This window comes from Coffea eugenioides, chromosome 2, assembly GCF_003713205.1.
Source record: "Coffea eugenioides isolate CCC68of chromosome 2, Ceug_1.0, whole genome shotgun sequence".
Classification (NCBI taxonomy): Eukaryota; Viridiplantae; Streptophyta; class Magnoliopsida; order Gentianales; family Rubiaceae; genus Coffea; species Coffea eugenioides.
Window position 1 is genome coordinate 31,180,345 of NC_040036.1, and position 55,351 is coordinate 31,235,695.

The 55,351-nt window shown below is 36.1% G+C and overlaps 6 protein-coding genes across 9 annotated transcripts; 4 read left to right on the forward strand and 2 right to left on the reverse strand.

The window, feature by feature from the left end:
- Positions 1 to 4,663: 4,663 nt before the first annotated feature.
- On the reverse strand, positions 4,664 to 11,210 carry LOC113761411 (SURP and G-patch domain-containing protein 1-like protein). Of its 2 annotated transcripts, none has more exons than XM_027304387.1 (9): positions 11,143 to 11,210; positions 9,535 to 9,987; positions 8,482 to 8,608; positions 7,507 to 7,613; positions 6,849 to 7,007; positions 6,017 to 6,151; positions 5,668 to 5,847; positions 4,961 to 5,139; positions 4,664 to 4,857 (listed from the first exon to the last, which is right to left on the reverse strand). In XM_027304387.1, the coding sequence occupies exons 2-9, from the start codon at positions 9,947 to 9,949 to the stop codon at positions 4,831 to 4,833; spliced, it is 1,329 nt and encodes a 442-aa protein (XP_027160188.1). In that variant the 5' UTR covers positions 9,950 to 9,987; positions 11,143 to 11,210; the 3' UTR covers positions 4,664 to 4,830. The 2 variants fall into 2 exon arrangements, with proteins under 2 accessions (XP_027160188.1, XP_027160186.1); XM_027304385.1 differs by having other exon boundaries at positions 6,849 to 7,010.
- Positions 11,211 to 12,210: 1,000 nt separating this feature from the next.
- Positions 12,211 to 19,654, forward strand: LOC113761250 (putative tRNA (cytidine(34)-2'-O)-methyltransferase). Of its 3 annotated transcripts, none has more exons than XM_027304145.1 (8): positions 12,211 to 12,423; positions 12,545 to 12,645; positions 16,682 to 16,750; positions 16,879 to 16,937; positions 17,267 to 17,327; positions 17,397 to 17,450; positions 18,741 to 19,023; positions 19,111 to 19,654. In XM_027304145.1, exons 1-7 carry the CDS (start codon positions 12,264 to 12,266, stop codon positions 19,017 to 19,019), a joined length of 783 nt encoding a protein of 260 aa, XP_027159946.1. In that variant the 5' UTR covers positions 12,211 to 12,263; the 3' UTR covers positions 19,020 to 19,023; positions 19,111 to 19,654. The 3 variants fall into 3 exon arrangements, with proteins under 3 accessions (XP_027159946.1, XP_027159947.1, XP_027159948.1); XM_027304146.1 differs by having other exon boundaries at positions 19,117 to 19,654; XM_027304147.1 differs by lacking the exon at positions 17,397 to 17,450.
- Positions 19,655 to 30,462: 10,808 nt separating this feature from the next.
- LOC113759471 lies at positions 30,463 to 31,008 on the forward strand. The gene has a single exon (XM_027302049.1). The coding sequence runs from the start codon at positions 30,463 to 30,465 to the stop codon at positions 31,006 to 31,008; it is 546 nt and encodes a 181-aa protein (XP_027157850.1).
- A 1,270-nt stretch (positions 31,009 to 32,278) lies between these two features.
- On the forward strand, positions 32,279 to 38,896 carry LOC113761251 (putative tRNA (cytidine(34)-2'-O)-methyltransferase). Its single transcript, XM_027304149.1, has 8 exons — positions 32,279 to 32,455; positions 32,575 to 32,661; positions 36,052 to 36,120; positions 36,248 to 36,306; positions 36,638 to 36,698; positions 36,771 to 36,824; positions 38,134 to 38,416; positions 38,504 to 38,896. Exons 1-7 carry the CDS (start codon positions 32,360 to 32,362, stop codon positions 38,410 to 38,412), a joined length of 705 nt encoding a protein of 234 aa, XP_027159950.1. The 5' UTR covers positions 32,279 to 32,359; the 3' UTR covers positions 38,413 to 38,416; positions 38,504 to 38,896.
- Positions 38,897 to 45,776: 6,880 nt separating this feature from the next.
- LOC113761038 (DNA damage-repair/toleration protein DRT100-like) lies at positions 45,777 to 47,369 on the forward strand. The gene has a single exon (XM_027303843.1). The coding sequence runs from the start codon at positions 46,006 to 46,008 to the stop codon at positions 47,104 to 47,106; it is 1,101 nt and encodes a 366-aa protein (XP_027159644.1). The 5' UTR covers positions 45,777 to 46,005; the 3' UTR covers positions 47,107 to 47,369.
- Positions 47,370 to 49,257: 1,888 nt separating this feature from the next.
- LOC113763426 (protein gamma response 1-like) lies at positions 49,258 to 52,452 on the reverse strand. Its single transcript, XM_027307239.1, has 3 exons — positions 52,371 to 52,452; positions 50,334 to 51,753; positions 49,258 to 50,111 (listed from the first exon to the last, which is right to left on the reverse strand). Exons 2-3 carry the CDS (start codon positions 51,742 to 51,744, stop codon positions 49,420 to 49,422), a joined length of 2,103 nt encoding a protein of 700 aa, XP_027163040.1. The 5' UTR covers positions 51,745 to 51,753; positions 52,371 to 52,452; the 3' UTR covers positions 49,258 to 49,419.
- Positions 52,453 to 55,351: the final 2,899 nt, after the last annotated feature.

Genomic DNA, 55,351 nt, shown 5'->3' on the forward strand with positions numbered 1-55,351 from the left:
AAGCACTTTCCAGAGGAATAGTAGATAAGCACATTATGGGGTGTGCTTCCCAAGAAAAAGCTCTCAAAATGGGACCTTTTTGTTTTTGTTTTTTTTTATATGTCTATAATCATGTAATAAATCTGTGTTCTATTCATGAGGTGTAACTTTTTTAAAAAGACAGACTCAATAAGCAGAATTTCCATTAGACTCACTTTGACTGAGGAGCTTAATTATAGGTCATAATAAACTCAATATTAGAATTTGAAAAGTAAGATTAATGTTGCTCTTATCAATGCAGACCTGGTGATTTTTTTTTGATTAATTTTCACAAAACCCCTCTAGATTTGAAATATGTAACTGATCAGCCACTAAAGTTTGACAAGCCGTGCATTCACTTGTAGTATTTGAAGCTTGATCTGTTTTTAGTCAGTTGTTCTTTTATTGAACAGCCAATTAAAGTCACGATTAAAATTAGAGTAAATCTTATATATACTGATAGTGCATACAATATCACCATTGGATCCATGACACGTGTGCAAAAATTGAATTTCAATTTCAAATTTTGCATAGTTGTCATTCATTCAATGCTGACCATGTATATCAATGTAGGAAATATTAACCCTAAAATTAAAAGTCCAAAATCCTCGTCCTTTTATAGCTAAAATACTACGCTTGACTTAGAAGTAAGAAAGGATAAAAAGGGTCTAAATGCCACTTTTTCAAACTTGTAGTGGTTAACCTACATCTTTTTAAACTTTGAAGCATTTTAATGAAACTTGCTCTCTCTTTCTATTATATTCCTTTTTCTTCTCTTGTCTTTTTGGCTACTTTAGGGTTGACCAATGTTTTTTTTTTTTTTCATCAATATTCCTTTTTGTGTGATGTAGAAGATAGCTAGAGCCTAGAGTGAGTTCTTTCTTGCAGCTAGTTATCTTCATGTAATTTGAGCAAAACCAAGTAAAATTTGACCCAACCAACTACTCCAAGTAGTTGACTACCAAAAGAGATTTAAAATTCTACTTGGATATAAGGGATCGAATTTCTTTACTTACATTTTAAAAATCTAGAACTCCCCTCCCCCCTCGGATTTCTCCATTGGTCCCGTTGGATTACCCCCTCCCTATAGTGTAGAGTAGGAGTAGGTCTATCATATATTTAAAAAAAAAAAAGATAAAATTTGACCCACCCTTGGTTGATTTTCTTTCATGCTGAAGAATTGTAGTTAACTCTAGCCAAATCTCATATCGACCTATCTAATCAACTTCACTTTTAATTTTGACAACATTGCCTCCAACTAAAGCATAAGAAATGTATCAAATACCAAAAAAAAAGGAACATAATGAGCAAAAAAAACCAAATTAAAAAAAATAAAATACATTATCATATATTATATATATCATACACCATATATATGTTTTAACTTTTCCTTCTCTAATTACATAGTTAAGTACTTAATTCCAATGAATATAGGTGGATGAAAAATTGAAAATGAGAGGAACTTAGGTACCCTTTAATTGCGACCTCATTAAATTATGATGCAGCTAACTTCAAATCTGTTGACCCAAGAAACAAGGTGCCCTCGTGAGCTGTGACCCTTTCTTCTTGGAGTGGTCCAAAAACACCTTAAAGTATTCTTTCGAGAGAAAAGACTATTATAAGTATATTTTTATATCTGTCAGCAGTAAAGAAAATGAAATGGTTGCTTCGTTTCTACTTCCTTGGATGCTTGATGGCCTTGGTCGGGTGGATTGCCATCCCCATCTTGTCATCTTCCAACTCCAACTCAGCCAAAAAAAACAAAAACTAAAGAAATATGGCTTTCTTGAGTCATAAAAAAAGGAAAAAAAAAAGTGTAGTTTCATGTGAACAAGATTGCCAGTCTGTCTTCCATTGACCCACAAAAAAGGGCAACAGATACAGAGGAAGAATAACGTAAAAGAGAATTATTTAGTCTATCCTACTTCAAATCTTATTTATTTAAAGGGCAATCATTCTTCTATTTTTTTTTCCGCTCTCGTTTACCCTTTTTTTTTTTGGTGGTCAAACATGTGAATTGAGATTTCGGGAGGTCAAACAAAGTTGTCTAAGTACATAATTGAACTCTAATTTTGGGATAATAACCCGTTATTTAAATATGATAAAGTCGTTGTTCACAAAATCAAATTAAAATCAAGATTTTCCTTTCTAACTTGTACATGTCTAAGTTAAGTTTGATTCTTGGGATAATTTCACAAATCTCCTTTTAGGTTTCTGATAATTTTATTTAACATCCCTGAATTTTGAAAAATATCACTTGTCTTTCGTACTTTTGATTTTTTTATAACATTATTATAAACTCATTTCAAAATATATTATTAAAAAACTCATTTTTGGATAGAGAAGATATCTTCGTTCCAAAGCGATATATTTCTCAATGTTTAAAGGTGGTATTAAGTGAATCTCATGAGAGTTTTTTGAAATTATCCCTTGATTCTTTGTCTCCATCCATTTTATTGGGCTATGGGATTGCAGAAAAAGCCACAGGAACTTTGGCGTGCGCGGCTAATGAAAATATTAGCTACCTTTTAATAAACATAATAACTAGCATTATTTATGGCAATACTTTAATGAGCCTGTACTGAATCAAATCAAAAGTCACTAAAAATGTCTGTTAAACTTGAGATAAACAAAAGGGCTAAAACTTGCAAATCCAGGAACGCACGAGAGGTCTTGAGATTTTCCTATTGCCTCGAGGAGACAAGAATGAGATTCAAAGTTAACTTTAACTTTAACCTTAGACTTCAAAAAATATATATATTCAACAACAAGAATTGGTGTTCGTGTGGTGGGTCGCAAGGACACGTGAAGGCAACTTTTTTATCCACTGAATTGCATCCAAAACTCCAAAACCTGGCTGACAGTGTATATACTGTCAGTGTCAGTGGCAAAATTGGGATAATCTTCATGTACTTTGCGTTTTTTTTTTTTTTTTCAAACGAGCATCTAATGGACATTCATTAATATATTTAAATTCTATTCAGCCTACAATACATACACACAGTAATAATTATTATCTTTCCTTATAATTTATACACTTTTTCTAATTAATCTTGCCTTTTTAAAAATCTAATCCCTAATGTGAATAATCTTAACGAGTGTTCAATAGGCACCTCAGACAGTTTCATTTATTTTTATCAATAGACTAAGCAGTCTAATTATTTTCCAAATTAAGGGAAAGATGGAAATAGAACGAGATCTTACCATACTGGGCAAGGGCTTTTTTTTTTTTTCCCCTCTTTTCTCTTTTCACAATTAGGAGCTATAGCTTAAATACTTTAAATGAAATCTTGAAAACCCATATAGCTTAGTGGTAACTCATATCTTGAAAGAACTTGTGTAGTGACTGATTTTCCGGGCAACCCATAAGTAAACATTTTGGTAGCAAGCTGCTTGTCTTGTTCATGTTCATGGAACAGCTCTGGCAAGTCGGATTCGATTGAGGCGTATCTTCCCAGAAGCCAACCGTTGTGCTATTGAAATGATGATGATTGCAACGAGCTAATTCTACTTTATTTATATTTTAATAATTACATGCATCATTCGCACCCAAAAAAATGAAGAAGGAAGTATTCGCACCAAAATTCAATTTTATTTTTTTTTTTTGGTCGGCACAGGGTGTCCGGATCAATCCTTACGGGGCCCGACTAATCCCTTGCGGCCCGGGCCCGGCGCTCCAACCCGACCCGAACACGGCCAAAATTCAATTGATTCAGAGGAAAAAAAAAAAGCAAAGTTGCAATCATGGCATCTACTAGTAGTAGGGATGACTGATTAACGAATTCCACTTTTTCGGAGTCTAAAGCAAAGTTGATTTCATGGCTTCGGTCAATGTGTAATTTTGCTACTGCACTTGGAAATGAAAAGGGGTACCAACAAAAATGCACAAACAGGAATGAGAGTGGGGTGCAGTGAACTTATTTCTATGCCAAAATTAGAAAATCGCGCATGTATCGTGTTGAAGCTAGAATATGCGCACGTTGAGGAGAATAATTTGTGGAAAGGCCGTGTTTCTGAATTCTGATGATATCTCTTGACCCCTCAATGCATTTAATTTTGGCATGATAAGGTTTGGGTTTTGGGGGCCCCACTTAATTCCAATTATTGGTTAGTGCCCTGCTACATCAGCCAACTAATAAACTCATTTCCCATCTTCTTTCACCGGGGAGGAGGGGTTGCAGGGGATAGGCGGCAGAGGAGGGCGGCGGGTGAGAGCTGAGGGACAGGTGGTGGGTTGTCTTTAAGAAAACACCGAATAACTCTAAAAACACCACCCTATCTCAAAACAAATAAAAAATATTTTTTTTTTAAAATTCGTTTGAATTAACTGTTTTTGAGAATGTTTTTGAAAAACTTTACTATAACATTGTATATGAAAAATTTTACTATAAAATTTTTTTAAAATATTTGATATACTGTATAGATGAAATATTTTTTGAATTATTGTTTATTATTACAATATTATATTTAAAAAACAGCATATTTTTGAAAAAATAACCAATCCAAATAGAGCCATAATGGTAAAGTTTTGCACAAAAACACCCAAATAACGCTCAATCCAAACATACATCAACCCTCAGACGTAACTGCCCAAAGGCAAATTTTACCAAAAAAAGCATGGAGTGCTACTAGAAAAGGCAATATATAGGATGTAAAACTATTCAAAACTAATTGGCTTTATAAATCCAAAAAAAACATGCAAGTACAGTGTTTGAACCTAAACTCGCGCAAATTTCCACAAATGACAATACATTTGAGTCAAGTTATTTCAGCAGAGTCTTACAAGTAGATTTGCACTTGGAAAAGAGTTCTTCAGTAATATGCTTTCCGAGGATTGTTCTGCAAGAAGCAAAGCAGCAAAGTCACAAAGTAAAGTTTAACCCACAAAACAAGTTAAATTGTAGCAGCAAAGCAACATAACCGAAGAAATGTTGAGTCATACCAAAGGGTTTGGCCGGTAACGATAGCCGAGCATCATCCGCTTCTTGTACTGTTCGTAAATGTCATCCTCAGCTGTCACTTCTCCCGGATTCTGAGCACCAACGCCCAGGTTGTCCTTTTTCACACCACCTGCCATAATTGGATCAGCAATACCACTTCTGGAGCTCCCAAGGCCTTCGCCTGCAATTTCCAAAAGTGTCGACAATATCATGAATAGTACGTACGTACTTCTCTCAAGCACAATATTACATCAATCTCTAAAATCAGAATGGATTGCGCTCTGCAGCACCAAACGCACACTTGACAGGTACATCTACCAAAATAGGCCCATGTACAGAGGTCAAACCTCATTTAGAGGATTGACACGGGTATTCAAGATCCATAGTACTTGATCGCGGTTATACAATTTATCACCAAATATAAAAAGACATAATCTCACTAAAATAGATGAAGAAACCATAGATTGCTTTTCCAGAATTAATAAGTCCCGAAGGAAGATATCCATATGCATCCCGATCCAGGGAAAGAGAGAAATTGCGAAAGAGTGCAAGAACCCAGTGATTTTTTATCCATTTTAAAGTGCAAGACAAGGGAAGCTTAAATTAGAGAAGAAATGTAACTAAGCCTGATAGAAGAATTAGGGGGGAAGCAAAAACCAGACATAAGACTATGGCAGATAGGCTTGAAAAGGGTAAGCAAAGGCGGTACCTTCTTTCCAACCCATTTTTGACAGAAGTTTGTGGCCAATGTTATCTGCCTGAATTTTTGCCTTCTCTGCAGCCTCCTTTGCAGCTTTGCGCGCAGCAACATCATTACAACTGGTTAAGAACTTCTCAAGTTCCTCAGGAGGAATATAGTCACCCATGTGATGTCCTTTTTTACCAGAAGCTGAAAAAAAACCGCGTTCATGCAATATTTGCCATTCACATTTTATGCAGTTAATTGATATTAGCAATTAATAGGCATAGATGCGTACAAAGAATATAACTAAAAGGGAAGATCTAGTCCCAGATAAGAAGGTTGAGACTTATATTTTATTAGCATAAATTGTACATACCTTGGAGTGAAGCAGGGGGAGGCATCTCGTCCTTTGATGCTTTTGGTGGCCTAAATTTTTCTTCATGAGCTGCCTTCTTCATGTAATACTCCATCATGGCAATAGGGTCAGCAGCTGTTAGCGCGCTAGATTCCCCTACACGTCAAAACTTGAATTAACAATATAGACCAAGCTGCTGATAACTGGACATGAACACTACATACCACATGAGGTAATAGTAAAGTAGTATTTTACAGAATATCTAATCAAAAAATGAGAGTTGTCCAAGAACTCAAAAGCTCTCAAAAGATGTAAACCCAAAAAAATAGGTCAAATTCCAGCTATCTTTCACTCCAGATCCTACTATTTTTCTAAGAAGCAATGCCAGCAAGCTGCATCCTACTTATGAGGACATTTCATGGTTATATTAACTGTTCCCAAGTCATCAATTGATGCTACATCAGTTGTAAATTAAGTACAAATGCTCTTTCAATGTTGAACAGTCAATGATGCACAATAACAGCAGTAAACGCATGTTCATAAAATCATTCTCTAACCAACACAACTGCAAACCCAGTTTCTGGCAAAAAGATCCACAAAAGGATACTACTGCAGGAAAAATGAAATTCTCTATACTTTGGCTTTTATACGACAGCAAACAAGAACATCAACTTATAAAACTACATGCACTCAAAACCAGAATTCTAAGAGCTAGTTTCACATTATCATCTACAGCAATGCAATCAAATTTAGTTTCTCTCTGTTCCCTATCTTTGTCAGAATTTAACAATGCACCTAGAAAAAGCAACAGTAAGCAGGAAGAAACTGAGAAAAAGAAAACTCTGGTATATACCTGATCTTCCAGTTGATGATTCTGGTACTGATGCACTAGAAGCTGTCATATTCTCTGCTGTTTCATATAAAGCTGAGGCAGGAATTTGGTAATTTGACTGTTGTTGATATGACCTTTGAGAACCACTTGTTGCAGTACTATTGGCACTAGCCATATTACCTGCTGAGTAAATGTTCAAATTCAATTCAATAACCAGTTATTTACCCTTCCCTTTTTGGTAATTAAACAATTCACCATTAACTAAAGAAATGCTAAACTTTTCATACACCAAAATCTCCATTTTCAAAAATGACATACACATCAAGCATATGTGAAAGTGCATGAATTAAAGGCAAGAAGGGGCAAAATCAATTGATCCTCACCATTTCAAGATAAGACAGATAATGCATACATCAAAAGCTCACAATCTACAAACAAACTAGGCAGACCAGAAAACAGAGAAGACAATTGACACCGCAAGAAAATATTCTAGCCAAACCCCATCAAGTGCAGAGCAATACAATAAACAAGTCACAGCTATTAAAGGCACAAGTTTTAGACGCAGTGATATCCTCATCAGAGCACCAACAGCACTACTTTAAAGCAATCCATCAACAACCTCCAGCTAGGAGCATGATGAAATAAACAACACCTCGGGGACTGAAATTAAGGCACTAACCACTTTGGGGCGTTTGGTTATCCATGGATTCTGACAGAGCTTTCTCCTCTTCACTAAGCCGATATTCATAGTACTTATAATCAGAACAACTTTGATCGAACAAAAACCTGCAAGAATGGCCAGGCCAAGATATATTAATTGCACCAGAAAATCCGATGAAACATGTGATAAGCACTTCATTCAGTTTTACCCCAAATCATTTCAGTAACTATTAACAATTCAACACAAATCATGCCATCACCACACACTGACAAAATTTCAATGTCCTTTCATTCTGTCACTTGAGGACAATATCTATCATACCAAAAAGAGTGTACCGCTAAAGTTCATTGCAACTACATTAAAACATGCCCCAGGCCATCTTTATAGGTAAGTAGGTAGGGAACCACTTGGACCGACTAATTGGGAATGTACTTTTGACCACCTGTTAAACTTGGGAAAAATAATTTACTAATACAGCACCCAAGAATTCAAGGAAACGTACACTTAAAAAGATTTTCAAAGTTTCCCTCTAATATTGATGTAGACCATCTTGACAAGCTAGAACTAATCAGCTTAAGAGTATGTATGTGCAGAAAACTGCACTTTTAGGAGCTATAAGAAGGGGATCTCTACAGTACCATTTGAGACCACACACTTATTTTGCTTGGAAAAGGGAATGTTAACAAGTATCTGCCCATATACAAATAGGAGTCAATCAGGCTCTCTCAAATCTCAATCCCCTCATTTCTGTTAGTTACAAAAATCATCGAGTTACTAAAGGTCTGGGAGATTAAAAACAAGTATAAATAAGAAAGAAAGAGTAATCATGGAAAAGAGTAGATAAGAAAAAAGGACCAAAAAAAGAAACACAAGTAAATAAATAAATAAATGAACAAAAGGACCAAACATACGCATAACCCACAAAATTTCTTATCCAGAGAACATTCTGCACTCTGAACAACTACCAGCAAATTGCAGAAGTAAAACACATACTTAAAGGGAGTGTCTCCAGGATTTTTTTGACGTGTAATATGTTCAAACTGCCTCCCATTCTTAGCCACAAAACTTGCTAGTTTGTCTGCAACTTTCTTCACTGTAGGATCACTTGGGGAAGGTGGTGCTGCATGCACTTAAAGAACTGGTTAATACCAAGAGCATGAACAAGTGAATGTAAATTACTCTTGTAGCAGGCTTGCCACATTTTCCAAATCTTTCATTGAACATCCCTTTCCGGCAATGTTGATATGGGATTATAGTATACACTGCATTCATCAGATAAGAATAATTCAAGAATGTTTTGTCCCTTTCATGACTACTTCATGCCTAGACAATTTTGAAAAGGTAGGGCAAGGGCGACAATCAAGCTAGCATTGTGCAATATGAGCATATTGTCTAAAAGCTGCCACAATGACTTATAGTATATCAGCCCAGCCCAGAGACAAAGAATTTGAAGTATCAGACTGGTACAGACATTACAACCCAGTCAAAGGGAAAAAGAGATCTGTAAAACTGCATGAGGAAGAAAAAACACTAGATAGGAACAAAGCAGAGGGCCTAGAATATTTAACACATGGATATTACTATGCAACAGGGGAGATAAGTAACCAAAGCGGCCAGCCTAGTGAAAAGAGCATCCAACAGTCAAAAACCTTAGCTGAGAATGATAAAATGTAACCAATTGTGCAAAATCAATATATATTTATGGTATAGAGTAACAAAATACTCTACAGGACACTAAACCAATCCATCAAGGAGCAGTTCCCTCAACATGTAAGTCTACCATGTTGAAATCCTAATATCAGGCAAGACAGCTGTCTTCACTAAGAATATTGATCCTTGTCAATGTCTGTGGATTTGAAATCTTATGCGTAGCAAGTCATGCCCAATATCAACAAGAAGGGCCAAAAAGGGAAGCATCATGCATCACAATTATCTATGCTTCTCTCTGCTAGAGCAAAGCACTTCAGTGCATTGCTAGTTAAATTTAGTGCAGAATCCTGCTATATTTTTAGCCCTGAATAAACCAGATGAAAAGAAAGGAATTACCAACATCAACTTGTCTGGATGATTGCTGAAAAGCGTCAGGCTCACCCAACTTCTGCCGCTTTACTGGTCCATCATCAGATGGATTTCCGGCTTCTGTTTTTTCTTCATCCTCATCTTCACCTAACTTAACAGGGGGTGCCACAAGTTTCGATTTTTGTTTCAAGCTGAACGCAAGCTTACCACTCGAAGCAGCTTGAGAAGTTTTACGAGAATCATTTGCCTTAATACTCATCATTGGTTTACCAATGACAAGCTTAGGTGTTGAAGTTCCTGATAGATTTGGGCCTGATTTAAGTTGCTCTACTGGCACAAGTTTCTCTTTTTCCTTCTGCTCCTTCTCCTGTTGAAGCTGCTTGAATCTCTCCATGAATGAACCATCATTAACAAACAGACTAGATTCTTTTCCCTTCTCCATTAGCAAAAAACCAGGTTTCTTTCCTGCTGTTTTACAAACTGCTTGACAAGCAAGCTTACAAGCTATTCAGCAAAAGAATAGATGGTTCATCTTTGTATAAATATTTATTTACTGCAGTCTCATGATCTCAATTTAAATGCTACCAAAATCAGCAGAACAAAGTGTTAAATGACACTATAGACCGTTTGGCAACCTTGTTAGTTCCAGCAAAATACCAGAGTAGTTAGAGATTCCAATATCATTCAAAGCCATATGGTTACATACTTTCAGTTGCTCAGTATAAGAGTATAATTCTTCTAACTATCAAAGCCACATAAATAAATTAGAATCTCCAAGGCAACATTTTCAACAATTAGAACCCCATTTTGTATCAAATTAATATCCGATACAAAAATTTTAAAACCAAATGCATACATACAAGTGTTGGATATAATTTTGGTAAAGACATGCAGGCATTTCAAGGACTACCATGGAAACATAAAAGTTAGCCTTGATACAATCTTGAAGAAGCCGTTAATTAGGCTGCGCTAGGTCCTGTTCATTTCCATCTCAAAAATTCCCATTGTCACCCAAAAACAAAAAATGAGAAACATGGGTAATAGACATCTTTAAATCATCATACATACAACTGGCCTTTACTGTCCCCCAAAATTATCCAATCTTTCATCCACTGATTCAGCTCCAAACCGAAAAACAAATTCTCAAAAAAAAAAAAAAATCAAAAAGAAAAAGAAAAATCCAACATTTATATGCCCTTATAATTTTATTTTTTTAAAGAAACAATTCATTGCTCAAATTGCCACATAATCCGCAAAGATTTCTACTTTTTCCCCACTTATTTGGCGAGATAAATAATCACAGCCCATCAAAATACAAATCAAAAGCTCCAATATTACCAAGACTATAACGAAAAACCAAAAAGGAATGCCAATTATTAAAAAACCAAACAGAGATCGATCAAGGAGCATTAAGGTTAACAATTTCAAACCCTAAAACTCTAATCAATTTCATCAAAGAAACTAATGAAAATCTCAAAAGGAAAAAACAAATTTAAGATACTTTCCGTCATAATCGTCAAAATTAACTACCTGATTAAGAAATTCGATTGTCAATCGGAACCCTAAATCGAAGCAGAAATATATAGATTTATTAACAGATATATATCTATATATATATGTACATATTCTTCGTACCTCAATTTTTTCTGAGGAGAAAAATGTCAGCCAGGTCTCTGTAGAACAACGGTGCCGGTGAATAGAACTCACGTGATTTCGATTGCGCGGCATGCTTATATAGGAACTGAATTTGCAAGCCCGGTCCTTGGAGTTTCTTTTATTTCTGTTTTCTACATATATATTGTTGATCTTTAGTTTTTACTGACATATTTTTAAAAAGAACTTTCACTTAAAATCTCAATAAAAAATTTACGATTTTGATATACTTGATTTATTTCAATCACGTTAGTTAGTGTTATGAAAGATTTTACTAACTTAAAGCCTTAAAACTTTTTCCCCCATTTTGTTTTAATCTTTCATAGATTTAAAGGGACAAATATTTGATAAGAACTTTGAAAACCAAAATAAATTAAACTCCATCAATATTTTTTTTTTACCTATTTATGATATTGGAAAACTTTTTCCATTTCTAGACAATGAATAATGTATATGAAATTAAACTATTTGTGCTTGTTATTCAGTTCTAAGAACAAAATTTTAATTTCTTTCTCCACTAACTTAGAGTAATTTTTCACGCCATCAACATCTTTTGTAATTATTTAAGTGAATTAAAAATGCGCAACTTTTCATTTCTAATCCATAAAAAAGACACTAATCTATACCAAATTAAAAATAAATATTCACTTAGTCAAATCAAAACTTCCATAACCACTCCTTAATTGGTGAGCAAAATGCTGCCATTGAAAGAATACAAAAAAAAAACTATTTTTCAAAGTTATATTCAGTAGACAATATGTTTTTTGAAGAAAACCTCCGAAGAAGCTATCAAAAGTTAACCAAAATTTGGAAATAGGTCGTACTAATTATTATCATGACAATTCTTAATTCTATGTGACAAATATATAAAGGTTTTTTTTGGACCTAAAACACAAAAAAAACGAAGGTGCATCAAATGTTCCCTTTTCCACGAAATTGTTATGTGAAATTAAGATGGGGTAAAAGTTAGCCCATTTCAAAATCTTGGGAATTTTTTAGATTTACTAATAAAGTGCCTGCTCTAGGCTCTAGGCTCTAGACATATTCTATTCTTCTTCCTTGCTGATAAACCAAAGCATTAGGCAACACAGTCCACTCTGGAAATGAACTCCAAAACAATAAACATAACAATAAGTCCACCGTCCAATTTCGGCTACAATGCTCCAATCTTGCATCCCTTTTTCTATTTTCCACCGACAAAGCCTAAATTCCAAGTTTTCCTCTATTCGCGTTCTCATTCAATCTCCTCTTTCTCCTCTAAAAGTACGTTTAAAAAACAGAAAAAGCGTATTTTGTTTAGTTTTAGTAGAACCCATTTTGTTACTTTCGAAATTGATATTGTTAGTTCTACTGTTGTACTAATTTTCTTTAAAATTTTGCATAGCTGAAAGGGGTGGTGTGAAAGCTTTGCCTAGTGGAGCTGGGGAGCCTGTCAATGAAGTTTCCCAGAATAGACTTCTTCAAGTCGTGTTGGTTTCTCCTCAGGTACTACTTGATCTCAAAACGACCGTTTCTAATTCGTTACTACAATATTCAAGAAATTCTTGCATATTAAAAGGGACCCCTCCACAACCCCCCCTCCCGCGGGGGAAAAATCTGCTAATATGTTGCTTTTTAGTACCGTTGTTCAAAGTTTCCTTTTTTTTTTTGGGTGTGGGGGGTGAGGGTGGAGTTGAGGCGGTGGGAGGGGCTTGATATCCCAGGGTGCAGAGGAAAATTAGTCTTATTTTTTCTGAACTGAAGAATAATCATTTGACTACATTTTCTGTTGCTTTTCTATTAAGGGCATGTTCTTGTTCCCAGCAATGTCCTGGGTGCTTGCATCTTTTATTCCGAGCAATTTCTTTGATATAGAAATCCACCGTCACATATGAGAATCAGGACGGCAATGTTCAACTTTTCGTTGGAAAGGTTAAATTTTTGTTGTTTCACTTTGCCATTGGGTTGATAGCCCGTGGCTGGATGGCATGTCCGCGTACGAGTTCTGGAATACTTCTCCTGGCTTACCCCCTTCTAGATTACTAAAGAGAAGATAGCAATAAAAAAAAAGGCTGGATTTTTGTTAAACTATGCGTGCTCATCCACACAACCACAGGCTTAGAAAACACATGGAAATGTTCAGGCAATAGACATCATACGAACTATCATGCACACACAACCACACTCCCACACCATCAAACGTATATGTAAGATGAAATGCAAGAAGAAAGTGTATGATAGAACACAGAAGTATGAAATTTAGAAGCAAGATAGAAACGCAACAGCAATTTACTGGAAGGAATGCAGAAATTACCAGTTTTGCAACTATAAATATAGTTTAATACTAAGGCTAGATTACTAAAGAGAAGATAGCAATAAAAAAAAAGGCTGGATTTTTGTTAAACTCTGCGTGTTCATCCACACAACCACAGGCTCAGAAAACACATGGAAATGTTCAGGCAATAGACATCATAAGAACTATCATGCACACACAACCACACTCCCACACCATCAAACGTATATGTAAGATGAAATGCAAGAAGAAAGTGTATGATAGAACACAGAAGTATGAAATGTAGAAGCAAGATAGAAACGCAATAGCAATTTACTGGAAGGAATACAGAAATTACCAGTTTTACAACTATAAATATAGTTTAATACTAAGGCTAGATTACTAAAGAGAAGATAGCAATAAAAAAAAAGGCTGGATTTTTGTTAAACTATGCGTGCTCATCCACACAACCACAGGCTTAGAAAACACATGGAAATGTTCAGGCAATAGACATCATACGAACTATCATGCACACATAACCACACTCCCACACCATCAAACGTATATGTAAGATGAAATGCAAGAAGAAAGTGCATGATAGAACACAGGAGTATGAAATGTAGAAGCAAGATAGAAACACAACAGCAATTTACTGGAAGGAATACAGAAATTACCAGTTTGGCACCTATAAATATGGCTTAATACTAAGGCTAGAAACCACAAAGAGCTAAAGCAAATTAAGGTAAAGGTTGAGACTAGAAGGTAGAGAGTGATTTGAAGATAGAGAGAGGACAGAGAAAAAATGGCAGACAGGGAGAGCAAGAATAATGGGGGAGTGGGAAGCAAAGGTAAATCTGATAGCATATTTCCTGCAAAGAAGAAGTCGGTGACAGGAATGGCCGTTAAGAAATTGGCTGAAATTGTTTCTGGACCTTGCAAGAAGAAGAAGATAGAGCCTAGAGGTGATGGTGATGATTCCGCTTCAAACTAATGCATTGAAGTGGCAGTGGACAAGAGAAAATTAAGTTTTTAGTTATTTCTCATGGAATAGGTTTCCTGTTAGTAAATAAGGATGTTCTATAGTTAAAAGGATTGTATTTGTCCAAGTTTAGTGTGTTTGTAAGAACTTTGTCATGTGATTATGGGCTGTAGAATTGTATTAGTTGTGATGTAAGTGAATAAAGATTGTGAATCATGTGTACTTTTCTTGCAAGTTGTTGTATCAACAGTTATACTTCTCATCTTTGAGTGAACTGCTCGATGTTTTCCAACTGTTCAGCTTCTAGCTTATGGAAAGAATTTTGATCTACATGCTTGAAGTGTTTTTTTTTTTTTTTTTTTAACAAGCAGGACTAAACAACAGGCAGTCATAAAGCAATGAATACTAAAGAAACAGTCTGTTTATGGGTTTTTCATCCAAATATTGATACATCTATTGGAAATTATTGGAAGAGGGATGGCTTTGGTTTACTTTTACTCCTGACGATGAGAAGGGCTTCTGAGGTGGTCTTTATGTTGACAGTGGTGGTGAAGAGGGAGTTATTGGGGGTGAAAGAGGCTGGAGGATACATGCCATGCTTTCTGCTTTAGTCTTCCCTCTTGATGTATGCATAAAAACTTGATGGAGAAGGGGGGGGGGGGTGTGCAGAAGAGCAGTTGTTGGGAAATTTTTTGAACCCACATAATGTGAACAAAAATGTAAGTCATTGCACAGAAAAGATAAGGGAAAATAACCTAGAACCAAGAAGTGACAATAAAAAACAAAGGAAAGATAAAGTGGTGTAAAAGGAAAGAAGTAATCAGGGCTAGCAGCCAAGGGCCTTTAGGGAGGCAAAGAAATATACCTTTTATTATCCAAACCTCAAACTTATACAAATATTAGTGGTACATATTAAGATTGGAAGTGGATCGGCAAACTTTGGACTTGTGCTTAGCCGACTTAACAAAGCATCAACAAAAAGAAAACAAACAAACTGCTTAAGAAAGCTAAGTAGCTGGCTAACACATGCTAAGGACACAACTTATCCAATTGACTTCCTTAGTGATCACATGCCAACCTCCCTTTCTACCAATTATATTTTGACACATAAACTAACAAAGTAATGAAGCTTGGTTTAAATGGATATTCTAAAATCAAACCAAGCTCTTTATCAGAATTATGTCCAATGCCATCTCAAGTAATGATCTAAATGGAAAACTCTGTCGCGCTATGGGTGATGAGTAACTCTAATCTAATTCTAATCCTCTAATCTAATTCTGATGAAGTGCTTGGTTTCAGGAAGGTAATGTTAGAATATTTTGTAAACCAAGCTTCATTATTTTGTCTATGTAGTTTGTGTGTCAAAAAGTATATTTGTAGATGGGGAGCTTGGCTTGCAATCACTTTGGAAGTCAATTGGATAAGTTGTATCCTTAATATGTTTTAGTCAGCTACTTAGCTTTCTTAAGCAGTTTGTTTGTTTTCTTTGTGTTGAAGTTTTGTTAAGTTGGCTAACCACAAGTCCAAAGTTTGCCAACACAATTCCTGTATAAATATGTGCTACTACTATTTGTGTAAGTTTTGAGATTTGGAGAGTAAAAAATAGTCCTTTTGCCTCCCAAAAAACCCTTGGCTGCTAGTTCTCATTACTTCTTTCCTTTTGCACCACTTTATCATTCACTTGATTTTTATTGTCACTTCTTGTTCATAGTTTACTTTCCCTCATCATTCTTGTCCCTTGATTTATTCGTTTGTTCAATTTATGTGGATTTAGAAATTTTCCAACGGACAGAGTTTGGTAAAAAAAGCACAACGGGGAAGAAGGAACAACAACAAAGACGAATAGGAAGTCAATTTCTAGACTTATTTTGGGAACAAATAATCCATTTATTTATACATATAAACTAAGTTGTCTTTAAATGATGATGCTGCATGACTGCAGCAGGCAGTCCTTTCTTTTATTCTGACCTGGGACTTTGAGATGCATATATCCAAGAAATAAGCAGAGTAGAGCTTATTTGCCTTTTTGTGCGTGATTCTTGGAGATGTTCTAGCAATAAGACATTCATAGATTATTTATTTTATTTTCGTTGGTGATATATTGAGTTATTATTTGGAATGTAAATGTTCCAGCAAATAAGATTATGGTAGCTGAGTTATTAATTTTTCCTCTGTAATGCTGTTTGTGGATTTGTCTCACTGTATTGCATGTTGTACTGGCAGAGAGTCCATCCTTTTCAGCATGGGCAGTATCTTGACTGATTTTGATATTTTGTGATCGTGATGGACAGATACCTGGAAACACTGGGTGCATAGCCAGAACTTGTGCAGCATCAGCAGTTGGACTACATCTGGTTGAGGTATCCATTAATGTAGTTTTTTTTTTTCTCTAAATTTCTTTTCCACACAACATATCAGAAAATATTGCTTTCATCCACACAGTTTCGGTTCTCCAAATTTGATAATATTACTAGTTCTTCTTTTTCAGCCATTGGGGTTTCAGGTTGATGATACAAAATTAAAACGTGCTGGACTTGATTATTGGCCGTATCCTTCTGGAGTATACAATAATGCAATGCCTGTGTTTCAACTGAATGTTACACAGATACAATTCCTGACTATAAATGTTTTTCTCTTGTTCACCTTCTTTCATGTTGTCTTAATTAGCATTATCCACATCTTACCCCCATAAGTTTCGAGTCTCAGGCTTGACTTCTGCAATCAGCAAACTATGCCTTATTGAATCTTTGCATCTGCAGTAACATTTCCATATTCTTTTGTCTTTCATGATTGTTTTGTGCTTTAGTTGTAGGATTTAAATTACAATTTGTAATACTCAAATTTGGAGAAATGTTGAAACCTTGATATTTCATCAGATATGTAGTTGTTAAAGTGCATGGCTCATGGGGAGAATTCCGTGACTATTTCAGTCAACAGGTTATATAGCTCCTTGAATTTTATGCACTCTTTTCTATACTTTAGATTAAGGTGCATTTACTTTCTCAGACTGGGGAAAAAAGGCTGCTAGCATTTACTAAGAGAGGAGCTACTGTTCATTCTGTGAGTGCTTTTATCCTGTTAATGATTTATCAATTTTAAGAACTTGACTGTTCATTCAGTGACTTGGTGCTTCATTTTGTCCATGACTTTGTTTAAGTTTCATTTCTCATGACATCATTTAGCATCTTTTGGTTTGGTAAAACACAGGGCACTGAAAAGTGAAAACTTTCTTGGCTTCTTGAAATCGCAGAAATCTCTATAATATATTGCATCATCGCTAAATGTGGTGATTGAATGTACAGTTTTGAAATTGTGTCCCATTGCTCTCACAGCTTTGACTTTTCTTCAGTTCTTCCCCCCCACCCCTTTTTAGTAAATATAAATAAATGACAAAATTAACATGGAGAGCTTGATGGAATGCATCATGAGTTATCAGTTAACTATTGATTTTGTTTAAAAGCGAATTTAGGGCATAAATTTGAAGCAAAGTGAAGTGATCATTGGCTTTTCTGTTGTAAAAGTTGCTTACTCTAAAAGTCCCTTAGCTGTGTTTTTATCTGGCAGATCATAGTATTTAATTAGTGTTCATGGGTTGGCTTGTCTTAAAAGACTGTACAATAATACAGTCCTGTGAGGGAATTTTTAGATATGTCAAGCGTGGAGTTTATGTTCAGGACCATATCTCAATCTCATGTTTATGCATTTGCCTAAATTCCCTAACATGAAATGTTTTCCAAACTAATATATGCTTGTGCTTTCTAAAGTCCTGATTCTTAAGTTCGTATATTGCATGCCTTAAATCTGTGGTATTTCTTAAGATGTCAATTGAAGTAGAAAATGGGGAGTGGATGTGGTGATATACACATACTGGACATCTCCACTAGACCTGCTTCACAATTTTCCTATTGTTCAAAAATTTTCGTCTGATTTCTTGCAATTTCAAATTCATGCAAGTCTTTAAAAATAGTTCTCTGTCTCGAACTATTAGCAAAGACTAAATAGTACTTATTAGCCCGCTAACAGTATTACCATTTCGAGTCACCTCATATAGCTCTCTATCTGATTTTAGCAAATGTTTTAGTTTTCTCACAATCTTATTTTAGAAAGCAATCAAGATTTCATTTCTCTAAGTTCACATCTTACCAGATTTCACTTGGCATGATTACCTACAGTTTATGACTTTAAAATCCTTCTGGAAGGAAGGGTTGTTTACATGTTGCTTATACCTCTTTTTGTGAATATTTTCCTCCCAGTGAAATCTGTTTTAGTGTTCAATCCAAGGGGAGTTGGATATTGAAACCTGCTCCTTCTTAATGTGATTTGTCCAGAATTTGACTTGTATTGGTGCAGGAAGTTTCTTATAGGAAGGGCGATTGGCTTGTATTTGGCTCAGAAACCAGTGGCCTGCCGCCTGAAGCCCTTCTTGATTGTAAGACAGAACCACATGGTGGTGGTGCTATACGAATCCCCATGGTTGAAACATACGTTAGATGTCTCAATTTGTCTGTGAGTGTTGGCATTGCTTTGTACGAAGCATCTAGACAGCTAAATTATGAGCAACTTCAATGTCCATCAGAACCTTATATGGACACTGAATCATCATTTGTTACTGAAGACATGTTCGCTTGAGCTGGTACTGCCTAACTTTGACAAATTGGTCAGTTAGTTAAACTTGAGGACAGATCGAACACTTTAATGGTTCTAAAAGCTAACTTTGTAGTTACAGATGATACTGCAGTCAAACATATGTTTTTGCTCTTGAACAAGATTATTTGGAGCTGGGATCATTTCTCCTCAAAGATGGTAGAACACTTGACACATCATGATTAGTGGTGACAATTACTTATACAAATTTGAAGGTCTAGTTCCTGTACTTAGTCAGGGTTCTTAATTTTTCTTTCAACTTCGGTTCTCTTTGGCTTTCCCTTCGGGCTTGTTTTGTCAGTGTCTTCTTGCATGAAGGCAGTCATCACAGGATCAAAGTCTTGATATTACTAAGCGGTGCATCTCTTTTTGCTGGAAATTCTTGTGAGCTAGGAATGGATATGGATGTGTACCACTGGAATCCCTACATCTGTATTCAATGGAGTTTATTTTTAAGAATTAGAGATTGCTTTTACTGTCTGGAGTTTAAGATGATGTTGTTGTGTATTGTTCTTAATGTAGTGCAATTATTGCTCTTATTATTGAAGAGGTTGAAAACCAAGAGATTCACAAATTTGTCTAATTCTTTTGATGTAATGGTATCCGTGTGTCTACTTGTCCTAACATATGTAAGCTGGGCTCTTTGTAGTTATCTAAATGATCAGTAGCCAGAAGTGAAAGTCACCCTGTCCTTGTACTAAGGGCGTCCAGGCCAACTAACCTCAGCTTTTATGTATATCCAGACAACAAAGTCCCACTCCCATGTTCTCCACAAGGGCTGGTTCTTTTCACCTTGAGAAAGTGCATATGAGGTTGTTCAATTAGTTGAACTGGATCTGCAACTTGTTTGGAAAAATCAGATAAAAGAATTTATCACCTGACCTGTGTGTTTAATTTGTCTAAGATAATCCCTGTTATTAAGTTCCACTTCTGTGGCCAGAGGGATACCACAGCAGTGATATACATACTTAAAATCTCTACTATATGCTTCCCCAGATTAGCTCTTCAAAGGTGGTTTGTCAAAACAGAAAACTCTCTCAAATTCCTGGAGATTATCCTGTAAACTGACAAGATCAAAGCCATAGTTTCATTATGACCCAAATTTGTTGCTAGTGGGCTTGTAGAGTAAATGCACATTCACTTCTGTCATGCTTCTCCATGAAATTCCATCAACATCACATGTCACATATGACAGTGTTGTGGACCCTTTTGTACTCTTCCATTCATGTAATTGGAATTTGGATGTGGTATCATGCTTGAGTTGATTCCTATTAAAAGTTTTCCAAAAATGAATGCTAGTATAGTGAATATGTCTAAGAAATCAGCTTGCTAAGAGGATGTGTTACCTGTGGACTAAAAAATGTGCCAAAGGAGCAGGAAAAAACGTTCAAAATCCTTTGTTTGTTAACATGCATGATCGAACAATTAGAATCTCTTCTAAACATAATAAGTTAAACATGAATATTTCAATCTTTTCTTCTTTATCTCTCATCTTCTCCAATTTCGTTTTACTCCTTTCTCTCTTGTCAAAGGCCTTCCGTTTAAGGGTCTCCTTCCCATGACTTTTGTCTTTTTTTTAATAAAGTCTCACCTAAATTTTTTTAATGAGAGTTTTCTATTTTTCCTTGAGGTTGCTAGTGAGAATTTTCTTTTCTCCTATAGGTTTCTATGGAGATTTTTCAGATTCTTTTTTCGCTTGTTTTGTTGTTAGATATAAATTTATTTCAGATCCGGTTATCAGATGTAAAAATTTTCTGGATCTTGGATTCATTTCGACAAATCTAATCATTAATATTTTGGAGTTTAAAATCATTGATTAACAGGTTTGGCGATTGCAACCTGCATAAAATGAAGTTTCGTATATTTCAAATATGTTCATAACTTTTTAGATTTATGGTGTCTGTTAATTTTACAGATTTATAATTTTTAGTGCGTATTTAACCTGCTATTTGGACAGTGATGTATATGACGCCACCGCAAGTTGACTTGTGTAGTCCTAATCTATTGTTTGTTTACATCCTAAGTAGTATAACTAAGTACAATTTTAGCTTTGATAAATCTTCATGAAAGAGCAATTTCACGTGAGCGACGCCGTATAGTTCCCACTTACAGCCTGAAAACGCCACAACATGAATTGAGATACCATACCACCATTTGCCCCCTTTATTCTTCTTTTTGGGGCAATAGCACTTGCCTGATTAATAATGCAATTCGATTTCCTTTTGTCTTGACATTATAAATTTGAGTTTAGACAAGTAAAATCGTACTTTTGAAGTGCAAAAGGGACTCTTGAGATTTTATTACTAATGCATTTATGACAATTCTAAATTGTCTCGTCAAAATTAAAAGTTTACACGACGAATTTACTGTAGATAAATACAAAGCAATCTTGAGTCGCGAGATTTAATTTTCCTAATGGTGTGTTATAAATGAAAAAAGGGATTTGTGAGTCATTCCCTCGGAATTTATGAGTCATGCCCTCAAGACTTATTTTGTCTTTCCAACCTAAGTAATATTTTGACAACTTCGAAAATGAAACCAATTTTCACTAACATCTAGTTTGGGAGTTTAGGATAGAAAAGAAAAGAAATTTGGATGGCGATTTTCCTCAGAAAAATTACTACGTTTTCCGTGAACACATTTCCCTGTTACCTTTTTACCTCACATATATCAAATCGCTACAGTAATTTTTCTATAAATAATCCAGAAAATGCAATCCAAACGGGTCTGAAAGAAAAGAAAAGACGAGATTTAGTTTTGACGTTGTTTAGAAGTTTAGAAAAAAAATAAAATGATATTGGATACATATGTTAATAAAATTTTGTTCAATAGACATTTAGGAATAAAAATGATAGTTTAAAAATTTTTTATAAAGTTTGGTTCAACTTTTTTTTTTTTTGTTTTTTCAACTATTATTGTCAGATTGATGCATCCAAATCTTTCTATTTCCTCTCTTTTCCGTCGCTTCACAACTTCCGAACATATCTTCTCTCACTTTCTTTTATTTTCTCATCAAATCTAAGCTACCAAACTAAGCCTAAAGTACCAAAATGACAGCAATCAAAAATCAATACATAGTAGCAAGATGTTGAAGAGAGGCAGAGGAGATTGCCTTGCGCAATAAATTCTCGGAAAAAGAGACCACAAATTCAGTCACATCTAGAGCCATGCAAAACGCGTAGACACCTACTCCGCCGTTCCGCTTATTGTGAAAGTCGGTCTCCACCGCACGCGACTCTAGCACATTTCTTGCGGGTAACTCCACCCAATTCATGGGTTCATCTGCCACTAATTATTCTCCATCAACTATAGCACATTTTAATCATCAGTTGGAAATTTGGAATTGGCAGTTCATATCTGGTTTTTGATGGTACACATATGATAGAAAATTTTCTCAAATGGGCTCATGTAAATTGTCGGTATACCACAAATTTAATAAAGTTTACATGTATAAATTAGTTAAATTAATATGAGTCAAGGTGTTATAGATATTTCAATAATATCTAAGCATAATAAGTTGGACAATGTTGATTATTTTTTTATTATTTTTTATCTTCTCACCCTTTCTTAACGCTCTTCTTATCCCCAATTGGTTTGAATCCAGAACTTGATGGTGATAAGAATTCTAAGAACCTTCTTCTAATCATTGAGGTGATCCTGGTGGTTGGATTATATTGAATTATAAGATTGCACCCCCAAGAATTTGATTTCTTTTTTTTTTTTTTTTGAAAAAAGAAGAAGAAGAAAACTTGAACCATTACTCCATTAGCATATACGCTCAATTGATGTCATTCAATTTGTAGATTAATGCTACTATGTGGAGAACATGAAGAGCAAGTGTGTTCTTGCTGAAATTGCAAATTTCTTGGAAACCTAATAAAGAGAAAACAAGTTAGCTATAATATATAAATTAAACTAATAAAGTTAGCTAGATCCACAAATTGATGTTCCATCCTTGATAGTTTGTTAGCGAGGAATTGTCCCACAACTAGTCAGCATCTGGAGCCTTAATGGCCTCGTTCCCATGAGCTCTCTTGTCGGTCAGGCTTGCACACATGAAAAATAATTGAAGAACTTATAATTGAAGGAACGATTAAATGGGAAAGGATTTTCTTGTATCTTCAAGGCTAGTAAATAATCCATATGCATATTAGTTCTATCTATAGGTAATTAGGTAGGTTTTACGCAAATGAAAGTAGGTGCATAATATAAGGTTGTTTCTCTAAAGGGTGGGGCTAAATCGACACCCTTCAGTCGAAATTCACACCTTTTAAACCAACATGTCTATAAATCCCATTCTATTTATGAGGATTTTATAGGAATTTTTTCAATACCAAAACTAATCTTTTGTGGTGGGAAAGATGGTGCCAATTAAGTTTATTTTCCCCCCACTTAATTGTGTCCTTTCATCATCCCTATTTCTGACCTTCTGATATTTATGAACTATAACAACAACTATTATTATCAGTTGAAGAATTTCAAACTACTAGTTCCAAGTGACTATGAAATCATTCCCATGATCATCATTTTTTTTTTATTATCAATAGATATTTGAAAATCAAGTATCACTCTCCAATTTTGATCCTGAAATTTTTGTTTTTTATTATCAATAATATTTTTCTGGTAAATTTTGGCTATGCTCTAGTATATTTTAGTTGATGATGATAGTTGTTACTACAAGTCTTCAGTATTGGAATGAAAGGATGGGGTACGATAAAAGTATGCAGTTAAGTAGAGGAAAAGATCAATTTGATTGGCTCCATCCACCACAAAATGTTAGTTTTTATATTGAAGAAATTCCTATGAAATCCTGATAAATAATGTGGGCTTTATAGACATTTTGGTGTAAAGTGTGGGATTTAGACTAGAGGGGTGTGGATTTAGCCCCACCCTTTTCTAAAGAGATTATAAAATTTGTATCACAAATTAAACTTTCTTATGTATTTTGGTTTCTATTCAAGTTTGACGAAAAAATGCAATGAGTTATAGTGTTATGCTTTCTAGTTTGCTTTTTATTCTTGGATCTTTCTCAAAAGTATATATAGAAAAAAAAGAGAGAATATAATGATCTCAATTACAAAGCATGGAAAGGTATTTTTGTAAATAATGACTAGTATGACACTTGTGATTTGAGATTGTTTAATTTGGAATTTATTTTTAGTATGTTTTACGAGTAGATATTGGTTTATAAAATGTAGCAATACACTAATAAAATTTCATTATCCTGAAAACATGCTCGATTTATCCAAAATCAGTTCGTACTAGACTATTTTAGCATTCTACGTAATAAAACTTTTCTTTTTATAAGGAAACGAAAATTAGATCATCAAGTAACAAAGTGACTCAAAACACTAATGCGAAACCTCTATATTTTATTTAGTGACAGGATTAATTCATAAAAATAAATTAAAAAAATTTACAAATGTTACTAATCGGATTTCTAATCCATAAAAAAATTATCCAATCTTTCATCCACTGATTCAGCTCCAAACCGAAAAACAAATTCTCAAAAAATAAAAAAAAAAAAGAAAAATCCAACATTTATATACCCTTATAATTTTATTTTTTTTAAAGAAAGAAATCATTCAAATTGCCACATAATCCTCAAAGATTTCTACTTTTTTCCCACTTATTTGGCCAGATAAATATTCACAGCCCATCAACATACAAATCAAAAGCTCCAATATTACCAAGAGTATAACGAAAAACCAAAAAGGAATGCCAATTATTAAAAAACGAAACAGATATCGATCAAGGAGCATTGAGGTTGACAATTTCAAACCCTAAAACTCTAATCCGTTACCATCTCTCTCTTTGAGAGCTCCTCTCTCTAACTTTAGAGGTTTCCCTCCTCGGTGTAGGAGAGTGGGTGAGGAAAAAACACACAGCACATATTCCAAGAGTTTAACATTTCAGATCTAAAATCAAATCTCAAGTTCAACCTTTGCTTTCATGTTCCCTGTCCAGAAGCCACGAATAATCCGGCTCAAAATGGGGGACTAAGTCTGAGTTGTTCGGCAACGGTTGGAGGAGTAAACGCTTTGGGCAAGATATGATCCATTGAGACAGAGTTTTAGTGCATTTATGTGGTCGGAAGTTGGATAGTCATATTTGTTTCCCTTTTCTTTAGTGCTTTTATGTGGTCGAAAGTGGGATAGTTGTATTTGTTTTTCTTTTTTCTTATCGTTCTTCTTGTTCCTGTGCTTTTTCAGTCTAGTTCCTCTCTGTCTTTCTGGTTAGTTTTGTTAGGGTGTACGGATAACACAGTTTCGTCTTTCTTTGCAATTCATCACAGGTCTGTCAGTAGGTCACTCATAGCTCAGAAATAGTGCTTGGTTTCTCAAGGAGCTCACAACACAGGAATGGCGGACGCCCTAGAAAGAGCCTTTCAAAATTTCGACATGTCTGAAACAGAGTTAGGAGGTGTCGACCTGAGTGGTGAGGACTTGGAAGAAGGCGTCATTGAGTGTCAAGGAAGTCTAGTAGGAAAGCTGATAGGTGAAAAAATTGCCAACTTCACGGGGTTAAAGAATTTTACAAATCATGCATGGGGATACCCCTCAAAGATGAAAGTGACTGAGTTAGGTCCTAACTTATTCCAGTTCCATCTGGGAGATGAAGGGAAGAAGAAAAGATCATTTCTGGAGGGTCTTGGGTTATGGACAACCAAGTGCTGATAGTGAAGGAGTGGGTAGAGGGGTATGATAGAAACAGCAGCTTTTTCCAGCATTCCTTTCTTTGGATTCAACTATGGAACCTACCGGTGCATTGGTTGAGCAGAGCAATGGGTATAAAAATAGGAGGGATCTTTAAATCAATTAGGGGAGTGATTCTCCCAGCAAGTGGTAGGAAAAAGGGTCGCCACATGAAAATTATGGCTGAGGTAGATATAACGAAACCACTGGTTAGAGGGACAAAGATCAACTTTAGGAATCAGGCAGTGTGGGTTGAGTTCAGGTATGAACGCCGCCCAGATTTCTTCTACAGGTGTGGTATCATTGGGCATAGTGATAGGACTTGTACGGTGGTAGGAAGGGTGGGGGGGACAAGCGAGAGGAACAATATGGTGCCTGGATGAGAGCTAGAAATATAATGGTATCTCCCTTAAAGGGACGACTGGAAGGAGAAAGTGAAATTGGTGGAAAGAGGGTGGGGGCAGGGTCTCCTAGTGGTGAAGTTCAAACTGGGGTACAAATGTCTGATGATACATTAAATCTTGGGGGAAAAAATAGTAGAGTGTTGGTGGGAAAGGAAAGGGAGGATAAGGAGAAAATGATGAAGAGACAAAATGAAGAGAGGTGGGATGAGATATTAAAGGACAGCAGGCAGTATGATAAGGCAAACCAAAGGGATGAAAGTTTGGCAGTGGTCTTAATGGAGGGAAATGGTGAAAAGGAGAGTAGGGATCAGGAAGGGATAAAAGGAATGAGCAAAGTAACCCCACCAGTAGATAATGAGGAAATGGAAATGGATAGTTCAAAAAAAGAAAGTGAAAGTTCGGTGATAAGGTCAATAAAGCAAGAGGGGACAAATGCAATAATGCAAAGGAAGACGGCTACTCCAGGGGAAGAAGACAACAAAACTGAAAAAAGAAGCAGTTTTAAAAGAAGAGGGAGGTCGGCTAAAACATCCTTAAAGACAGATACAAATGGGCAAGAAACGCAGGATTTGTATGCAAAAAGGAAGGTTGATGGTATGTTTCAAGGGATACAGCCAATGGAGGAGGATGATGATAATGTACCGAAGGTAAAGGTAATGAAATTGGATCAAATAAATGATGGTACAATAGGGGAAATGGAGGCTAACCCCCGAATGCCTCCAAAGTGTAAATGAAAGTTATGGTGTGGAATTGTCGAGGTGCAGGAGGACCCTTGACAATTCCCCAACTAAAGGAAGTGACTAACTTCCACTCTCCTAAGGTGGTGTTCCTTTGTGAAACAAAGAACCAGGAAGGATTTATGGGTAAGGTACAAAGGAAGATTAAGTATGACAATAGCTATTTTGTGAACTCGATAGGTAGAGCAGGCGGTCTAGCATTATTTTGGAACAATGAGGTGACATTAGACCAGATTGTAAGTACTGATTGGTGCATTAGTGCTAGAGTTGAGGACAAGGATACGAAAGGATACTGGGGGTTAGTGTGTGTTTATGCAAGCATAGATAGTATCATTAGAAAAGAACAATGGAAATTTTTAGAGGATAGGATGAGGGACTGGGGGGCGGATTGGATAATTGTAGGAGATTTTAATGATTTGAGATCTAGTGAGGAGAAGTGGGAAGGAAGAGATAGAGCTGAAAGATGCTTTAGGGAGTTCAACAGGTTTATCAAAGACAATAACCTGGTTGACTTAGGTTATCAAGGGGTCCCGTGGACTTGGTGTAATAGTTGGGAGGGGGATGGGGAAGTGAAAGAGAGGTTGGATAGATGTTTATGCAGCACCGAATGGCTGCAAAGATATGAGAAGACACAGTGTACTCATTTAGAAACTGAAGCTTCTGATCATCTAATGCTACTTGTGGATACAAACCCAGAAAACAGAAGGAGAAAACGGAGATTTTACTTTGATCAAAGATGGACGCAAAATCCAGAAGCAAAAAGGGTGATTCAAGGAGCATGGACAAAGGTGAAGTCAGGGTTCAGGATGTTCAGAGTGGCTACAAAAATAAAGGAATGTCGCATGGCTATTCTGGAATGGAGGAAAAGTGTGCAAAGAAACTCAAAAGTTAGAATTAAAGAGTTAAAGGAGAAATTGGCTAAAGTGAAAGCAAGGAATGATGATGGGAAAAGAGTACAAGTTGATGACCTAAAAGCACAATTGACTAAAGCATATGAAGAGGAAGAGATGTTTTGGAGTAAAAAATCCATGAGTAAGTGGCTCAAAGAAGGGGACAAAAATATAGCATTCTTCCATTCTTCGGTCATGGCAAAGAGGAGGAGAAACAAGATCAGTACATTGCAGAAAAAGGATGGGACATGGTGCAAGGAGGAACATGAGATTGAGGAGGAACTTTATGAGCACTACAAAGACCTTTTTTACCACAACTAACCCGGACTGTTTTGAGGACATCCTAGCTGAAATTCCAAGCACTATTTCGAGCCATATGAATGACCAACTGATACGACAAGTGGAGGAAAGTGAGATCAGGAAAGGTTTGTTCTCTATGCACCCTAATAAAGCACCAGGAACGGACGGTATGTCTCATCTATTTTTTCAACACTATTGGGATATTATCAAGGTTGATGTGGTGGCAGCTATAAAGAGTTTCTTTCATACGGGGCATTTGCTCAAAGCTGTGAATGATACTATTATTTCTTTGATTCCAAAAGTTGATACTCCTGAATCTGTGATGCATTTTAGACCTATTAGCTTATGCAATGTCCTGTATAAAATCATTTCTAAAATTATAGCTAATAGATTGAAAGTAGTCTTGCATCATTGTATTAGTACCTCTCAGTCCACTTTTATCCCAGGCCGACAAATCCTTGATAATGTAGTAGTTGCACATGAAATCCTGCATTTTTTGAAAAATAGGAGAAAGGGAAGGGTAGGATTTATGGCTCTTAAACTAGACATGTCCAAAGCTTACGATAGAGTCGAATGAAAATATGTGGGGAGAGTTACGGTGAAAATGGGGTTTTGTCCAATTTTTGTAAGATGGATTATGTCTTGCCTATCTACTGTGACCTACTCCTTCAACTTAAATGGGCAAAAGGTAGGCTGTGTTCAACCGAGTAGAGGGCTTAGGCAAGGAGACCCTCTATCACCGTACTTGTTTATTATATGTGCTGAAGGACTATCATGTTTGATTCACAAAGCTATGGTGAACAAGGAAATAACAGGGATCAAAATATGCAAGGACAGTCCGATGGTTTCTCACCTCTTTTTTGCAGATGACTCTCTACTATACTGCCAAGCAGGAGGCAAGGAAGGTCAAAAGCATCTTGGAAAGATATGGTCAAGCATCCGGACAGGTAGTAAATTTTGAAAAGTCAGCTATCTTCTATAGCAAAAATACCACTGATCAAAGGAAGAATGGAGTGAGGGAGGAATTAGAAAACATCAAAGAGACAAGGAACAGAACCTATCTGGGACTCCCAATGGCAATTGGAAGATCAAAGACACAGGTCTTTGCATTTGTCAAGAACAAAATTAATAACAAGCTGCAAGGTTGGAAACAAAAACTTTTGAGTCAAGGAGGGAAAGAAATACTGGTCAAATCAGTGATTATAGCTATGCCAACATATGTGATGGCTTGCTTTAGACTTCCAAGGGGATTGTGCAGACAAATCACAGGTAAAATAGCGAGATTCTAGTGGGGGAAGGGAGAAAAGGACACCTGTGTACATTGGGCAAGCTGGAAGAAGCTTTCAGAAGTTAAGGGAAGAGGAGGATTAGGTTTTAGAGACTTGGAGGCCTTCAACATTGCCTTACTGGCAAAACAAATTTGGAGATTCATAATGGCTCCAAATTTGTTAGTAAGTAAGGTAATGAAGGCGAAGTATATGAGAGATGAAAAATGGATGGACAAAAATCCAACCACTTCAGCCTCATGGTGTTGGAAGAGTATTCATAGTGCAGCCTCTTTTCTATTTGATGGTCTTTGGAAAAGAATTGGAGATGGTAGGTCAGTCAGTATGTGGCGCGACAGATGGATAGTTGGTTCAGATACCGGCTTTGCATCAACCACACAACCTGTGGAATGCAAGTTGGAATGGGTAAATGAGCTGATAGAGGAAGGGAAATGGAAAAATGAATTGCTTCTCAAGTGGTTTAGTACAAAAGATGCCGAGCTCATAAAAGGAATTCCAACAAGTATAGGAAGAAGAAAGGATAGGTTGGTATGGGGGCATTCCAAATCTGGAATTTATAGCATGAAATCTGGTTATGCTGTAGCAAGGCAACAGGAAGGAAAAGCAGGTAGAAGGACAGGCCAAGATGTAGAAACAAGTTGGGAGATACGAAAACGAAATGTGTGGAAGCAGTTATGGCATTTGAAGGTGAAGGCCAAACTAAAACACTTCATGTGGAAGTGCTTACAAAATTGTCTGCCAGTCAATAAACAGCTGTCGAAAAGGCTACACAGAGGTGAAGGTAGATGTGGTTGCTGTGGTGAAGACATGGAAACCATTGAGCATTTGTTCTTCTTCTATGACAAGGCTGTGAAATTATGGAAGCTAGCACGGGTCAGGTAGGATGGATTAATGGGTATGCAATATAACTTTTGGCTATGGTGGGAACAAGTCACACAATCGCTGGCACTGAATCAAGGTCAGGAGAGAGTGAGTCTAACTATTAATATCCTTTGGCAAATCTGGAAAGCCAGGAACAAAAAAATTTTTGAACAAGTCAACCAGGGTCCAGTAAGAACCGTAAGAAAAACACAAGATGAATGGCTTGAGTTTGAACAGGTAAGGAAGACAGACCAGATGGAAAGTACAGGGAGGCTGAACGATGCCTTACCTACTAGCAGGGTGCGGACAAAGAAGGAAGAGATAAGGTTGTATACTGATGCAGCTATATCAGCTAAACGAGCCAGGACTGGACAAGGGATTATAACAAGGAATTGGAAAGGACAGCTTTCGAAAGCAAAAGGAATTGTCACACAGGGAAAGGGATCGGCAAGTGAAGTGGAAGCTCGGGCTGTGAGAAATGCTCTACTGATGGCTACCCAAGCAGGTTGGACAAAAATTATAGTCCATACAGACTGCAAATCAGTGGTTGAGCAGATTACTAAATGCAAGGAGTATGACTACATGACTGTAACTATCTTAGAAGATGTGCAGGAACTTAGTCTAGCTTTTGAAAGATGTTCCTTTGTGTTTATACCTAGAACTGAAAATCAAATCAGCCATGAATTAGCACAATATGCTGTGAAGCTTGTACATGAAATTGAATGGGAGAATGATTTCCCAATATGGCTGACTGACTTAACTAGGACGGATATGAGGGTAGTATCCCCTTTTTGTAACTAATCCTTGTAAGGTCAAGTGTTAATATCTATAAAATGATATCGTTTGTTGAAAAAAAAAACCCTAAAACTCTAATCAATTTCATCAAAGAAAATCTAAAAGGAAAAAAACAAATTTAAGATACTTTCCATCATAATCGTCAAAATTCACTACCTGATTAAGAAATTTGATTGTCAATCGGAACCCTAAATCGAAGCAGAAATATATAGATTCATTAACAGATATACAGATATATATATATATATATATTTCTTTTATGTACATATTCTTCGTGCCTGAATTTTTTCTGAGGAGAAAAATGTCAGCCAGGCAACGGTGCCGGTGAACAGAACTCACGTGATTTTGATTGCGTGGCATGCTTATATAGCAAATGAATTTGCAAGCCCGGTCCTTGGAGTTTCTTTTAATTCTGTTTTATACACATGTATTGTTGACCTTTAGTTTTTACCAAGATATTTTTGAAAGGAATTTTCATTTAGAATCTCAATCAAGAATTTACGATTTTAATATACTTGATTTATTTCAATCAAGTTAGTATTATGAAAGATTTTACTAACTTAAAGCCTTAAAGCATTTTCCTCCATTTTGTTTTAATCTTTCATAGATTTAAAGGGACAAATATTTTATAAGAACTTTGAAAACAAAAAAAAAATATAAATTCCTTCAGTATTTCTTTTTTTTTTTTTACCTATTTATGATGTTGGAAAACTTTTTCCATTTCTAGACAATGAATAATGTATATGAAATTAAACTTTTTGCGCTTGATATTAACTTTCAGAACAAAATTTTAGTATCTTTCTCCACTAACTTAGAGCAAGTTTTCATTCCATCAACATCTTTAGCAATTATTTACGTGAATTAAAAATGTGCAACTTTTCATTTCTAATCCATAAAAAAAGACACTAATCTATACCAAATAAAAAATAAATATTCATCTAGTCAAATCAAAATTTCCATAACCACTCCTTAATTGGTGAGCAAAATGCTGCCATTGAAAGAATTTTTAAAAAAAAAACCATTTTCAAAGTTACATTCAGTGAGCAATATGCTAATTAATCAAATACCTCAACAGTCAACACAATGTCCTTCCTGAATTTGGGCTTCAAATCAAATGTTCCCTTTTCCACGAAATTGTGTATGTGAAATTAAAATGGAGTAAAAGTTAATCCATTTCAAAATCTTGGGAATTTTTCAGATTTACTAGTAAAGAGCCTGCTCTAGGCTCTAGGCTCTAGGCATATTATATTCTTCTTCCTTGCTGATAAACCAAAGCATCAGGCAACACGGTCCACCCTGGAAATGAACTCCAAAACAATAAACATAACAATAAGTCCGCCATCCAATTTCCCCTACAATGCTCCAATCTTGCATCCCTTTTTCTATTTTCCCCCGACAAAGCCTAAATTCCAAGTTTTCCTCTATTCGCGTTCTCATTCAATCTCCTCTAAAAGTACGTTTAAGAAACAGAAAAAGCGTATTTTGTTTAGTTTTAGTAGAACCCATTTTGTTGCTTTCGAAATTGATTGTTAGTTCTACTGTAGTACTAATTTTCTTTAAAATTTTGCATAGGTGAAAGCTTTGCCCAGTGGAGCTGGGGAGGCTGTCAATGAAGTTTCCCAGAATAGACTTCTTCAAGTCGTGTTGGTTTCTCCTCAGGTACTACTTGATCTCAAAACGATCGTTTCTAATTCTTTACTACAATATTCAAGAAATGCTTGCATATTAAAAGTGACCCCTCCACAAACCCCCTCCCGCGGGGAAAACTTGCTGCTAATATGTTGGTTTTTAGTACAGTTGGGGGTGGGGGTGGAGTTGAGGGGGTGGGAGGGGCTTGATATCCCAGGGTGCAGAGGAAAATTAGTCTTAGTTTATCTGAACTGAAGAATAGTCATTTGACTACATTTTCTGTTGCTTTTCTATTAAAGCCATGTTCTTGTTCCCAGCAATGTCCTGGGTGCTTGCATCTTTTGTTCCCAGCAATTTCTTTGATATACAAATCCACGGTCACATATGAGAATCAGGACGGCAATGTTCAATTTTCGTTGGAAAGGTTAAATTTTTGTTGTTTCACTTTGCCATTGGGTTGATAGCCCGTGGTTGGATGGTATGTCCGCGTGCGAGTTTTGGAATACTTCTCGCGGCTTATCCCCTTCTAGATTACTAAAGAGAAGATAGCAATGAGAAAAAAAAAGGCTCAATTTTTGTTAAACTATGCGTGCTCATCCACACAACCACAGGCTTAGAAAACACATGGAAATGTTCAGGCAATAGACATCATACGAACTATCATGCACACACAACCACGCTCCCACACCATCAAACGTATATGCAAGATGAATGCAAGAAGAAAGTGCATGATAGAACACAGGAGTATGAAATGTAGAAGCAAGATAGAAACACAACAGCAATTTACTGGAAGAAATACAGAAATCACCAGTTTTGTACCTATAAATATAGCCTTTAATACTAGGCTAGAAACCACAAAGAGCTAAAGCAAATTAAGGTAAAAGTCAAGACTACAAGGTAGAGAGCGATTTGAAGATAGAGAGAGGACAGAGAGAAAATGGCAGGCAGGGAGAGCAAGAATAATGGGGGTGTGGGAAGTAAAGGTAAACCTGCTAGCATAATTCCTGCGGAGAAGAAGTTGGTGAAGGGAATGGTTGTTAAGAAATTGGCTGAAGTTGCTTCTGCACCTTTCAAGGGGAAGAAGATAGAGCCTAGAGGTGAGCCCAGAGGTGATGATGATGATTCCACTTCAGTGCCAAACTAATGCATTGAAGTGGCAGTGGACAAGAGAAAATTAAGTTTTTAGTTATTTCTCATGGAATAGGTTTCCTGTTAGTAAATAACGATGTTCTATAGTTAAAAGGATTGTATTTGTCCAAGTTTAGTGTGTTCGTAAGAACTTTGTCATGTGATTATGGGCTGTAGAATTGGATTAGTTGTGATGCAAGAGAATAAAGATTGTGAATCATGTGTACTTTTCTTGCAAGTTGTATCAACAGTTATACTTGCCATCCTTGAGTGAACTGCTCGATGTTTTCCAACTGTTCAGCTTCTAGCTTATGGAAAGAATTTTGATCTACATGCTTGAAGTGTTTTTGTTTTTTTTTTTTTTTTAACAAGCAGGACTAAACAACAGGGAGTCATAAAGCAATGAATAACAAAGAAACAGTCTGTTTTTGGGTTTTTCATCCAAATATTGATACATCTATTGGAAATTATTGGAAGAGGGATGGCTTTGGTTTACTTTTACTCCTGACGATGAGAAGGGCTTCTGAGTTGGCCTTTATTTTGACAGTGGTGGTGAAGAGGGAGTTATTGGGGGTGAAAGACGCTGGAGGATGCGTGCCATGCTTTCTGCTTTAGTCTTCCCTCCTGATGCATGCATAAAAACTTGATGGAGAAAAGAGAGGGGGGGGGGGGTGTCTGCAGAAGAGCAGTTGTTGGGAATTTTTTTGAATCCACATAATGTGAACAAAAATGTAAGTCATGGCACAGGAAAGATAAGGGAAAATAAACTAGGACCAAGAAGTGACAATAAAAATTAAAGGAAAGATAAAGTGGTGTAAGAGGAAAGAATAATCAGGGCTAGCAGCCAAGGGCCTTTTGGGAGGCAAAGAAATATACCTTTTATTATCCAAACCTCAAACTTATACAAATATTAGTGGTACGTATTAAGATTGGAAGTGGGTCGGCAAACTTTGGACTTGTGCTTAACCGACTTAACAAAACATCAACAAAAAGAAAACAAACAAACTGCTTAAGAAAGCTAAGTAGCCGGGTAAAACATGCTAAGGAGACAACTTATCCAATTGACTTCCTTAGTCATCACATGCCAACCTCCCCTTCTACCTATTGTATTTTGACACATAAACTAACAAAGTAATGAAGCTTGGTTTATAAAGATATTCTAACATTGCCTCCCTCAAACCAAGCTCTTTATCAGAATTATGTCCAATGCCATCTCAAGTAACGATCTAAATGGAAAACTCTGTCTCGTTGTGGGTGATGAGTAACTTTAATCTAATTCTAATCCTTTAATCTAGTTCTGATGAAGTGCTTGGTTTCAGGAAGGTAATGTTAGAATATTTTGTAAACCAAGCTTCATTATTTTGTCTATTTAGTTTGTGTGTCAAAAGTATATTTTGTAGATGGGGAGCTTGGCCTGCGATTGCTTTGGAAGTCAATTGGATAAGTTGTATCCTTAATATGTTTTAGTCAGCTACTTAGCTTTCTTAAGTAGTTTGTTTGTTTTCTTCGTGTTGAAGTTTTGTCAAGTTGGTTAACCACAAGTCCAAAGTTTGCCAACACAATTCCTGTATAAATATGTACTACTACTATTTGTGTAATTTTTGAGATTTGGAGAGTGAAAAATAGTTCTTTTGCCTCCCATAAGACCCTTGGCTGCTAGTTCTCATTACTTCTTTCCTTTTGCACCACTTTATCATTCACTTGATTTTTATTGTTACGTCTTGTCCTTAGTTTACTTTCCCTCATCTTTCTTGTCTTCAATTTATGTGGATTTAGAAATTTTCCAATGGACAGAGTTTGGTAAAAAAAGAACATTGGGGAAGAAGGAACAACAACAAAGAAGAATAGGAAGTCAATTTCTAGACTTATTTTGGGAACATATAATCCATTTATTTATACATATAAACTAAGTTGTCTTTAAATGATGATGCTGCATGACTGCAGCAGGCAGTCCTTTCTTTTATTCTGACCTGGAACTTTGAGATGCATATATCCAAGAAATAATCAGAGTAGAGCTTATTTGCCTTTTTGTGCGTTATTCTTGGAGATGTTCTAGCAATAAGACTTTCGTAGATTATTTATTGTATTTTCATTGGTGATATATTGAGTTATTATTTGGAATGTAAATGTTCCAGCAAATAAGATTATGGTAGATGACTTATTAATTTTTCCTCTGTAATGCTGTTCGTGGATTTGTCTCACTGTATTGCATGTTGTACTGGTAGAGAGTCCATCTTTTCAGCATGGGCAGTATCTTGACTGATTTTGATATTTTGTGATTGTGATGGACAGATACCTGGAAACACTGGGTGCATAGCCAGAACTTGTGCAGCATCAGCAGTTGGACTACATCTGATTGAGGTATCCATTAATGTAGTTTTGTTTGTCTCTAAATTTCTTTTCCACACAACATATCAGAAAATATTGCTTTCATCTAGACAGTTTCGGTTCTCCAAATTTGATAATATTACTTGTTCTTCTTTTTCAGCCATTGGGGTTTCAGGTTGATGATACAAAATTAAAACGTGCTAGACTTGATTATTGGCTGTATCCTTCTGGAGTTTACAATAATGCAATGCCTGTGTTTCAACCGAATTTTACACAGATACAATTCCTGAATATAGATGTTTTTTTTTTTTGTTCACCTTCTTTCATGCTGTCTTAATTAGCATTATCCACATCTTACCCCAATAAGTTTCTAGTCTCAGGCTTGACTTCTGCAATCAGCAAACTATGCCTTATTGAATCTTTGCATCTGCAGTTACATTTCCATATTCTTTTGTCTTTCATGATTGTTTCGTGCTTTAGTTGGAGGATTCAAATTACATTTTGTAATACTCAAATTTGGAGAAATGTTGAAACCTTCATATTTCATCAGATATGTAGTTGTTAAAGTGCATGGCTCATGGGGAGAATTCCGCTACTATTTCAGTCAACAGGTTATATAGCTCCTTGAATTTTATGCTTTTTTTTTTCCTATACTTTAGATTAACGTGTATTTACTTTCTCAGACTGGGGAAAAAAGGCTGCTAGCATTTACTAAGAGAGGAGCTATTGTTCATTCTGTGAGTGCTTTTATCCTGTTCATGATTTGTTGATTTTAAGGACTTGACTGTTCATTCAGTGACTTGGTTCTTCATTTTGTCCATGACTTTGTTTAAGTGTCATTTCTCATGACATCAATTTAGAATCTTTTGATTTGGTAAAACACAGGGCACTGAAAAGTGAAAACTTTCTTGGCTACTTGAAATTGCAGAAATCTCTATAATATATTGCTTCATTGCTAAATGTGGTGATTGAATGTACAGTTTTGAAATTATGTCCCATTGCTCTCACAACTTTGACTTTTCTTCAGTTCCCCCCCCCCCTTCTTTTTTCTCCCTCTTTTTAGTAAATATAAATAAATGACAAAATGAACATGGAGAGCTTGATGGAATGCATCATGAGTTATCAGTTAACTATTGATTTTGTTTTAAAGCGAATTTAGGGCATAAATTTGAAGCAAAGTGAAGTGATCATTGGCTTTTCTGTTGTAAAAGTTGCTTACTCTAAAAGTCCTTTAGCTGTGTTTTTATCTGGCAGATCATAGTATTTAATTAGTGTTCATGGGTTGGCTTGTCTTAAAATACTCTACAATAATACAATCCTGTGAGGGAGTTTTTAGATATGCCAAGCGTGGAGTTTATGTTCAGGACCATATCTCAATCTCATGTTTATGCATTTGCCTAAATACCCTAGCATGAAATGTTTTCCAAACTAATATATGCCTGTGCTTTCTAAGGGAAAATTCCTGATTCTTAAGTTTGTATATTGCATGCCTTAAATCTGTGGTATTTCTTAAGATGTCAATTAAAGTAGAAAATGGGGAGTGGATGTGGTGATATACGCATACTGGATATCTCCACTAGACCTGCTTCACAATTTTCCTATTGTTCAAAAGTTTTCGTCTGATTTCTTGCAATTTCAAATTCATGCAAGTCTTTAAAAATAGTTCTCTGTCTCAAACTATTAGCAAAGACTAAATAGTACTTATTAGTCCTCTAACAGTGTTACCATTTCGAGTCACCGCATACAGCTCTCTATCTGATTTTAGCAAATGTTTTAGTTTTCTTACAATCTTATTTTAGAAAGCAATCAAGATTTCATTTCTCTAAGTTCACATCTTACCAGATTTCACTTGGCATGATTACCTACAGTTTATGACTTTAAAATCCTTCTGGAAGGAAGGGTTGTTTGCATGTTGCTTATACCTTTTTATGTGAATATTTTCCTCCCAATGAAATCTGTTTTTGTACTCAATCCAAGGGGAGTTGGATATTGAAACCTGCTCCTTCTTAATGTGATTTGTCCGGAATTTGACTTATATTTGTGCAGGAAGTTTCTTATAGGAAGGGCGATTGGCTTGTATTTGGCTCAGAAACCAGTGGCCTGCCGCCTGAAGGCCTTCTTGATTGTAAGACAGAACCACAGGGTGGTGGTGCTATACGAATCCCCATGGTTGAAACATACGTTAGATGTCTCAATTTGTCTGTGAGTGTTGGCATTGCTTTGTACGAAGCATCTCGACAGCTAAATTATGAGCAAATTCAATGTCCATCAGAACCTTATATGGACACTGAATCATCATTTGTTACTGAAGAGATTTTCGCTTGAGCTGGTACTACCTAATTTTGACAAATTGGTCAGTTAGTTAAACTTGAGGACAGATCGAACACTTTAACGGTTCTAACAGCTAACTTTGTAGTTACAGATGATACTGCAGTCAAACATATGCTTTTGCTCTTGCACCAGATTATTTGGAGCTGGGATCGTTTCTCCTCAAAGATGGTAGAACACTTGACCCATCATGATTAGTGGTGACAATTAGTTATACAAATTTGAAGGCCTAGATCCTGTACTTAGTCAGGGTTCTTACTTTTTCTTTCAACTTCGGTTCTCTTTGGCTTTCCCTTCGGGCGTGTTTTGTCAGTGTCCTCTTGCATGAAGGCAGTGCATCTCTTTTTGCTGGAAATTCTTGTGAGCTAGGAATGGATATGGATGTGTACCACTGGAATCCCTTCATCTGTATTCAGTGGAGTTTATTTTTAAGAATTAGAGATTGCTTTTACTCTGGAGTTTAAGCTGATGTTGTTGTGTATTGTTCTTATGTAATGCAATTATTGCTCTTATATTATTTAAAAGGTTGAAAACCAAGAGATTCACAAATTTGTCTAATTCTTTTGATGTAATGGTATCCGTGTGTCTACTTGTCCTAACATATGTAAGCTGGGCTCTTTGTAGTTATCTAAATGATCAGTAGCCAGAAGTGAAAGTCACCCTGTCCTTGTACTAAGGGCGTCCAGGCCAACTAACCTTAGCTTTTTGTATATCCAGACAACAAAGTCCCACTCCCATGTTCTCCACAAGGGCTGGTTCTTTTCACCTTGAGAAAGTGCATATGAGATTGTTCAGTTAGTTGAACTGGATCTGCAACTTGTTTGGAAAAATCAGATTAAAGAATTTGTCACCTGACCTGTGTTTTTGATTTGTCTAAGAAGATCCCCTTTTATTAAGTTCCACTCCTGTGGCCAGAGGGATACCACAGCAGTCATATACATACTTAAAATCTCTACTCTACGCTTCCCATACTTTTGATTAGCTCTTCAAATGTGGTTTGTCAAAACAGAAAACTCTCTCAAATTCCTGGAGATTATCCTGTAAACTGACGAGATCAAAGCCATAGTTTCATTATGACCCAAATTTGCTGCTAGTGGGCTTGTAGAGTAAATGCACATTCAATTCTGTCAAGCTTCTCTATGAAATTCCATCAACATCACATGTCACATATGACAGTGTTGTGGACCCTTTTGTACCCCTCCATTCATGTAATTGGAATTTGGATGTGGTATCATGCTTGAGTTGATTCCTATTAAAAGTTTTCCAAAAATGAATGCTAGTATAGTGAATATGTCTAAGAAATCAGCTTGCTAAGAGGATGTGTTACCTGTGGACTAGAAAATGTGTAAAAGGATGAGGAAAAAATGTTCAAAATCCTTTGTTTGTTAACATGCATGATAGAACAATTAGAATCTATTTTAAACATAATAACTTAAACATGAATATTTTAATCTTTTCCTCTTTACCTCTCATCTTCTCCAACTTCTTTCTACTTCTTTCTCTCTTTTCAAAGGCCTTCGTTTCAAGGGTCTCCTTCCCATGACTTTCATCTTTTTTTTTTAATAAAGTCTACCTAAATTTTTTTAAAGAGAGTTTTCTGTTTTTCCTTGAGGTTGCTAGTGAGAATTTTCTTTTCTCCTATAGGTTTCTATGGAGATTCTTAGATTCTTTTTTCGCTTGTTTTGTTGTAAGATATAAATTTATTTCAGATCTGGTTATCGGATGTAAAAATTTTCTGGATCTTGGATTCATTTCAACAAATCTAATCATTAATATTTTGGAGTTTAAAATCATTGATTAACAGGTCTGGCGATTGCAACCTGCATAAAATGAAGCTTTGTACATTTCATATCTGTTCATAACTTTTTAGATTGATTGCGTTTGCTAATTTTATAGATTTATAATTTTTAGTGCATATTTAACCTGTCATTTGGATAGTGACGCATATGACGCCACCGCGAGTTGACTCGTGAAGTCCTAATCTATTGTTTGTTTACATCCTAAGTATTATAACTAAGTACAATTTTAGCTTTGATAAATCTTCATGAAAGAGCAATTTCACGTGAGCGACGCCGTATAGTCCCCACTTTCAGCCTGAAAACGCCACAACATGAATTGAGATACCAGTACCACCATTTGCCCCCTTTATTCTTCTTTTTGGGGCAATAGCACTTGCCTGATTAATAATGCAATTCAATTTCCTTTTGTCTTGACATTATAAATTTCAGTTTAAACAAGTAAAATCGTACTTTTGAAGTGCAAAAGGGACTCTTGAGATTTTATTACTAATGCATTTATGACAATTCTAAATCGTCTCGTCAAAATTAAAAGTTTACACGACGAACTTACTATAGATAAATACAAAGCAAGTCTTGAGTCGCGAGATTTAATTTTCCTAATGGTGTGTTATAAATGAAAAAAGGAATTTGTGAGTCATTCCCTCGGAAATTATAAGTCATGCCCTCAAGACCTATTTTGTCTTTCCAACCTAAGTAATATTTTGACAACTTTGAAAATGAAACCAATTTTCACTAACATCTAGTTTGGGAGTTTAGGATAGAAAAGAAAAGAAGAGAAAGCTTAAGTTCTGAAAGAAAAGAAAAGACGAGATTTAGTTTTGATGTTGTTTAGAAGTTTAGAAAGGAAATGAAATGATATTGGATATATATGTCAATAAAATTTTGTTCAATAGACATTTAGGAATAAAAATGATAGTTTAAAAGATTTTATAAAGTTTGGTTCAACTTTGTTTTTTTTTTTTTTGTTTTTTCAACTATTATTGTCAAAGTGATCCATCTAGGGATGTCAACGGCTCGGATTCGGATCGGAATTGAAAATTCCGGCCCCAGACCCATTTTTATGTAGCAGATCCGAACCCGACCCGTATATCAGACAGTTCTTGACCTTGGAGTCCCAGAATTGAATCCAATGGGTCTGTGTTGGATCCGGATCGAGTCGGGTCTAAAAGGTCCAAAATTAAATCCAAAACCAATCACAAATCTAATCTCCAAACTTAAACAAATCAAATTACAAAATTAAATCAGAAATAACTCACAATAGTCAATCCAAAACTAACCACAAATCAATTTACAAAATCATTACCAAATTGTTAATTTGGTAAAAGAATGTATTTAGAAATATTTATATTTTATAATTATTAATTATTGTTCGGATCCTGATCGAATACGGGTTGGAATCCTAGTCGAATATAGGTTGGAATCTTATGTTTCGTATTTGACCCGTTTTTTATTAGAGTAAACGGATCCGAATTCGGATCTAGGTATCGAAATTATTTTCCAACCCAAACTTGGAAAAATTTATTGGATCCGGGTCGGGGTCCGAGTCCAAACCCGATCCGTTGACACCCCCAGATCCATCCAAATCTTTCTATTTCCTTTCTTTTCACGCCTTCAAGAACGCCTTAAACGAACTTTGGTAGCCTGAGATATGGCCATTTAAATGTAGTACGGTTAACTAGCCGGTTAGTTGGAAGTTGGTTCTGTGAATTGGGAATTTGGCTGGGTTACACTGGAAATTTGACTAAGTGATCTTCATGAAAGTTGTAGACCCTCGTCTTAGCTTCGAAACGGTATAAGTTGTACACCAATCCGATAAGCGTAGCTTTGGTTGTGTCAGTTACGGAAAACTCTATCAAATCTGTCTCTTGTTAAACTTCATTTCCGCACTTGTTGTTAGCTTGATTTTGTCCTTGTATTGTCTTGAGCCTATTGAATGGCTATTGAAATTAGATTGTTGTGTGTGTACCTTTGGGTTTGAATGAGGAAACTAATGAAGCCGTAAATGGCTGGAAAATTAGGTAAATACAAAGGACATGCTGCCCAAATTTACGCTCGAGGACTAGAGAAATATACTTGCGACTTGAGTAAGGGTTAAGAGTGATTACCACTTGAACTATCTAGGATATTTGTATCTTCTTTTACTGGCTTCACAATTTCCGAACATATCTTCTCTCACTTTCTTTTATTTTCTCATCAAATCTAAGCTGCCAAACTAAGCCTAAAGTACCAAAATGACGGCAATCAAAAATCAATACATGATAGCAAGATGTTGAAGACAGGCAGAGGAGGTTGAGCAATAAATTCTCGGAAAAAGAGACCACAAATTCGGTCACATCTAGAGCCATGCAAAACGCGTAGACACCTACTCCGCCGTTCCGCTTATTGTGAAAGTCGGTCTCTACAGCACGCGACTCTAGCCCATTTCTTGCGGGTAACTCCACCCAATTCATGGGTTCATCTGTCACTAATTATTCTCCATCAACTATAGCACATTTTAATCATCAGTTGGAAATTTGGAATTGGCAGTGTTATGCTTTCTATTTTGCTTTTTATTCTTGGATTTTTCTCAAAAGTATATATATATAGAAAAAAAAAAAAGAGAGAGAATACAATGATCCCAATTACTAAGCAAGGAAAGGTATTCTTGTGAATAATGACTAACTTGTGATTTGAGATTGTTTAATTTGGAATTTATTTCTTATCAAAAAAAAAATTGGAATTTATTTTAGTATGTTTTTCGAGTAGATATTGGTTTATAAAATGTATCAATACACCAATAAAATTTCATTATCCAGAAAACATACCCGGTTTTATCCAAAATTAGGCATCCCGATTCCTTCCACAATAGTCCCTTCATTTTGTAAATCAATTCGTACTGGACTATTTTAGCATTTTATGTAGTAAAACTTTTCTTTTTATAAGGAAACGAAAATTAGATCATCAAGTAACAGAGTGACTCAAAACACTAATGCGAAACCTCTATATTTTATTTAGTGACAGGATTAATTCATAAAAAAAATAAAAAAAAATTACAAATGTTACTAATCGGATTTCTTTACCTCGATCATAGAATTGGTTGCATTTGGATTTAACTTTTTGCTCCATGGTCAATTATGTGCCATGTGATCTGATCTGTGAAAAGCACATATCATATGCACTGCAAATCGTAGCAAGCTTATTGTTTTTGGAATGCCTAACCTAACAAATGAACAGTGTGGTGCTTGTGAATTGCCAAGAACTTTTAGGTATTTGTATCCAAATTGATAAATCTATGCATAGGGTTGTAAATGAGTCTAATGAAGTCAAACGCTTAATTATTATTTGCTGAATCAACCTTAAACGAATTTGTCAAACACTTAGTATTATTTGCTAAATCAACCTTAAACGAATTTTTATCGAGATGAACTCGAGCTGAGTTCGAGTAATTTGAAATTTTTACATATAAAATCGAATTTTATACTAATCAGACTAAACTCAACCGAGTTTATCGAATATAAAATGTTGTTTGAACTTGATTTGACTAGTTGGCGAACCAAATTCGAATAAGCTCTTACCAATTCAAGTTTGATTTGAATATCGAGTAATTTTGCCCATCTTTCAGCCCTATCTATACGGGCATTAGAAAGAATTTGATTCAATTAATCAAATCGACATCGGATAATAGATTCCATACAACCAAAATAAGAAAATTAAACTCCCTGTCGTCTTATCATCAGTCTAACTGTTAATTGACCAATGAGACCAAGTGTAATCTCTCACTAACATACTGCAGATTACGTACTAAAATACATTAATTCTTGTGTTGTCGGTCGTTGTTTTATGTGTAAAGTTGCAGAGCCCCCTCACGTGCCTTCTTACAAAGTTCAAATATTATGGGTAAAAATCTACTTTTTCATCTATGTTTATGGGTTTTTTCCCCTTGAAATTCGTCACCTGAACTTTTTGGTCTCCATTAACTGCGGTTCTAAAGTACCGACGATAGATACATTATAGTAACATGTAAGATCATGTCTCATCAAAGTGCCTAAGAATTTTGTTGATGATTTTCATAATGCTGGAAAAGTTGTAGGGCACTTTTAAGTTTGTTAGCAGGGTATGAATGTAAGGTAGGGCCAGTTTGGCAAACAAGTTCTTGGCCAAATTTGTCATCTACAAGTTTTTTAACAACTTTATCTACAATAATTTTAAAAAATTTCTCAAAAATTTTAAAATATACACTTCAAAATACCCAAGAATTTATACACTTTAAAAATTTTTCCTACAACTTCTATAATAAGCTACATTCTAGTTTTAGACAAACAACAAAAAAATTCATTTGCCAAACGAGGCTGCAGTCTACTCTACTCCATTGAAGTTTCGTATGTTTGCGGCATTAATCCAAGACAAAGGACAAAGGATAAAACTTAATTGATACATTGACAGTATATACACAAACAGATAAAAGTCCTCAGTTGGGAATTTGGAATTGGCAATTTATTATTCTTTAATTTTCTGGTTTGTGATGGTCGATGTATAATTGAAATAAAGTTTAAGGACTGTTTTAGTTTTAGCATAATAGTCGAGGGACTATATTGGCCAATTTCTCAATTATATCCCTTGATTAAAAAAGTTGATCAGGAAGGTAGATGCAAAATGAGGTTTACAACGGACATAAGCCAATTCCGAGTAGATTCCATTGAAGCTTGAATGTATATATATGTATTAGGACTTACCATGTGCAAACCAAATCTTGAATAATTGCTCTTGAAATTAATCTTCTTAGTGAACATGCTAGAGAACAAATTAGGCCAGCTTAGCATAACAAAATTCTTCAAAATCAGGGATACATATTCACTTTACATTTGACAAAATTGTGATAAAACTTGTAAACAATTAACGTCACTAAAACATCTATCTAAGATACTAAGAATCCCAAACTTGATTCTGATGGCGATGGATCATCAATCATCAAGCTCATTAATTATAAGGAACATCTTCTTATTTGGCTTTATTAGACTAATATCGTCAATGTACTTTGGATTTTAAAAGAGACTGATAAGGAGGTTGCTCATTATTTAACTCATCATGCAAAAACTGTCAATTTTTTCGAATCGATGTCAAATTTTCCTCTAAATTTTGTCAAACAAATCGCGTTGAATGATTTCTAACAATCTCATTAATAAATTACTTTGTTTTATTAAAAAAATCACTAAAACATAACTTTTAACAATTGAAAGTATCATTTATGCCCTGTACTTAGCTTGCTAGCTACCTCAACTTCTTTTTTTTTTTTCGCAACGATAGAAGTCGTATAACTTAATCTAGTATAATTTGAAGAGAAGGAGAAGGGAACTCGATGTGAATAGAGACTTCGTTGAAAAAAGTCAATTAAAATTACCACATAAAATGGCAATTGGTTCCTTGACCTCTCACCTCCGCCAAGACTGGTGGTGACCACCAGCCAAAGGCCTAGTGGCTGCTAGCTACCTCAACTTCAAATCCCAAGTTCCCAAATCCCAACTGGAATTCCACCCCACTTCCAGGGGCATCCTCATCCACCTCGACTTGTATATATAACCATGCATACATTCACACTTCTTACTACCCCAAAAGTTCCCATCTCCTCAGTTCCCACTCAACTCATAAAACCCACTAGGCCATTACACTCTCCATTATTACACGCACAACACACAGTCTCACAGACCCTCACAAGTCCCAATATCACTGCAAAACAACACACAGTCACACACTGCATTTCGGCTTTTCTTCAGACCATACAAAGAAGAGCTCAAAACAACAACTGAAAGCAAACATGGGGAGAATGAAAGTTTCCTTGGCCGCCTTAGTAACATTGGCTTTTTGTTTTTCCGCTAATGCCTGCCCGCCTGGGGATCGGGCAGCATTATTAGCTTTTAAAGCTGCCCTCAACGAGCCTTACTTGGGCATCTTCAATTCTTGGACGGGCACCGACTGCTGCACCAACTGGTACGGTGTCAGCTGTGACCCTGACCGACGGGTCGCCGACATTGTCCTCCGGGGAGAATCCGAGGACCCCATCTTTGAGAAAGCCGGCCGGTCCGGTTACATGTCAGGTGAAATAGCAGCTTCTGTTTGTCAACTCGACCGGCTCACCACCCTCGTCGTCGCAGACTGGAAGGCAATCGCGGGGGAAATCCCGGCTTGCATTCCGTCCTCGTTACCCATTCTCAGAATCTTCGACATAGTTGGAAACCAGATCTCCGGCAAGATTCCGGCCGACATAGGCTCACTGGGTCGACTAACTGTTCTCAACCTCGCCGACAACAAGCTCACCGGTGCGATTCCGCCGTCGATTGTCAACCTCGGGAGCGTCATGCATCTCGACCTCAGCAACAACAAACTCACAGGAGAAATCCCCGCTGACGTCGGAAAACTAACCATGATGAGCAGGGCACTGTTGAGCCGTAACCAGCTCACCGGTTCAATCCCCATCTCATTTGCTAACATTTACAGGCTGGCCGACATTGATCTATCCATGAACCGGATCTCCGGTTCGATCCCGGCTCAACTCGGAACAATGCCGGTTCTGTCAACCCTTAATCTAGACAGCAATCGACTATCCGGAAGCATACCGACGAGCTTATTAAGCAGTGCCGGGTTAAACGTTTTAAACATCAGCCGAAACAGTTTGGAGGGCAATTTACCCGACGTTTTTGGACCGAAAACTTATTTTACGGTCCTTGATTTATCGTATAACCAATTGCGCGGTTCAATTCCTAAATCACTATCATCGGCTAAGTACATTGGGCACTTGGATTTGAGTTATAATCACCTTTGCGGACCGATTCCGGTTGGCTCACCTTTTGATCACCTTGAGGCCTCTTCATTTGCTAATAACGATTGCTTATGTGGATCACCACTACGTACTTGTTAATTGAATCTAAATCATGGGGATTAGTAGTAAGTTGTAATTAACCGAAAATGTCGGTTGGTTATTACTGCTGCTTGCTTGTGTGATATTTCTTCGTAACGATCTATAAGGATAAACCCTTTTTTTTTTTTGTTTTTTAAAGTGTGTAATCTCAATTGTGCATTGTTTATAAGAGTGCATCGGTTGCATGCAAGTGTAAAATGCGTGCGAACTTCTGTACGAGAATCAAATCTATCTATTGTAAAGAAAGGGATTCTGTTTTTGCATGTGTTTTTGTATAGTGACACTAGCTGGCTTTACTGGCACTTTCGTCCATGAAATTATGTGATTGAATCATGAGTTTATGATAAAGGTTATGGAGCGTTCGTGATTTTGATGGCATAGTTCTTTGGTCACAATGGGAATCATTGCGGTGGTGAATTGGTGATTTGGTGTTGATGAAAGCGTTGACAAATATGTGCATAAAGTGATCACGCCAGCGTTATTTGTAGGTCAATGGGAGAGGTGGAGATTGATTTGCCTGCTCCATTATTATTATTATTTTTTGAAGCAGCCTTTGAAGGGGGTGAAAAACTTTGGCTAAAGAAGAAAGGGAAAAATCCTTGGCTACAGAAGCTCTTTTTTCATTCGGCAAAATATGGTCACATTAATTATTTTCCTTCTGAAAAAAAAAAAGAAAAGAATTGCAGCATTTGAGAGTTAGATAACGCAGCTGTCCTGTAGACAGTTTAGGATCTGTTGCATAAATATTAGTAGTATTAATTTGGTTGGTGAAACATGCATGAGAGATTCAATGCGCAGAGCATTAAAAAATATGATGGTACAACAAATTTTGGGGGAAGCAGCAAACAGAGGTCAAGTTCTTGCCAGGGCAATGCATGTTCCTAATTTCCAATCCCATGTGACCTGCCCATACATCAACTGTTTTTATATATCCTTCATGGTCCCACTACATTTTGTTTCTTTCCAAATAGGATAAAACAGGTCGGTAAACTTTAGCTCAGCTAATACAGTGACAGACTGATAGTGAAGAGCCAGTGGATGCATTCATGATTCAAGCAATGCAAAAGGGGATCCGTTTCCAACATTTATAGTGACAATTCCAGACCAAAATAGCCAATTTCAATGTTGTGCAATAGAAAGTGAAATTTGAGAGAATTTGGGAGGCCTTACTTTAGATTGTGGTTGTTAGCAGAAAAATTTTGATGTTTTGTGTAAATACATTTCTCAATCAACTTTTCACCTCAAATACATAAGTTCAGCATAATTTTCTAAGTACTTTTTGTTTTCAGTTGAGTTCTCTTCCATCCTATTTTATTTTCTTCTTGTTCACATTCCCCTGTACAGATGGCTACAATCAGTTAAATGTTTGTAACTTTTAGCTGCAACTAGCTATTATCTTGTCTGTCAAACAGAGCAAATGTCAACTCGTTCTAAAATGGTTTTAGACTCTTAAGAAAGCTGCAGTCAGGTAAGTTCTTGCTTCGCGTTTAGCCACACAACGAAAGGAATTGAGCAGCTTCTAAAGGTTGATGGCCACTTCGGAGTGTCTAGCCTATTCATTCGTATTTTGCGGACTCAAAGGATTTGTTTACTGTTCAAGGTTTCGGGGTAAACTTCAGCTGTTTCAAATAATTGTAATCACTCCAAGGAGGATCAGGAGAAAAGAAGCAAAATTAATTTGAGGCAAATATAGAAAGGATTATCTCTAATGTATAGATCAATGAAAGATTTTGTCAACATTCTTAGTCATCCACTTAAAATACTAAAATAGGGGCGACCTTTTCAGTATCCTGGACTTTTCATGCATTCTAAAATTCGGTTTTTTACCTCAAGAACCCTGTGTCAGATCAGTTGGCCCTAACAAGGAGTGTTTTCAGTTATCTAGCCCTCATACTGACTATCATTGGGGAGGAGCACACTGCTTCACAGAGAATTCTTTACATGATAAGGATATTAGAAGGAAATAGCAGGGCCGTTTTAAGGTACAATATTTTTGCAAGCACCGAGTTCACGAGTTCCCAGTTGCCATCTTTGTTGTGTCAGCTTATTGACTTGGAGAGTCTAGAATTTGATGCTATTAAAAGTCGATGCATGAACAACTGTTGCACTTTGGACAATACAGATGTTATTTATTGAAGATTATATGTTTAAATTTCTGTATCTGTTCTCAATTGACCCAAAGCTTAATCATGAAAAGAGGATATGTTGTGCCTTCAACTAGCCCTTCCAATTTTCAGACAAGTCATCAATAAGAGTGAAACCAAAGTGTGATTTTTTCATGACCAGTTTGAAATGCACATCAGCACATCAAACTCACATCTCTGACTCAAACCCTATGTTCCAGAATCCTTCAGGAGTCAGAGGAGGAGCATACCTGTAACGATGTCTTGAAACTCCATCATGATGCTCACACCGCATGTTTTGTCCATTGCCATTCCCCTCCTTACATTCATTGGGAAGAACAGCATCATAGAACTTTTTGCATTGCTTGCATTCAATTCCTTTCAGGTTTTCCCTCACAGTTTTCTTTCTTACTGGTTCCACAAACTTGAAATTTGATGTTCCAGGCCTCTGAGGTGGGATTTGACACTTTTCACGGTCAACATTCATGTCTTCTGTCTCGTCATCAGAGCTGTTGAATTCTATGTCTTTTTGAGCTGGTTCTGGAGGATTACAAATTTGATCCTTAATGGCATTGCCTAAGTCTCCTCTAATTTTCTCCAAGGGGGTATCAAGAAAATCATCATGGAGATCAGGTCCAAGTTTACTCTGGTTAGACCTCGTATTTCTCCAATAAGACACAGGACGTTTTGTTCCAGCTGGTGGGCAAGATTTTACACTGGCAAAGGTTTTTGGTTGGATAGAAGTTCTTGACCTAGAAGGGGAGACAGAGTTTGATCTTTGATTTAACTGGACTTCCTTGTCATTCTTCAACTCTTCTCCCTCACCTTTCCTTCTTTCTGCTTCACCACTAACACCAGAGGCATTTGGACCTTTGTTGACGTCTATATTGCCAGATACCAAGAGTTAAATGAGGATAAGTGCATACTAATTCCCAAAAGGGGCCAGGAGGGGGAGGGGAGGATGTAAAAAACAAGAAAGCTAAGCATATCACAGTCATTAACTGTTTGTAGAGTCATCTGGATGATGTTCTGTGGCACAATCATCATAAAACAGTGGAACATTTAGAAGATTTCAGCACTAGGGATAGAGAAGAAAGGACTTACCAACCGAAGTTAATGGGCTATGATTCAGCCCCAAGGTGTCACTCTGATCTTCCATTCTATTTTGGGGCAGCGCATTTTCTGTAGTAAGACCATACTTTGAACACAAAAAGTTGTACTGAGATTTGAGATTCTTATAAGCAACAATGACTTCCTTTCGTTTCTGCTTTTCAGACATTAACTGGGAGTCTTTTGCTTCAATCTGCTGAAGTAACTTCCCGTGTAATTCCATTTCTTCTGAGGACCCCTGGCTTCCCTCTTGCAGATTGGGTTGATGCATATCAACCTTCTCTTCTGGGCCTCTTCCTAGTTTCTCCAGAAGCTGTCGCTTCTCCTTCACAAGCTCTTCAAAATCCTTCTGTATTTTCAACTTTTCAAAATTGTATGAATCAATCTGCTGCATCAGCTGTTCTTGCAAAATTCTTCCTTCTTCCACTTCATCATTTTTCTTTCCTATCTCCTTCTCTAGAAAATTTATATCATTCTGTAAATTTACTAGTCTTGTGGCGAGTAGCCTTTTCTCCTTCTCATATTCGTTCAATTGCTGCTCATGCTCCATTATTTCCGAGGCCTGTGATTCGACCTTTTTCAGGAGATTCTCCCGCACTTTTCTTCCCTTTTCAATTTCCTCATTCTTTTTTCTCAGTTCCTCCTGAAGCTCGTCAATCTTCCCATTCATAATCCCAAATCTTCTAATAATTAAATCTGCATCTCCTTGGTGATCTGTCAACTGTTCCTCTTCTTTATCCATCATTAGGGAAGTATTTGATCGAACCATTTGGAGAAGTGTAAGCTGTAATCCCATTGCAGCATCAAATTCCCTAGTCTTGTTTGCTAGCTCTGATTTCAAACCCTTGACTTCCCTCTCCAGATATGTGTGCTCTGTAAATAGCTTCCAACGTTTGTCATCAAGTTCTTTCAGCTCCTTGTCTCTGTCTTCCACCAGCTTCTCTGCGACATTATACAAATCATGCCACTGTTTCACTTCTACCTGCAATGCGCCTACATCTTTAGTCTTCTGTTGCAGGTCTTCTTGGAGACTGCGAATACTATCTGGAGACAAGCCAATACTAGCAAATTCTTCCCTCTCCAACTTCAGAGAGCTGATTTCAGCACAAAACTGTTGCTTTTCGAGCTGAAGCTTTCCAATTTGAAGTAGCAGATCTTTTTCTCTCTCTTTGCAAGCATTTTCCGCAGATTCTCTGGCTTCAGAATACAACCTCTGAAGGGTCTTAGATTTTGCCTGAAAATGCGGATAAATTTGACTGCAAAATACATATTCAATCTGGGAAATCCTATCTTTAGCTTCCTGAATTGTGGCAACCAGAATAGTACTGAGCCCTGATATATACTTGAACTCCATGCTGTCATCAGTAGACCCTAATTGTGGTGACTTCTGCAAATTCCCATCCATCTACCAAATCTAAAAGAATCTAACCAAATTTAGCAGCTGATAATTATTCCAAATAAACATTACTCTAAAAAGAATTAGTTCCTGGAAGTAATTATTAGCATGAATATCCACCAGATTCCTATCATAAAACTCATAGAGCTAACCAGTAACATAATTCTCTGCAAAATTTCGGCAACTGTACTCTTACTTAAAATCCACTACGAATAAAATGATTAGCGAACAAAAACATCCCAAATTAATCCGTAAGTACAACAAAACCTTGATTTATTCAACTTCTTCTGCACAACAAAACCCAATCTTCAGGAACAACAAGACCTTGATTTAATTAACTCGTGAATTTAGTTTATAGTTTCAGTTCAAATTGAACAAGCAGGGATAAGTGGAATCTATGCACAAATTATGCACCAAAACTGCAGAGAAATCAATCCATTTCACCTCGACACAGTTTTTCTGAATCAAAAAATTGCTTCAATTTACTAATTAAGAACTAAATCTGATTCCAATTGTACAGAAAAACGCATTTAAATATCAACGATGAACCGAATGCAAAACTGAATTTCTACTAGTGTGTGTTGTGTGTGTGTGCTCGTGAGTGTGAGAGACAGAGAGAAGCAGAGAACTGAAACCTTGAGCCGGAGGAAGAAGCACGTACGACGTCGTTTTTTAGCTTATGAAAGAGAGTGAAAGGAAGAGTACAGGAGAAGCTTGTTTGGAGTAGGTATACACTCCTCCGAAAGCAAGAAGAGTGTCAGAGAAGATTTGAGGCAAAAGCGCGCCAAAGATAAATAGTCAACGCGGGACGAATTATTTTCAAAATTATTCTTTTTTTTTTTTGGTTTTCACGAGATTAGCTAGTGGGCTTGGGACTTGAATAGCACAAGTTTGCATGACTTATCCAGTAAGTTTGGTTGGGCCCATGGACAAAAATGTGTTTCAATCTTTATATTGTATTTCTATATGTTGGTTATTGAATGCCTTCATAATTATTTTGCTGTTTGTGCTTGTTCAATGAGGATAGGATATGGAATATATTTACACTAGTGGAAAGAAACGTTACAAATAACAATTATAAATTTAAGAATGCGTTTGGATTGCAAGTTTTTCAAAAAAAAAAAAAAATTGGAATATTTCCTCTAAGACATTTTTTTAATTATTATTTTACTTCACATACATCATAGGGCTATAATATATATATATATATATATATATATATATATTTATAAACTTTCAGAAACTCCAATCTAAATGGGCTTTAAGTATTTTTGTAAGTTCGGGCATAGGTGCCTTATGGTAATTAAAACTTTTTGTTATTCTTATTTTTTAAGGTCATTAAAAGTTGCTAATATAATACCTTTTTTCTTATTAATTTGTTGTTTCATTTTATGGTGTATTTTTTTGAGTATAAGCTGGAGGGTTCGAATTTGAAACCTTTTAATCACATTCCCTCCCCTCCGACCATCTAACCCAGCCTCCCACCCTCCCCCAATTTTATGTTATACTTTATCTCTCTACGTAAGTTGATAAGTTAAAGCTATACTTTTTTCTCTTATAGGAGTTGTTGTAATTACATTAACCATACATTCAGCTTTCATGCATAAATTGGATTTTCACTATCAGCATATTGGCCATTAGAAGGGAGAGACCATGAAAAAAATTTAAACTCCAGAATTTGTGTGATGAAAACACATTTGGAATTGCAAGAGAAAACTGATTCGTAAAAGTCTTATTAGCAAACTTAAGAAAGAGGAAAGAAGAAAGAGGAAATCAACTCCTCAAGATTAAATTTAGCCTCCTAGACTATCAATTACAGGGTTTTAAATTCTGTCACAATAGTGCAATAGCCATAATTTGGCGAGCCTTTTATGTGAAGTTCAAAAAAAAAAAAAAAGAGTACACTTGATGCTATCAAGTTTGCTTAAATTGATCCTTTTGCATCAATTTTTTTTCCCCGAAAACGATAAGATGTTTGTATTGATATGTCTAAACTTTATATAGTATTGAGCAACGGCTCACCACTTACGAGAATGTTAACCAACACTTAAAGAAGTGAAAAATTCTTTTCTAAACTGTTTGCTCATCACCCACTCAATTGTATAAGGACAGTGTCCAAATTGATACTTTGGGTTTTTAGTTAGGGGAAAAAAAAATAGATCACTGGTTTGGCAGTTGGCACTAGGGATTATCTAATGGGGCATTTGTAAACTTACCAAACAGAGGAAAATTGTTGTTGTCATTTGAGTCTTAAGGCGCAAAATTTATCCGTTATGAGTATCCAGCATTTTTATCCATTTGGTATATATATATATATATATATATATATATATATATATATATTTGTCAATACAGAGGGTGTCCGGGTCAATCCGTAAGGGGCCCGACTAATCCCTCTGTACCTGTGTACCCTGCCCCCAAGAGCATCCAGGCGATTTGGGAAGCCAAACTCGAACTTGTGCCACCACGAGGAATACCCCATGGATTCACCAGCTGAGCTGACCCTGAATGGCTTATCCATTTGACATATGACTAATGTAATTCTATCATTAATGCAGATAGCAGATTTAATAAAAATGATGATGTTTTTAATTAAAAGAAAAAAAAGTAGGATAAATATTGAAAAGCGTATAAATGGGATTGGTCTAAATTGGCGATTAGGAACCACAAACAAACAGAGAAACAAATTATTTTAGCGGGTACTCTTTTATTTTGTCAGAAACGATAGAGATATTTTAGCGGGTACTTTGTAAGGCCAAACTGGAATACAAACTTATCACGTAACCATGAGAGTCACGTTTATTTTTTGTTTTTCCTTTTTGTCGTGAGAGGCAAGTTGAGACACGTCTCAACTTATTCCATCCTAGTATATTTATTTTATATAACATAAGAACGAGTACTTCTTAGTGTAGCTGCTTTCCGTGCGGCCACGTGATTGTTGGGAGGAGAAGTTTGCATTTATTTTGCTTCCTTGAATGGATGGAATAGATAAGAGTGGATGGAAATGGATAACAGTGGATTCTTTGGATAAGAATGGATGGAAATGTAAGTGGATGGAAATGAATAAGAATGGATAAGAATATTCCGTTGTTATGGATAAGAATGGATGAAAATGGATAAGAATGGATGGAAATGTAAGTGGACTAGGCCTATCAACAGTTTGGATCTAAATTCAAATTCGGATCAGATCCGTCAAATTATTCCGGATTCAGGTAGGAATTTAATTTCGTTACCCGAACTCGAACCCGGATCCGTTTTGTCAAACAAAAAAATATCGGATACAGAATATAGTATTTCGATCCGTATCCAACTCGGATCCGGATATAAATAGATTAATAATTTAAAAATATATATATATATTTATCAATATAATTTAATTTGGGTGATGTATTTGAGTAAGGTTAATTTGATTTCTTTTCTTGTTTGATTTTTTTTTTTGTATTAGTTAGAAATTAGTTTACCAATGATTTTTTTCTCATTTTTTTTGCAGAAAATTGTGAAACTTGAAATGATGTATTTGATATTTAATATTTGAATGGACCATTTAGAAGTTGTAATTTGTTGTAATTTGTTGGATTTCATATTGATTTTGTCGTTTTGCAATGACTTTTGTAAA

Coding starts and splice junctions, on each gene's coding strand:
- LOC113761038 (XM_027303843.1), top strand. CDS start 46,006: ATGGGGAGAATGAAAGTTTCCTTGGCCGCCTTAGTAACATTGGCTTTT.
- LOC113761411 (XM_027304385.1), bottom strand. CDS start 9,949: ATGGAGAAGGGAAAAGAATCTAGTCTGTTTGTTAATGATGGTTCATTC. Junction 7,614..8,481: donor CCTGGAGACACTCCCTTTAA/GTATGTGTTTTA, acceptor CCATTCTTGCAG/GTTTTTGTTCGATCAAAGTT. Junction 4,858..4,960: donor GTTACCGGCCAAACCCTTTG/GTATGACTCAAC, acceptor TGCTTCTTGCAG/AACAATCCTCGGAAAGCATA.
- LOC113761251 (XM_027304149.1), top strand. CDS start 32,360: ATGCTCCAATCTTGCATCCCTTTTTCTATTTTCCCCCGACAAAGCCTA. Junction 32,662..36,051: donor TCGTGTTGGTTTCTCCTCAG/GTACTACTTGAT, acceptor TGTGATGGACAG/ATACCTGGAAACACTGGGTG. Junction 36,307..36,637: donor GCTAGACTTGATTATTGGCT/GTATCCTTCTGG, acceptor ATATTTCATCAG/ATATGTAGTTGTTAAAGTGC.
- LOC113759471 (XM_027302049.1), top strand. CDS start 30,463: ATGGAAAGTACAGGGAGGCTGAACGATGCCTTACCTACTAGCAGGGTG.
- LOC113763426 (XM_027307239.1), bottom strand. CDS start 51,744: ATGGATGGGAATTTGCAGAAGTCACCACAATTAGGGTCTACTGATGAC. Junction 50,112..50,333: donor TAGCCCATTAACTTCGGTTG/GTAAGTCCTTTC, acceptor CTGGCAATATAG/ACGTCAACAAAGGTCCAAAT.
- LOC113761250 (XM_027304145.1), top strand. CDS start 12,264: ATGAACTCCAAAACAATAAACATAACAATAAGTCCACCGTCCAATTTC. Junction 12,646..16,681: donor TCGTGTTGGTTTCTCCTCAG/GTACTACTTGAT, acceptor CGTGATGGACAG/ATACCTGGAAACACTGGGTG. Junction 17,451..18,740: donor GAGGAGCTACTGTTCATTCT/GTGAGTGCTTTT, acceptor GTATTGGTGCAG/GAAGTTTCTTATAGGAAGGG.